Here is a 72,089-nt window from a genome sequence, read left to right on the forward strand (position 1 = left end):
CTGCTCCCTAAAGACCTTGTTCATCAGACGCTGGTAGGTGGCTCCCGCGTTCTTCAGCCCGAACGGCATTACATTGTAGCAATAGGTGCCATCCGCCGTGATGAAGCTGACCTTATCTTGGTCTTCTCGGGCGAGCGACACTTGATGGTAGCCTTGGTATGCATCCAGCATGCATATCAGCTCGCACCCGGCCGTGGAGTCCACCAGTTGATCGATCCGGGGAAGGGGGTAGAAGTCCTTTAGGCATGCCTTGTTCAAGTCTCGGAAGTCGATGCAGACTCTCCACTTGTTGCCCCGTTTGGAAACCAGGACAACATTTGCAAGCCAACTCAGGAATTGTACTTCCCTTATGTGGCCGGCCTCTAGAAGCTTCTCTACCTCCGCCCGGATGATCACATTTTGCTCCGCGCTGAAGTCCCTCTTCCTTTACTTCACCGGATGAGCGTCTGGCCGGACATGAAGTTCATGTTGCGCTACACTCGGCGAGACCCCCGGCAGCTCATGGGTCGACCAGGCGAAGACGTCGCACACTACAAGAAAACAGGGTTTCAGAAACAGATTTTTAAAACGGAAATAAGATCCGTTTTAAATTTTAGTAAATTATAAACGGATTTGCTACGGAATTATTATCTGTTTCATTTTTTTAATAAAAATAATATAGAAAAAAATTTAAAACAAAATTTAAAATAAATTAGAAACAAAATTTATAAATAGATTTTTATAAACTAAAATAAATACGGAATAACAAGGAAATTTGATACAAAATTTTATTCGTTTATAAATCTGTTTAAAAATATTTTAAACAGAAAAACAATCTGTTTATAATTTATATAATTTGAAAAAAAACTATATTAAGTAATTAGAAAAATACTTTATTTTAATTCATTAAAAACCCTAACCCTTTGCAATTTCTCCCAAATTCCACCCGACGCGTCTCCACGCGATGCGATCTTCTTCTCCAGTCCCAAATCGCGCACGCGATCTTCTTCTCCAATCCCAAATCGCGCAGGACTCCAAGGTAGGCACGACTCCAAGTTAAGGCGCACGCGATCTTCTTCTCCTGTCCCAAATCTCCACGGCTCAAAGGTAGGCGCGACTCCAACTTAAGGCGTACACGATCTTCTTCCCCGATCCCAAATCACGCACGACTCCAAGGTACGCAAGGCTCCACCGAACGCGATCTATTTTTAGTTGTAGGTAGATATGAGATTGATCGCATGGAGGTGAACCTAAGAAGGAAAGGGTCCTTCACGTCTTTGAGAGAGGATCTGAGGGAGACGTTCTTGCCAAAGGATCCATTTCGGTACCGTCTGGCTGAGGCAGAGTGTCACCAGTCCTCGAGATCTACGCTAATGCTCATGTACTTGGTAACCATTCTGGAATGGGGCCAAAATATAACCTTGCTAAGTTCCAATGCGATCTCCTCGTCGGCTTCACCATCGCCATCCTCGCTGTCCCACAAAGGCATCAGCTACGCTCGCCTCGCCTACCTTCACCCCTTCATCGGCCTCTGTACTATGATCTACTTAATTAATTCGGAATCCATTACATGCGTGATTAATTAATTAAGTAATTAATCACTATTTGTCCCTGTTTCAGATTCGAGTTTCATCCCACCGTTAATCTATGCGATATTTGGTAGCTCCACAAACGTGGCTATGGGGGGCACCGCCGCCGTCTAGCTGTTTCTTGCTTCGATCGGCTATCGGAGCAAAAGTATCGCCGGTTGACCACCCGGAGTTGGACACGCATTTGCTCTTCACCGCCGCCTTCTTCACTGGACTCTTTCAAGCGGCGCTCGGCATCTTCAGGTAATAAATTATAATTGACCATGCAGAGTTTCTATTTATTAATAGTTTTTCCTCGCTTGATGAGAATTAAAGTGCGTTTAATTTCTAGTGTACGTAAGCTGCAAAAAAAAGTCGATAATGTTTGCACTAATTATATATATATATCTCGATGGATGAATACGTGCATATGTAGGCTGAGTGGTGGAGTTCTTCTCACATTCGATGATCACTGGTTTCATGGGAGGTACAACGGTCATCTTCATCATGTAACAACTCAAAGGGATGCTGGGATTGAAATATTTCACCACAAACACTGATCTCGTCTCTATCATTTGCTTTATCAACTCCCACAGAGATGAGTTTGATACTTAATTAATTACTTGAAAATTAATTATAAATCATCTGGGACTGCTTGCTATTGCTGATAATTTAAAGTTTCAGTGAAGATGGGAAAGTGCTGCTCATGGGAGATACTTGATTACCATTTTGCTCCTTGATAGTCATGTGGTTATGATAACATATGCTTCATATTCTTCAGCCAACAGTCAACAAAAGGTCAACAAAGGGCATGCTTTAAAGCGTGTTAAGCTAGTTTTATTATTATTATGTCTTCTATTTAACTTGTTCATCTCCATTTACTGAACTTCATACTACAGTAATAAAAAATAAATATCATACATCATATACCAACATTGCTTCTTATAACATTCTATATCTAGACTGTCATTAACATTCTTAATATGTTAATTGTCCTAAGTTTGATTATATCATTTCTCCCCTAGGTTGTGGTCCAAATCTCAATGGAGATAATATAAATTTGTACTGTTGGTAAGTAGTCATTTTTTTATATAGGTTATTTCATTGCATGCTTGTTTTTTATATTTATTAAACTTATTCATTTCATGTTTCGATTTTGCTAGATTGTCTCAACAAACTTGGTTGGTTCATTAATCCGTATGAAGTAATTCATCTCATGGAGTTCGAGACAAGGGAGGGCAAAGGGAAAAAATCATAGACATGCGTGCTACTAGCAAGAGGATAGATGAAGACATTATTGAAAGTAAAAAAGTGTTGAACTTCTTATCACAAAAAATAGAGAGAGGGAAGAAAAGTTTATCTACTAAGGTAGGCAAAGCAAAGAAAAGGAGAAGGTTTGTAAAATGATTTAAGAGGTGAAATATTCAAATCATTATATCTAGGAGGATATGATCCTTGTGATCATGAGCGTCGTAATAGAATGTAAAGATTAGATTACTTAAGGTGAGATTTAAAAATTTATATATTTGATTAGATGATGTAAATATTTACTTATCCCAATGTTAATTTTATGATACTTTTGGATTAGAAATTAGTTATTTTAAATATTTATTTGAAATGTGTGTGTGTTTCTTATAGTAGATAAGAATATAGAAATATAATATAATAAAAAATAGAAATCAATTTATAAATAAAATTATATATAGATTTATAAATATAATTATAAACAGATTTATAAACAGATTAAAATTATTTTTTATATGTTATTTAAAACAGATTAATGACGAATTTAAAACAAAATTTAGAAACAGATTTTGTATTTGAAATTTATTTTATTTGGTTAATTTAAAAACAGATTTATAAACGACTTTTTAATCTGTTTCTAAATTAAAGACGGAATATTTCCGTCTCTTAAATTAGCAACGGGGCTTTCAATAACGGATTTTAGATACGGGATATTCTGTCTCAAACTTTTTTTTAGAAACGGAAAAGTGACTTTCAGAAACTGATTTTTTCGTCTTTGAAACCATGTTTTCTTGTAGTGGCAGTTTCGCCGCAAGCATTTGATCAACTTCTCCTTCTGCTTCTCCTCCAGATCGGATGCTATGAAGGTGGTGGCCTCCGGTCGGGATGAGTCAATCTGCACCTCCTCCTTTTCTTCATAAACTAAAGAAGGTGACTTTTTAGTGATAGCATGTACCTCGACCCGCGGCACTTTCCGAGCGGACTTGGCCTCGGCTCGGACCATCTCCACGTAGCATCTTCGAGCGGCCAGCTGGTCTCCCCGAATCTCCCCTACTCGATCCTCCACCGGGAATTTGATCTTCTGGCAGAAAGTGGAGACGACCGCCCGGAACTCGTTGAGAGCCGATCGCCCCAAGATGACGTTGTATGCAGAAGGAGCATCAACCACGATGAAGGTGGTGGTACTTGTCCTTCTGAGCGGCTCCTCGCCCAACGAGATAACTAGCCTGACTTGGCCGACCGACAAGACTTCATTCCCCGTGAATCCATAGAGGGGAGTCATCATTGGCAGTAGTTCAGCTCGGTCAATTTGCAGTTGGTCGAAGGCCTTTTTGAATATTATGTTGACCGAGCTACCTGTGTCAATGATTGGCTATTACGGCTCGAATGATCAGGGCGTCATCGTGAGGGACTTCAACTCCTTGGAGGTCCCTGGGCCCGAAGCTGATCTCGGGTCCGCTCGCCCTTTCCTGGCTGCAGCCGACCGCGTGGATCCTCAGTTGCCTTACGTGTGCCTTTCTGGCTCTATTGGAATCTCCGCCGGTCGGGCCTCCGGCGATGATGTTGATCTCTCCCCGAGATGCATTGCCCTATTTTCCTCCTCCTGAGCGGAAGGTCGAGGTCGTTCATTTGATGCTCGGTGGTGGGCTCCGTGCTGCTGACGATGGTGCCGCTCGGGGGATCGCCTTTCTATCCTTTGCACGGGGCTCCGTTGCTGATGTTGTCGGTCTGGTGAAGGCGATCGGTGGCGGTAACTCCTCGGTGGGGGATGAGCGATGGGGGGTAGGCTCCGACAGTCGCGGGTATTGTGAGTGGCCGACTGATGTAGTGAACAAAACATCAGGATCCATACCTTCCCCTTGTTCTTGGGCCGATCAGCCGCGACTTGCTGGACGGCGTGTGGCCGAGTGTGCTGATGAGGACGGGCGGCTTCGGCTCGCGGTCCTCTGGGTGGCTGGTGACTGATGGGCTGCTTCCGCTCGGCGGGAGCTGGTTGGTCGCTTTGGGCTTCTTTTCTTCTCGCCGCCTGGGCTTCCTCCACATTGATGTATTCGTTGGCTTTATGCAGCATGTGGTCGTAGTTCCAAGGCGGCTTCCGAATGAGCGATCGGAAGAAGTCACCGTCCACGAGCCCTTGCGTGAACGCGTTCACCATTGTTTCCGAGGTGACCGTTGGAATGTCCATGGCCACCTGATTGAAGCGCTGAATGTACGCTCGGAGCGGCTCCCTCGCGCCTTGCTTGATGGCAAACAAGCTGACGATTGTCTTCTGGTGGCGCCTACTGCTAGCAAAATGATGGAGGAACGTCGTTCGGAATTCCTTGAAACTTGTGATGGAGCCGTCCGGGAGTCTTCGAAACCACCGATGCGTCGATCCCGAAAGCGTTGTGAGGAACACTCGGCATTTCACACCATCTGTGTACTGATGCAGAGTGGCGGTACTGTCGAATTTACCCAGATGGTCGTCTGGGTCAGTTGTCCCGTTGTACTCCCCGAACGCAGGGGGCACATAATGCCTCGGCAGTGGATCGCGAAGAATGGCATCTGAGAACTGCCGGTTGGTCCGCTCGGGCGATGCGTCTGATCGGGGCGCCTTTCCTTTTCTGACGTCCCGGATGGGTGCCTCGTCCGATGAGGATCCCTTGTCTTGATTGGCTTGCGCCACCTCCGAGGGCATCTGGAACAGAGCCCGATGAAAAGGTATTGGGGCGGGCGGCGCCCCCATCTGAGTGCTGGCTGGCCCCTTGTTTTGCCCCCATATTGAGAGCTGCTCCTGTCGGTCTTCGGGTGGCGCTCGCCCCCCCGAAGCCGATGTTGCTTGCTGCACTGCCCGCTCGGCCTGAGCTTTTTGCCGCTGCTCCACAATTTTCGCTGCTCGTGCTTGGACGAGTGCTTCGAGTTCTTCAGGAGAGAGCGTTACCAAAAGTTGACGTCCAGCTTCTTCCATATTCTTGGCTCGGATTCAGGCGCGTTTCCCACAGATGGCGCCAATTTGATCTTGTCCGAGCGCTGAGTCGACGGACGCTGGGGACGTGGCACGCTCCGCTGTCTCCGACTGGTGGTGTAGCTCTCCGGCGAACCTGCAAAGAAGCCGAGCCGGGAGGGGTTTCCCGGCGACGATTCTCCGACGCTCAAGTCAGGCAACGAGAGAAGCAGCGTAACGAGGCTATAGTAGAGATGTGTGCATACCTTCGTCAACGTCTAGGGGTCCTTATATAGGGCCCCGGGGAAACGCGGGCACACTTCCCGATGCGTGCACGCTTCCCCAAACTTACCTTAATGAGCCTGTGTCAGAAAAGTGCCTCTGGCGCCATTCCGCAATCGTCCGAGCATATCCCGGATGTGACGGTGGAAGCTTCCACCGTATGATCCTGTGTACGGTTCGGCCGCCAACTCTGCTGTTTGTCGGCAGCAGGTGTCTCGAGGATGATGTTATCCCCTGTCTTCTTTGTCCTCTTGCGTCCCTTGTCTGTTCCAGGGCCGAGCGGGTAGGCCGCTCGGCAGGCATATTACTCCTGTCGCCGGTTATAGTCATCGGTCCGACCGGGATACCTCCCGGCCGTATGCTCGGATGATATTGCCCTACCTCTGTTGCCTGGTGCCGGCTGAATGGACATTCCATTCGGCCTTGAAACCTTTTTGCCTTGGAGCATCGGAAACCCGACCCCCCTAGTCGGGTTGTCTTTCATTCGGTTCGGGGCATTCACGGCAGGTCGGCCTGCGATGCCCGGTCGGTAGGCCTGCTTCTTCCAGTCGGCCACATGTCGTTGACCTTCCGCGAACGAGGGTCCCCCGTCCTTATCACCGGATCAAATAATAAAGAGTAGTAATTAGCTCCTGTTCGTCCAGGATCAGGAACTAGTCAGAGTCTCAGTTTAGGGATCCCAAATGGACATAAACTGGACCGACGCCTACTGTCCTCTCAACCGGGTTGCATCCTCACTTAATCACTCTCCTCCAGTGGCTTACCTCTTACCACTTTGCCAGACATCTGGTCAGCTTGTCGACTTATTTGGACTTCATGCCAGCTATCTGGTCGGCCCATTGACCTAGCTGGACTTCTCATGAGATATCTGGTCAGCCGTTGACCTATCTTGACTTCGTACCAGCTATTCGGTCAACCCGTTGACCTAGCTGGATTTCCTGCCAGATATCCGGTCAGCCCGTCGACCTCTCTAGACTTCTCCTGCATACTTAATCATGTGGTTAGATCACAATAAAACCTAACTTAACTTACTTGTCATTTATCAAAACCTGAGTTGGACCATTAGTGCAAATTGCACCAACAATATGTGTATAGTAGAATAGGCTCTAAATCTCTTCTTTTTATCATGTTGCATTATCAAAAAGTTATATTTGTCTTTGTCTTAAAATTCTAGGCTAAATTGTTTTGTTCAAAACTCCCAGTTTTACTAGTATTTTCAAATATTGGACATAGCTTAAGTCTATTCCCCCTAGAAAACATGTACCCATAGGTTTCAACCAAAGCATCTCATAATCACACTAGGATTACCTTGGTTGTGTATGAAAAATACTTAGAATGGTGTGAGATGCATAGGGTACTACTGCCTAGACTTTAGAATACTTATGCCTGTGCATCAACATAAGTCCGGATAATAAATACCAAGTCAAATTGATCAAGTTAAGTTATCCATTTTAGTCAAACTAACTGGAACACTTACTTAACTTGACTAACTAAGTGAAAGCTACTATATATCTCATGTTAACAGTTAATAGCTACAGGTTAAACATTTGTTCTAAGGAAAATAGATGTTTGCTTTAAAGATTTTTTAAAATATTTTTACTTTGAACTCTCATGCTTGGACTCTAGGACCCTAAAACTTAAAACACTTGATTAAATTTTTTTTTTAGCATTAATAAGGGGGAGTGAAAGGAGTTAAGGAATTACAATTTTTTAAAAGGGTTAAATATTTTCTCAAAGTTAAAGTATTCTTTTTCAAAATTTCAAAATTAATTTTGTAAATATTTAAACTATTTTTAACTAATTGGCTAAATACTTAACTAAGTTTGTTTCTTCTAAGTACTTGATAAATTTTTTGGCTAAAGTTTTTTTAAGGAAAAAGCTAAGTTTGTATCCCTCAATTGTTTGTTTCAAAGGCTTAACAAATAGACTAAGTTGATTAAAAGTTATATTTTTTTCTAAAAACTTAAGTTTACTTAGAATTCTTTCCTCACTAATTTATTTTTTTTAATATATGGTAAAGGGAGAGAGAATAATTGAAAGTTAAGGGGGAGTGTAAATTAAGGGGAGCTAAATGTAAAAGTAAAATTACCTTAGTATATATTTCTTAATTGCTATATTCTTCTGTTATATGTTTTTACTTAACTTTTGAATCAGATTGTCATAATAAAAAAAAGAGAGATTGTTGGTGCAGGGAGTATCAAACCTATGTTTTAATAATGGCAAAAAGGTTTAAAGTTAAGTTGTCTTGTTATCTAACAAGTGTGACTGAATTTGCAGGAAAATCCTAAGTTATCTTAGGCAAAAGTCCTAGTAGATTTTAGGCAGGTGGAAAGTCCTGGTTGTGGTTAGGCAACGAAGTCCTAGTCTAGAGGACTGGGCGAAGTCTTGGCAGGTAGAGCACTTTGGGCGAAATCCTAGAGTCGGGGACTCTAGGTGAAAATCCTGGCGTTCGCGGACCAGGTGGAAGTCTGGACAGTCGTGGAGCGGACGTTCAGCATGAAGACATGAAGTCTCGGACGCTGAGCAAAAGTACAGATGGTCTGGAGGACCAGTCTGGCAAAAGGTAAACTCTCCTGAGAGGAGTAAGTGAGGGCATGTTCTCCGTTGAGGGAATAGTAAACGTCGGTTCAACCTAGGATTTTTGAAAAATCTGAAAGTTAGAACCGGACAGTCCGGAGGCTATCAAAAGTTATTGTTTTATATTGCTTTATTGTTTGCTATTTGTCTAACTCTATTTTATAGTAAGACTAATATTTTTGTAGGGTCAGATGGTGCCTTGTTCCGTTGACCGAATGTACGGATCGATCGACCAAACCCTCAAATAAAAGGATCAGATTTCTCTCTTCCATGCACTTGCTCGGTAGATTCACCTGTGATAGCAATCAAGTACATTCTCAGTTCGTCACGATCCACCAGTGCTTGGTGGCGATCACGGTCTACCGTTGTATCTTGAGAAATAGACGACCTGAGAGAACCTCGAAACACAACCAGAGGTGGCGTGAATCTGTTTCAAGGAAACTGTTTGAAAGCATGTCTCAACATCTTTATTTCCCAACTCGACGATTTGGACTCTTCTTCTCGACTCGACGCCCACTTGGGAACATTCAATTTCCACTCGGCATCTACTTGGGAACACTTGAATTCTGCTTAGCATCCACTTGTGAACATTCGACTTCCACTTGGCATCCACTTGAAAAAACTCGGATTTCGCTTGGCATCCACTTGGGAGCATTCGACTTTCATTCAACATCCACTCAGAAGCACTCGACTTCCGCTCAACATCCACTCGAGAACACTTAAATTTCGCTCGACATCCACTCGGGAGCATTCGGCTTCTGCTCGACATCCACTTGGGAGCACTCAAATTCCGCTCGTCATCTACTTGAGAGAACTCATCCTAACTCAACATCGGACATTCTAACTTGGACCATCGAAAACTTGGGAAAACCAACCTAGTCAACAACCTGAGATTATCTACTCAGGTTGTGTCGACAGATAAGTTAAAATTGATTTTGTATAATTTCAATTCAACTAAAATTCCCTAATATCTCCGATAAATTATCCAACTCATACCTTATGGAGAGAAGGCCAAGGGGTGCACTTCATTAAATGTTGTCAATGTCACTGTCATATCCTTTAATATCCATGTCCATTATGTCCTTTCATGTTGGTAACCAATATGTCCCTTCCCATGCTAAGAGGTTGGGAAGTCAGGAGGTCGGCAACTCGAAGGTCGACTGCTAGGCAACTCAAGAAGTCAAGAGGTTGACAGACTGCTTGGCAACTTGGGAAGTCGGTAGATCAAATTGCTCGGCAGGTCAGATCAGCTTGGCTAGTTCGATCAGTCGGTTAGATCCGCTTGGTCGATCAGAGCTTAATGACACACCCCATGGAGTCTATGTTGACCAAGTCCTAAATTATACCACACTACCTTACCTTGATGTGGACCCTTATTTATTTCTACATCAATTACTAAATTAAATTATAAAAATAATAACTATGAAAAATAATATTAAATTAAATTATCTTAAAAGTTTATATTTATGATTATTCTATTAATTGGTCTAAAAAATTGTGATAACATAATTATATAATTAAGTACATCTTCTAAAGAAAATAATTATATATTTTAGAAAATCTATTTAATAGAATGATATATATTTATTTTATGTAGTTAGTGTTTTTTTAATAGCCATTTATTTAATATAATATTTAGCGCATTTTAATTAATATGTCATATCATAAATAGCTTAATCAGTATTTAAAATAATTTTGTGACTAAAAATGGATTTAAATTATATTAACATTTTCATATTGAGTTAAATTTAATGTTTACTAGCATTATATATTTAGTATTTATTAACCTGTTGATCGCTGAATGCAAATAGAACCGGCAGCTGAACCAACCCTGAAAATGCGTTTCCCGTTCCTACGACATTACCTACTCGAAGGCCACCTCACCCTGACGAGGTTGTGGGTGGCTCCACCCTTCCTTTCACTTTCGCAGCCCAAAATGTCAATCGCTACGAACGCGACGAAGACTTCTGGCTCGAGAACCGCGCGCGGATCCTCCGTCCTCTCCCTCGCCTCGCCCCCTTCCTCGATTCGTCTGCTCATCGATGCTTCGTCCTTCACGAGCAGTCGGATCGTTGATGGATTTCGGGAGGCTTTTCTGGGCTTTGACGCTGGTGCTGCTCGTTCCTGGATCGGTCCTCGCTGGCGATATCGTGCATGATGACGACGACATCCCCAAGCGGCCCGGATGCTCCAACAAATTTATTCTGGTAAGTTCCGTCCTAGGTTCCTTTCTTATGTTTCTTGGTTCGCTGGAATACGTCGGTTTGTCGACGGGTTGAGCACCGACGGTTTTCGGAGTTTTGCAAGTTTTTTCCTCGGGTTAGGATGGTTGCAGGTGAGGAGATTGGGTCTTCGCAGTTTTTTTCTTCTTTTTTTGGCTTGGCAACCTTAGTGATGCCTTGAATCTTCAACTTTTGGGCTCTTCAAATGGAATGAGTTCTGTGTTGTGACTTGTGTGTTGGAAAAAAGTTAAAAAGGAGGCTCTGTGATTTTCGACTCTGCCTGTGGTGGATAAGTTATGAAGACTATGAGCTTGTGGGTGGTTTTTAACTTCCTATTCCTGTTCGGTGATTAATATGTCAAGCTTTCCCTTAATCGTAATTCGTTTTTCAATATTATTGATGTCTTCGCAGGCGTTTCTCCGCCTACTTTTGGGTTAATTGTATCACCTTGACCTTATTTCCTTATCCATCTTAGCAAGAGTGTGAGGTTTTGGATGGCAGAATGTGAATTTCTAGAGGCGGAGGTGGTAACATGAGCGTAGGTAAAAAAACTTTCAGTCTTCTCAAAAAAAAAAGATTTTGCTATCTTGGCCAACTTCGACTTCATCATTAATGGTTATATTTTTGCATAATGTTTTTTTTTTGTTAAATTACAACTGTCATTAGGCAGCAAAATCTTGCACACTAATACAGAAGTGAGATTTAATCCATGGTAATTTTGCCAAGTACCAATATCTTTACCTCCAGTATTTGTCTTAATGGTACATGTGGACTATTCATGTGTTTGAACAAGTTGCAAATTGTGAATTTGAAGTTTAGTCTTATCCTCCATCCTCAAGCTCAACTTCAGCCAATCTTTAAGGTCAGTATACTGGGATTGAAAATATGAGGGAGAGAAGTGAAAGTAACACACAAGTTTTACAAGATGATGGAACCCAATATGTAAGTTTGTGCTCTTTTATCTCCCCTCCTAACTTTTCATCTAAGTAAACATAGCCGAAGTGAGTTTGACTTGAGATGTTGCCATGTGGAGTTACCAATCATAATACATGCACTAACCTAATACAATTACTTACAATCTTGGATCTTGCGAGTCAATCAATTGCATTATATGCATGGACTTTGCATCTAGTTGACCACTTCACAAGCTTGGATCCTATGAGCTGACTATTCACATTTATAGTGTGCGCCCATAAGCTGATTTGTTTCTTAATGAGCCTACACCCTAATGGCACTTCAGGTAAGGACTTGGTGGGTTGGTGCTTATTACATTGCAAGCATGGATCCCCATGAGTCAGTCGATCCTTTTCTTGGGATTTTAGGATACACATGGCTGCAATCCTAACTCCCAAGAGCCCAGGCCATCCGTACCCGGTAAGAGTTTCAGTTGTATTGTGCAGATTTCATATACTACATATTAGGCGCCCATCGTTGATCCACTGCCTAAAATTATCTCCAAGGAATCCCTCTTCTATGAGGATGTCTTGCATATTGCACGAACATTGTATAGTTCATCCCAAGTCCCTTCAGTCGATTAAACACCTAAAAAGGGTTTTCAGCTATCCTTATCATGTAAGGGTCTCCAAGGCATTGCAAAGGTTGGGATGTTGATCAGATTTGATGTGCTTGAAAAGATTTTTGATTCTTCCCTACTCTAGAAGTGTCTCTTGGTATTTTGGAAAGCAGATAGTAGATCTTAAGTTCTTGCAATCGGCCAACTGCTGAAAAAAGGTTCCAAGGGCACTATAGTCTTTGTTGTGTTAGAATGAATGCCTGAATAAGACAATTCTTTGAGAGAAGAAGCATTATTATGCCCACTAGAAGTGAGAAAATCATATACGCTGTTGATGTGGTTATGATGGGTGCGTGAGCTATTGGATTGCCCACAACTTTTGGAGTCCAACATGCATTTATGGATATATTTGCTTCCTAGCTACATCAGGTTTCCAGCAGAGATAGTCTATAGCTCCAAATGGGATTCTTCTCAAAAGACACAGGATATCATGGAGGAAGCTTCAATATTGCAATTCAGTCTTTCATAAAGCAAACAAAACAGTTTGAGATGTTATGTTTGACTAAAGTAAAACTCTACCTGCCTTGAGATCAACATACTGATTTCTTTGTTTAACATCTTGTCTAGCTACTTTTTGAGATGCCTGTGGTCTAGATTGAGAAGGTGGATTAAAATAATTATTAGTATAATAGTTCACAAGGACTGCTTTATCTCTTGTTCTGTATTACTCGACTATGCAAGGTATCACATGCCCCTCTTGTACTGAATAACAACTTTTTTTTTTCTCTTGCATTTCATAACAGGTGAAAGTGCCAATCTGGGTTAACAACACTGAAGATAGTGAATTTGTTGGCGTTGGTGCTCGATTTGGCAGTAGAATAGTGTCAAAAGAGAAGCATTCTAACCGTACTCATCTTTCCCTTTCAGATCCTTCTGATTGCTGCACTGAACTGAAGGAAAAGGTTTTTATTTCTTTTCATCATGTACTCTTCTCAAATTCATGCATAAAAACCATATTGACATTGATCCTGGGGTTATGCATTGGAACTTGATTTTCTTAGCTTGCTGGGGATGTCCTACTAGTACACAGGGGGAAATGCAAATTCACAACAAAGGCGAAAATTGCCGAAGCTGCTGGAGCATCTGCTATACTAATTATAAACAATCGCAGAGGTGAATGCAGCTCCTAATCTCTAGCTAGTGAAAAAAAGAACCTTAACGGAGGAGTAATTCTGTTGTATATATGAAGAGTGAATGACTATTGCATTATTTTCATCTGAATTTTGCTTTATTATCATCATTAAAATTTCCTTCACTTTAATGTGGCCAGCCAAGATGTGTTGAAGATTTCAAATTTTGGTCCACCTATAAGATTTTGAATTTTCGTTGATATCCTGGCATTTGATTGACAGAATTATACAAGATGGTTTGTGATCCAAATGAAAGTGATTTAAATATAACGATTCCTGCCGTAATGCTTCCACAAGATGCAGGTGCAAGCTTAGAAAGGGCTCTTCAACTTGGTTCCTCAGGTAAGTTCTCTTAAGTATGACATATGGACTTCTAAGTATAGTCTTCATGTTTTAGATAAAACAAAATTTTCTGTCTCTTGTCTAATTTACAAACCAAAGTACAAAATATCTGTATTTCCTCGTTAATCTGCTTACAACTTAGAAAATATGAGAGAAAATAATTTCTTTCTCACACACTCTGGTATTGGTACAAGACTCTCTTGTTTATAGAGAGAATTTATAATAGAAAGGAAACTAAATAAAGCTAATAAGGAAACTAATCAAAGCTAATATTTGACAAATTATCCTTTTCTATTTTTTCCAGATATGTATATCTTTTACAATCTATATTTTCATAAGAAATGATCCGGGAATATTCCTAGAATTATGACTAAATCAAGCACTTTAATGACAGAATTTCCAACACTCCACCTTATGCTAGTTTGTAGATATCTTTCATAGCCAGCTTGCTAGTCAGCTTATCAAATTGTTTGTTGTGTAGGCTCTTCGTTAGTACATCAGTTAATTGTTCATCTGTTGGAATATATGTCATGTATATTATTTCAGTATTGATTTTCTCCTTGATGAAATGTTTATCCACTTCTATATGCTTTATGTGATCCAGTGTTGTTAGAGGCGCGAGGCGCACCGAGGCGCAAAAAACTCCTAGAGCCCGAGGCGCGAGGCGCGCCCGAGGCGCGCGCCTCTTGAACATGAGGTTGATGATTACCAGACTATTGCCACACTCATATACTATGTCAAATATGATAACTATTAATATTCCACACACATCAATATCAAATATAACAAGCAAAACAACACCATGATAAAATTAATAAAAGTTTCAAACTTTCAAATTTCAACTTTCTAATTTAAACTAACAAAGTCCATCAAAACAAGCGTAATAAGTCAAATTAATCATCAAGCTCAAGATCATCCTCATTGTATTCTTCTTCTTCGTTATCTTCATCTTCTTCAAATTCAATTTCTTCTTCTTCTTCTTCATCTCTAAATCTTAGAGATGAGTGTCTCATAGAGGAAGATGCATTTCCCTTCTCGACTTGTTTAGGCCTAGCATTTGAACTAGAGGTCATGGTTGCAATATTTTTCCTCTAGTACAATATTCGTGCTCTTCAGCTCCACTAGCTCTAGCAACGACATCCCATGTCAAGTCATCACCTTCAAAAACCAACTCATCTTCTTCATTATCACTTTCTCCATCCATTCTACCCATCAACCATTCATTACTATCATCAATATCTGTTAAAGAGATGGGGTCAATCTTATCACGTGCATCATACCGAAGCTTTAAGGCACGATTGTATTTCACAAATACCAAATCATTTAGCCTATTTCTTGTTTTGCTGTGAATCTACAAAATGTCAAAAATCACAATAAGTATAATAAAATATCAAAGAATATTTTTTACTTATAAAAGTAGCACACTAATAGTATCAAACATTTATATTTATTACATACCTGCTCAAATACACTCCAATTGCGCTCACAACCAGAAGCACTACAAGTGAGGCTAAGCACTTTAATAGCAAACTTTTGCAATTCTGGGGTATTTGCTCCATAGCATTCCCACCATTCTGCTGGAGATAATGCTCTTCTATGTCTAATTGCTACATTCCTCCCAAATAGCCCTTCTGCCTTTCGATATATAGAGAGTTGGGTAGTGATTTTATCTTGCTTACAGGCTTGAAACCAATCTCCCCATAGTTTCAAACAAACCATTCACCACTTCTCCACAGATATTTGAATCTGTGTATGAATAAAAATATTCTGGATTCAAATAATGTCCTGCAGCATGCAGAGGCCGATGAAGTTGACATTCCCATCTCGCATCAATGATCTCAAACACTTCTTTGTATTTTTCTTCTTTCTCCTTGAAGGCCTTCATAATTGTTTCTTTTGCCCTATCCATAGCCTCATAAATATAACCCATTGCAGTTTTCTTTCGCCATCAACGATCTCGAACACGGACTAAAGGGCCATATATCTTTAAAATATGCACAATATTGCTCCAAAATCTAAGTGTCATGATGATTTTAGCTACCTTCTTCCCTGCCGCTTCTTTTGCCCATTTACTCTCTATCCAATCCTTTGAAATGAACATTTTTCTTAAATTTTGCTTCAGTAGGTGCATCCTTTCAAGAGTAAGAAAAGCTGTAGCAAATCTTGTGACACCCGCCCGACAAAGCTCTTTTTGTCTTGTGAATTGCCTCAACATATTTACCATGCCGTGGCGAACATAAATGTAAGCATTCACACTCATTGCCTTCTTCAATGTTGCTTTAAAATCGGCAATTTCCCTATATCTTCTAAGATCAAGTCAACGCAATGAGCAGCACAAGGAGTCCAATACAAGTGTGGCCTTTTTGCTTCTAATAATTTTCCTACAAAAGAAGTTAGAAAAGTAGATAAATTTAACATATATAAGAAAAACCATATTGATAAGAAATAATTAAATAGATTCTTACCAGCAAGCATATTGTTACTTGCACTATCTGTAACAACTTGAACAACATTTACTTCTCCTACACGCTCCACAAATCGATCAAGCAATTGAAATATTTTCTCTCCAGTCTTTGCATAATCAAGCATCAACCGATTCGATGAAAACTGAACCTTTAGGAGAATTCACTAAAAATTAATCAATGTTCTCTACCTTTTGTCTGTCCACCCATCCGCCATCAAACTACAACCATACTTGGCCCATTCTGTTTCACACGACTTAATGTAATCATTTGTCACACTATCAACAGCCTTTTTAGAAAAGGAACCCGCACCTCATGATAACTAGGTCCTTTTAGACCTATACCATATCGCCAACCAAGTCCAACATTCTTTTGAAGCTTGAATAGTTAACGACATTAAATGGAATTGCCGCATCATACATCCACTCGTTATGGCCATACGCTTTTTCCCTCAATTCTTTCTTGTATGCCTCATTTATCGTAGATTGTCTTTCTTTACCCTTTCTACTTTCAACAATTTTTTGTACATTAGGAGCAAAATACGTATCCATTGGACCTATTTGTCTGGGCCTTTTTTGCATATTCACCGATCTAGAACTTGTACTTGTACTTATAGGTGGCACACCTTTAGCTCCAATATTATCCATATCAATATCATCACCAAGAGGGTCTACATCCTCAAAGTCCAATGTTGCAAGTTGAGAAAGATTACTTTTCTCTGCCTTTTTCTCCATGAAATTTTTAATTTCTTCACGTACATGAGATGGACATTTTTACAAGTCGTAGTATTTCGAAACCCCAACAAGATGTTGTTTTGCACGATAAATGCCCCTTTTGTAACTTTTTGACAAAAGTTACAAATTAAATCATTTTTATTATCTGGATTAACTCTTTGAAAATAATTCCATCCCGGATCTTTTGATATATATGTTGGAGTATCACTACTACCTTCCATGATAATTGAACAAGAAACTAGTCTGAAAAATTAAAAATAAAATAAAATTAATATGATACCAGCAATAGAAAAGTACTGTACAGTACCAGCAATAACAAAATAGTAAAAAAACAAAAAGCAAAATAAGTCAAACAAAAATGAAAAAACAGTTAAAAAACGAAATATTGGACAGCAGACATAGCACAGCAACAAAAGTAAAAAATCGGACAGCAGTAAGGAACTGGGAAGCAAAAACACAACCTACAAAAATTAGAAAACAGGAAATCAAAACAAAACAAAACTGGACAGCAACTCAGCGAATACGAACCAGCAAGAAACAACAGTAAAAAAACAAAATATCGGACAGCAGACAGCAGCACCAATACGAACAGCAGCACAACAACAAAATTAAAAAACCGGACAGCAGTAGGTACTGGCAAGCAAAAACAAAATTAAAAAACAGGAAACCAAATCAAAACAAAACCACACAGCAGCACAGCAGCTCAGCGAACACGAACCAGCAACTAAAAGCAAAAAAAACAAAAAAGCAGAACTGCAGAAGAAAAGAAGATACCGAATAGAAGAATAAAAAGAAAACTGAAAACGAAGAAGAAGAAAAGAAGATACAGAGAAAGAAGAAGAAACAGAAAATTGAAAAGAAGAAGAAAAGGAAGAAGCGAAGAAGCGAAGAAGCGAAGAGAATAAGAGAAGAACAAGATGATAACAGACGCAAAAGAAGATAAGAAGAAGAAGAAGAAGAAGAAGAAGAAGGGAAGAACAGAAAAAACAGAAAAAAGAAAAAAAAACATACTTGGGCGACGATGCAACTCAGCGCGGCGGCGGACGGAAATGGATTCAGGTTCTTCCTGCGTTCTCTTCCTCTCTTCCCTTCCTGCGTTCTTTTCTGTTCCTCTTTCCCGTGCCCTAATTCCAAACAAGATTTGGAATGTTTTTTTGGGTTTAAAATCCGGATTTTTTTCCAATCGCGACGCCTCAATCGCGCCTCGTTCGCGTTTCGTTGAGGTGCCAAGGCGCACGAGGCGCGCCTAGGCGCGCGCCTGGCGAACAGCGCCCGCCTAGCGCCTCGGGCGCGCCTGAGGCGCGCCTTTAATAACCCAGATGTGATCATGAAGAACAAGATTATGAATTGCGGAAATAACAACTTTGTTGTCACAATAAACCTTCATAGGAGTTGGGTAAGAAAGCTTCAATTCCTCAAGAATTCTTTTGATCCACATCATCTCACATATTTCATGAGCAACAACTCTGAATTCTGCTTCAACACTTCTTCTGGCTATCGCATTTTGTTTTTTTACTTTGTCATGTAATTAGGTTCTCACCAACAAAGGAACAATAGCCTGATGTTGATCTCATGTCCGTAACACTCCCTGCCCAGTCTACATCTGTGTAGACTTCGACTTGAAGATGCCCATGTTTCTTGAATAATAAACCTCTCATTAGAGTTCCTTTCAAATATCTCAATATCCTATAGACGGTCTCGAAATGTTCTCCTCCTGGTGAGTGCATGAACTGACTTACCATGCTAATTGTGAAAGCGATATCAAGCCGTGTATGAGATAAGTAAATCAATTTTCCTACGAGTGTTTAATATAGGTCTTTGTCCTTCACTTTTTCAACCCTACCAGCTTGTAACTTCAAGTTAGGCTCAATCTCAACCATTTTACACCCAAGCAAACCTGTTTCTCCAAGGAGATCAAGAATATGTTTTCTTTGATTAACAGATATGCCTTCCTTGGACCTTACAAATTTCATTCCGAGAAAATACCTGACGACTCCCATATCCTTAATTTGAAATTCTTTTGTGAGTCTCTTCTTTAGACTGCTAATTCTATTTCATCATCGCCAGTTAAGATAATGTCATCAACATAAACAATCAAAACAACAACTTTACCCTTTTTTGAATATTTATAAAATATTGTGTGATATGCTTGACTCTGCAAGAAGCCATAACTGACAACAGCCTTTCCAAAGCGTTCAAACCACGCTCTTGGTGACTGTTTGAGTTCATATAATGCCTTGTTTAATTTGTACACTTTTTCTGCCAAGTCTCTTCTCAAATCCCGGCGGTAGGCTCATGAGCACCTCCTCTTCTAGATCACCATTGAGAAATGCGTTTTTAATGTCAAGTTGATGTAGTGGCCAATCTGAATTTATTGCAAGAGATAACAGGATTTTGATAGAGTTTATCTTAGCAACCGGAGCAAAAGTCTCTTGATAGTCAATTCCATAAGTCTGAGTGAAGGCTTTAGCCACTAATCTAGCCTTGTACCTTTCAATGCTTCCATCAGCTTTACATTTTATTGTAAACACTCATTTACACCCAACTCGTTTCTTGCCTTGGGTAGATCAACTATCTCCCGAGTGCCACTTCTCCTTAAAGCATTCATCTCTTCCATGACAGCTAAATTCCAACTTGGATCATCCAACACTTCCTGTATATTCCTTGAAACAAACAAGTGTGAAATCCTAGAAGTGAAAGCTTTATGGTTTTTTTTTTACCGTCTTTGATAGGAAAGATAATTTGCAATAGGATGATTAGTGCAATTTCAGACTCCTTTTCTAATTGCTATAGGAACATCAAGATCAGAAATAGTACTTGAACAATTAGACACAATAGGAGGAATCAAAGTTGGACTTGGGATAGGGTTATCTGAAATTTTAGTGCCAGAGCTTGGATTTTCAGACTGGTGTTGTGCAGGCTTGACATTCGAGTCGTTGTTCCTCAGATGAAATCTCTTCCTAATATAAACCTGAAGCTCAGAATTCAGATCACAACGATCAATTTGTAGTATTTCTCCCCTTGATCGAGAGTCTCCAATACTAGACACTGGAGGTAGGTGATTATTTTCAAGATTGGCTAGAAAAATGATATTGGGAAGTGGGATAGAAATGCCCCAAAAATTGTCATTTACTTCACTTGTCGCTCCCTGAAGAGAATTTTTGGTAAAATAGGGTTTTGTTTCTAAAAAAGACACATCCATGCTCACAAAAGAATTTTTTGTTTGAGGATTGAAACACTTATACCCCTTTTTGTTTAACGAATAATCCAAGAATATGCATTTTATAGTACGTGATTCAAGTTTTGAACGAAATTGACATGGAACATGAACATAGATAGTATATCCAGAAACTTTGATAGATAAATCAGAAAACAATCTAATTTCATGGAAATATTTTTTAAGACAATCAAGAGGTGTTTTGTATTCGAACACCTTAGTAGGCATCCTGTTTATTAAATAAGAGGTTGTTAAAATTGTTTCATCCCATAAATACTTAGGAACATTCATATAAACCATTATGGCACGTGCTATTTCAAATAAATGTTTATTTTTTCGTTTTGCAATGTCATTTTTTTAGGGGTATCCCAGTAAGTAGATTGATGAAAAATGCCTTTTTTATTCAAAAAAATCACCCAAGTGCTCATCAAAATATTCTATTCCATTGTCAGAATGTAGAATATAAATTTTGGTTTGAAATTGATTTTCAATCATAGTGTAAAAATTTTTGAATAAATTTCTCACTTCAGATTTTTTATTTATGAGATAAATCCAACGTAAACATGTATGGTCATCAATAAATATTACAAACCGTCTTTTTCCAAAAAGAGTAGTAATTTTAGATGGTCTCAAACATCACTATGAATCAAATAAAAAGGTTTGGAGGCTTGGTAATTTTTTTGGCAAATAAGTTGAACGATGAAATTTTGCAAAAAAACAAGTTTCACAATGTAAAGACCTTCAATCATCCTAGCATGCGCAATCATCATCCCCGAGTTCTGGTCTTGTAATTCACAATGTGATTCAAGAAATATAATACAATAATTAGAATCTTTAGATAGTTTACCAACAGACAAAAGGTTGCAGGCTAATTTAGGAACATGAAGAACAAAATTGAGATTGATTTTTTCGGTCAGTTTAATAAGTCTTTTTCCTACAATTCTAATTTTCTCATTTCCAGAACAAGGGGCATAAGTATCAAGTAAGTGAGAGCAACTAGACATGTGGTCTGTGACTCCAGAATCTATGATCCACGGAGAGGAGTTTAAACAGGAGAGAAGAAAAGTTGGGTGGCTACCGGGTTGTGCTAAGGAAACACTAGGAATACTAGATGAGAAGAAGAAAAGTTGGGTGGCTACCGGGTTGTGCTAAGGAAACACTAGGAATACTAGATGAGATGCTGAATTTTCTTAGTTTCAAGAGTTGATCCATATGCTCTTTGTTAAAGGGGCCTTAGTTGACTTCATTGGTAGGAATTGCATGATTTTTCTCTCCTTGCTTGCTTCTTTTCCAGTTGGCAGGTTGCGATGAATTTTTTAACTTGTTTCGCATGTATGCCAAGGCTTGTTGTAGAAATCGCACCAAACCCGCGGCTTATCATCAGATCTACGCTGGTAATTTGCAGCCTTGTAGGTAGCATCAGTAAATAAGGCAGAATTTTCAATTGACTCACTGACACTCCTTTTTTCGACCATGACACTCCTTCAGCTTTCTTCTCTTCTGACTTCGGCAAATACTTCACCAATGGATGAGAGAGGAGGTCTCCCAATAATCCTTCCTCGTACATCATCAAATTCGACATTGAGACAAACAAGAAATTTATAAATACGACTGTCGTCCATGGTTTTATTGTGGTAGTTGCAGTTATCAGCAGATTTCCATTCGTATGTGCCGAAGAGGTCAAGATCGTACCACAACCTTTTCAATAATTGAAGTATTTGGTGACGGAATCATCTCCTTTATGAATTCCCCCCAACTTTAAAGTCAATTCAAAAACCTGAGATTGGTTACCCAGGTCAGAATACATTTGACTAACATTATCCGACAACTCTTTTATAGTAGGATAGCACATATAATTGATACTTATATCCTCCTCCATGGAGTTTTCAGCGTCCCATGTGGCATGCAACGGATTATTAACAACAAGAGTATTCTTGTTACTCGTGATATAACCGATTTTTCGCCCATGGATATACATTCGGATGGATTGCGACCACCGGAGGAAGTTGTCACCATTGATGGTGGTGATTTGGACGAATGATAGTTGGAATGGTGTTGCGAGACAGTGATAGTGGCAGAGATTGTAATGGTTTCGAACGTGACTTCTGGCATGGCTACTACAATGTTAATGTTGCTTTGACACCAACTTAGAAAATATGAGGAAAAATAATTTCTTTCTCACACACTCTAGAATTGGTACAAGGCTCTCCTATTTATAGAGAGAATTTGAAACTAATAAAAAGGAAACTAAATAAAGCTAATAAGGAAACTAATCAAAGTTAATATTTGACAGATTAACCTTTCCTATTTTTTCATGATATGTATATCTTTTACAATCTATATTTGCATAAGAAATAATCCTAAAATATGTCGAGAATATAGATTATTTAGGAAAGCTCTGAGGTGTAAATTATGTCAGCCAGCTGTCTTGATTATTCTTAGCAAGTTTTGGTTATTCTTAGCAAGTTTTAATTATTCTTAATTGATTGTCTAAATCAATGATTATGCTGTAAATTATTGAGCTGTAATTATATTGTAAATTATTATAAATACAATCTCAATAGAAGAGATTATTATTCCCTCAAGTCATCTCTTTCAAGTTGGTATCAGAGCCATCCTTCCCTGTCCAGAAATTTCTTTGTGCCTTAAGCCAAAACCATGTCTGAACACTCCAGCGAATCCACCACCATTCCTCAGTCCTCCTCACATCCTGTGGTATCACATCCTGCCCAGATAACCACCATCAAGCTGAATGACGACAACTTCTTACGATGGTCACAATCAGTGAGAATGTATATTCGGGGCCGAGGAATGATGGGCTATTTAACGGGTGAAAAGAAAACTCCATCGGAAAAAGACCCACTGTATGCTACATGGGATGCTGAAAATTCCATGGTAATGACATGGCTCATAAATTCCATGGAAGAGGAGATTGGCGCAAATTATATGTGTTTCCCTACGACATATGAATTATGGGAAAACATAAATCAGATGTACTCTGATTTGGGGAATCGGTCCCAAATCTTTGAGTTGACTCTCAAACTTGGTGAATTGCGGCAAGGAGAAGAACCGGTCACCAAGTATTTCAACTCCTTGAAGAGGATCTGGCAGGACCTTGATCTCTTTGATGCATATGAGTGGAAGAATGTTGAAGATGGACAGTACCACAAGAAAACAGTGGAAGACAGTCGTATCTTCAAATTTTTTGCTGGCCTCAATATTGAGTTCGATGAGGTAAGAGGAAGAATCATTGGTAGGAGACCACTACCATCCCTCGGTGAAGTCTTCTCCGAAGTTAGAAGGGAGGAGAGCCGGAGGAATGTTATGCTTGGCAAGAAAGGACCTACGACTATCATTGAAGGTTCTGCCCTTACCTCTACAGGCTCAAACATACGCAGAGGCACTGCCAATCTACGTAAACCAGAAGAAAAGTCAGTTCTGTGGTGCGACTTTTGCAACAAGCCATGTCACACCCGAGAAACCTGCTGGAAAATTCATGCAAACCCGCCAACTTTAAAGGCAAACCAGGGGAGAAAAATGGACGTATCTTTCCCACTGCGAATGAGGCAATGACTACTGCCAGCACCATCACAAAAGGGCATCTGGAGCAACTTCTAGCACTGTTAACTTCAAATCCATCATCCAGTACTCCTAATGTTTCTGTGGTGTATACAGGTAACGAAATAATTGCCTTTTCGTGTGGTTTCGGAATTTCTGCTCCATGGATAATTGATTCTGGAGCATCTGATCATATGACCAATTCCTTGAAATTGTTAAAATTATACTCACCCTGTCCTGAAAATAAAAAGGTTAAGATTGCAGATGGAAGTTTTTCACCTATTGCCGGAAAAGGTTCAGTCCAAATTTCTGAGAATATAGATCTTAAGTCTGTTCTCTATGTACCTAAACTTACATGCAATCTTCTTTCAGTTAGTAAATTATCCAAGGACTCTAACTGTCGTGTAATTTTTTGTGACTCTCATTGTACCTTTCAAGACCGGAGGAAGACGATTGGCAGTGCTAAAATGGTGAATGGTCTTTACTACTTTGAGGATATTTTACCTAGTAAGGAAATTGTTCAAGGACTTAGTAGTATTAGTTCTCTTTCTATTTATGATCAAATAATGGTTTGGCATTGCCGTTTGGGCCACCCTAGTTTTTCATATATGAAACATTTATTCCCTGATTTGTTTAAAAATATGAACCCCTTAGATTTTCAATGCGAAAGTTGTATTCTTGCAAAACGTCCTCGTAAAACATCTGTCTCTAGACCTTACCTTGAATCAAAACCTTTTTACTTATTCCACAGTGATGTGTGGGGACCCTCAAAGGTAACTACATCATCGGGACAAAAATGGTTTGTAAGCTTTACCGATGACCATACTCGACTCTGTTGGGTATTTTTGATGAGAAACAAAAATGAGGTTGAGAAAATTTTTAAAGAATTCTACAATTTGATTGAAAACCAATTTCAAACGAAAATAAGCATCTTGAGAACAGATAATGGCACAGAATATTTCAATCAATCTGTAGAAATTTTTTTGAGACAAAAAGACATCTTACATCAATCTACCTGTCCTGATACTCCAGAACAAAATGGAATCTCTGAAAGAAAAAATAGGCACTTACTTGAAGTTGCTAGGGTCATAATGTTTTACATGAATATTCCAAAGTACTTGTGTGGGGAGATGCAATTCTAACAGCTACTTATTTGATTAATAGGATGCCGACTAGAGTTTTAAAATACATCACTCCGTTGCAATGTCTGAAAAAGTACTTTCCTGAATCTCGCATCAATTCTGATTTACCCCGTAAAGTATTTGGTTGCACCGCTTATGTACACATACCTAAGAGATCACGGTCAAAATTAGATCCTAGGGCAGAAAAATGTGTTTTTATAGGCTATGCTGCAAATCGCAAAGGCTACAAATTCTTTAATCCTCTAAAAAAACGGTTCTTTGTAACAATGGATGCCACTTTCATGGAAACCATACCATATTTTACCAAAAATTTGATTCAGGGGGAGAATTTAAGGGAACCAAATTTTTGGGAGATAACTAGAACTCTTCCAAATTTGGTTATTGACCAGCCTCCAAAATCTCAAAATGAAAATAATGGGGAGTGAACCCATAATTGTCAACCATGAAATTGATCTATCAGAAAAGGAAATACTTCGAATGGAAAAAAACCGAAATATTCTTGAACCTTTGGTTTATTTTAGGAGAAATGTCCTTGGAAGAAGTAGAGATGAATTGACCATTCCAGCACAAGCCTCATTGGAAGCCCCGGGCGAAGGAACTCTGAATACTCCAGGTATCTCTTTTTTCCCTAACTCACATGAAAACTCCACTTTACCTATTATTCTTGATTCTACTAGTCCAACCTCAATTGTTCCGCAAGAAAATGACCTTGACAACCTTGACCTTCCCATTGCTTTTCGAAAAGGTACCCGAACCTGTACCAAACATCCCATTGCCAGATACATAACCCATGACCATTTATCCGAAACACATAAGGCATTTACTATTAATATTTCAAAACTTGTTGTACCTAGAAACATTCAGGAAGCACTGGAGGACAAGGATTGGAGATTAGCAGTATTTGAAGAAATGAATGCCTTAAAGAAAAATGGTACTTGGGAAATTGTTGAAGCACCTAAGGATCAAAAGATAGTAGGGTGCAGATGGCTCTTCACTATAAAGAGTAAACCAGATGGGAGTGTAGAGAGATATAAGGCAAGGCTTGTAGCAAAGGGCTTTACGCAGACATATGGAATAGATTACCAGGAAACATTTGCTCCTGTCGCAAAAATTAACTCAATTCGAGTTCTTCTGTCACTTGCGGTCAATCTCAAATGGCCCTTATATCAGCTAGATGTTAAAAATGCCTTCCTAAATGGAGATCTAGATGAAGAAGTACTTATGAGCCTCCCTCCGGGTTTTGAAAGAAAGTTCGGAGTCGGAAAGGTGTGTAAACTGAAGAAGGCCTTGTATGGTCTAAAGCAATCCCCAAGGGCATGGTTTGAACGCTTTGGCAAAGATGTGAAGTGACTTGGTTATGTTCAAAGTCAAGCTGATCACACCATGTTTTACAAACACTCAAAGGAAGGTAAAACAGTTGTGCTTATTGTATATGTTGATGATATCATCCTAACAGGGAGTGACTACAAGGAACTTGAAGAACTTAAAGGAAAGCTTGCAAAAGAATTTGAAATCAAGGACTTGGGAGTGTTAAAATACTTTCTTGGCATGGAGTTTGCAAGGTCCAAGGAAGGTATATTTGTCAACCAACGAAATTATATCCTTGACTTGCTGACCGAAACTGGTATGTTGGGATGTAAGCCAGCTGAGACGCCTATGGAGCCTTACGTCAAACTACAACCAGCAGCGGCATAATCAGTAAAGGAAAGGGAGCGCTATCAAAGACTTGTCAGGAGACTGATTTATCTATCACACACTCGACTTGATATAACATTTCCAGTAAGTGTAGTTAGCCAATTCATGCACTCGCCTGGGTCTGAACATTTCGACGCTGTGTATCGGATCCTAAGGTATCTGAAGAGAACACCCGGTAAAGGCCTTTTGTTTAAAACTCGAGGACATCTACAAGTTGAAGCTTACACTGACGCAGACTGGGTAGGAAGTCTAACTGATAGAAGGTCTACTTCAGGATATTGCTCATTTGTGGGTGGTAATTTGGTCACTTGGCGTAGCAAGAAACAAAATGTGGTAGCTCGAAGCAGCGCAGAGGCTGAGTTTAGAGCCTTAGCTCATGGGATATGTGAAGTTTTGTGGATCAAGAGACTATTATTGGAATTGAAGATATCAGAGTCGGCACCAATAAAGATGCACTGTGACAACAGAGCAGCAATTTCAATTGCACACAATCCAGTACTTCATGATCGCACAAAGCATGTGGAAGTTGACAAGCACTTCATCAAAGAAAAAATAGACAATCATGTGATTAGTGTGGACGATATCCCTACCATTGAACAGGTAGTTGATCTACTTACAAAGGGGCTACACAAGAGACAGTTTGAATGTTTAGTAAGCAAGCTGGGTATGGAAGATATCTTTAAACCAGCTTGAGGGAGAGTGTCGAGAATATAGATTATTTAGGAAAGCTCTGAGGTGTAAATTATGCCAGCCAGCTGTCTTGATTATTCTTAGCAAGTTTTGGTTATTCTTAGCAAGTTTTAATTATTCTTAATTGATTGTCTAAATCAGTGATTATGCTGTAAATTATTGAGCTGTAATTATACTGTAAATTATTATAAATACAATCTCAATAGAAGAGATTATTATTCCCTCAAGTCATCTCTTTCAAGTAAATATTCCTACAATTATGACTAAATCAAGAACTTTAATGATAGAATTTCCAACAAAAATATTGCAACAATAGTAAATTTTAGTTCTTTAAATGAGCTGAATAGCGGCCTAGTCAGCTCGTTTTGACATCTCTATGTGGGTGGACAAACTATATTAGAGAAGAAGACAATTGTATATTTTATTGACATGTGCCGAATATGACAAAATCTCTACCTTGTAAAATTTGTTTTAATAATAACTTATCCTAAAAGTTTACCTTACAACGACAATAACAACAACAAGAAGAACAACGAAGCCTTTGTCCCACTACGTGAAATGGCTATATGGATCTTCCTACTCCGTTGGGCTCAATTCCCTATTATATCATTATCTGTATTTAAATAAATTTTATCTTGTTTTATCGTTACTAAACGAGTCTTTTTTTATCTTCATTTTCCTTTATTAATGTGTATTTGTTATGGTCTCACATTGCTTAATTAAGACATTTATTGGACATTTAAGTTCGTGTTCTACCATCTTAAACGTGTCTCTCGGAGTTTTCACTTAATAGGCTCCATTCCGACTTTCTCTCTAATGTTCTCGTTTTTTTATTTTGTCCGTCCTTATATATACACACACCCACCTTAATATACTCATCTCTGCGACTCCTTGCTTGCTTCATAGTTCAACATTCAACTTCATATAACATAGTAAGTCTAAATGTCATTTTTTAGAACTTCCTTTTAGCCTTTAGTCTTTAGAGGTACCTTACGATCACACAAAATATCTGATGCCATCCTCCATTTTAAACCCATAAAAGTTTATCTTCTAGGATAAAAAAATTCGATCAAACCTATACATTTTGTACAATTTTGATCGATTCAAACATTTTTTTAATATAACAATTTAGCAATTCTACTTGTAGTCCATTTTACAAATACACAAGATCTATTTTTCTCCAGACTAATTCATGAAAATTCAACTCAACGTTAACATAATTTAGAATGTGTCATGTTATTATTTGAATTTCCTACTAGACAAAGCATGGCTTCTCTTGCTGTGTATTAACTTCCATACATCATCATTACTTCTCATTTCTCTTTTGACATTTGATAATGGATATGTTACACAAACGATTTCTTCAAAAAAATTCCAGTTGCCGTGCAAATCTATTCCCCTGACCGTCCTGAGGTAGATACAGCAGAAGTTTTTCTATGGCTCATGGCAGTTGGTACCATCTTGTGTGCATCATATTGGTCAGCTTGGAGCTACAGGGAAGATTTAATTGACAATGACAAGATATTGAAGGAGAAGGTCCCCATTTTTCTTTCACATATTGCTCAAACCTGTCATGATTTCCTTATTTGATGGATTGACTAATGATCATAGGATGCACCAGAGGAGTTTCTCAATATGAAAAATACAGGATCTAGTGGTGTAGTTGAGATCAACACAACATCAGCAATGTTGTTTGTTGTGATTGCTTCTTGCTTCTTGATATTACTTTACAAACTCATGTCATTCTGGTTCCTGGAGCTGTTGGTGGTTCTTTTTTGCATTGGTGGAGTAGAGGTATTATTCATGCTCATCCTTAATTCCTCTGCTTGTTTTGTGATTATTGATTTGTGTACAAGAGCTGGATCCTGATTTTAATAAGTTTCAGCTTTTGAACTGAAATGCTGGCTTTCTTAGCATATAGTTTGAAAGGATTAGTAAAAAAAATAGCAAAAATAGCCAGTCTGATCAGGGCTATCAAACTATTTGGAAAAGTTGAAGGGGAAGAATTTCAACTTGAGTGGGGAAAGAAAGGAAATGAAGGTTATAGTAGTGAAGAGAGGAGGGGAAGAAAGGGAGAGGAAAGAGGCTTCCTTGTTTTCTTTTCCCTACTTGCAAAGAGAGGAAAAAAAGGGGAAAATGAAAGAAACCGACAAAACTAACCATTTGATTTTGTTATTCCCAAGACATGAAGGGTGAAACTAGATTTTCACCGCTTTTCCCTCTTCCTGCCCTCTTTTGTCAACCAAAAAAGGGAAAGGAACTCCAAAATTGCCCTCCTTCCCCCTTGTTTTTTCTTCTATCCAAGTAGACATGGTTCTAGTACCAGGAAGCAGTAACAATTTCCACACCAAGAAAGGGGATTTAACACAGAAGAAAAAGAGATTTTTTTTATTAAATCAAAGAAATATCACTCCTTATGAATCCAAACCTTAATTATAATTGAAAAGATAAAGACCAAGTCTCCTAGGAGGAGTGACTTACCCCAAAAAATATAGCGAACTTAAAAACTTAAAATAACTTTTAAAAATTTACAATTTAGTATTTAAATCTACTGCATTATAAGAGAATTTGACTTGTTTTCCATCCCTTATCTCTACTTTGGCTCCCTTCTTCTCAAGTACACATGCTCTAAAACAAAAGAAAAACTAGATGTAGTGTGGTACATTGTTATCAGGTGTATTTATTGTCCTTCCTGTTTGCTTGTTTTTTAAGTCATTCTGCTGAAAGTTTAAAATTACTTAATTTCACTCCTGCAAGCTCAGATAGTTGATGAGGTAGGCAAAGCCCACTCTCAGCAATTTACTGGCAAAATCAACAAAGAAAAAGGATTGAGTCTCATTAGCAGGCTATGATCAGAATGTAATTGTATTAAAATGTTTAAAATGTCATGAAGATAGCATAGCTGCAGAAACAAGCTAGATTTCTTAAATACCTGTATAGGCGAGTCAAATAGTTAAAACCTATCTTGGTGGACAACGGACCAGTTAGGCGACCAGACTTACTTGAGGTCCTTTTTCATATTCTGTTCTAACAGGAAGGTTCTGTTACAGTATATGGGTATCCAATTTCTAAGAAATGCACTATGGTTGTTGCTTCAACATAATGTCAATACATATCCTTGAACCAGGCCAGTATCTAATGCAAACACAGAAATTAATGGTAGCATTTTTTTTATAGGCAAAGTTATTGCAAGTCAAGTTTCCTATTCTTATGATTGCCTTCAATTTTCCGTGTCACTCTTAATTTCCTCATTCAAGTAACTTTTGAGGTTCTTTCTTTCTACAACTGCTTTGTTTTTGGTGTTTGTGACACCACAAGATGCATCTTCTTCTGTATAATATGTGTAATTAATTGTTTCTTATTTAGATAAACAGAGCAAAAAATGCTTCGCTTTATATGTGATGTAAGGGACACATGATCTGATGAAGTTTAGCTTAATTGCATGCATAGCATCTTTATAAGTTACTTTTCTTACCTTTGGATTATAATATTACTTTTGTTGCTTTCCTGTGATTCAGGGCCTACAAACATGCCTGGTGGCTTTGTTATCTAGGTATACTTTTCCTCAAATTTCTTGGTTGTGGCTCATTTTAGAGAAGCAAAGAAATAATCTGATCAACAATTCAGATTTTCTACATATTTCTCTAGTTTTGTTGATGAGAATAGCACTACTACATATATTTATAAATTTTTATTTCCATTTTATCTTCTTTGTAAATGATGTATGATCATTGGGCCATCTTATTTAAGTTATTGATTCACAATGACCGAAAACATTAGTTGCTCTATTGAGTTCTTGAAACTTCTTTTCAAGCATCAGGAATCTCTACCGATGAAGGCTCAGGTTGTTGGACCTTGACTAGGGAAAATTGAAATTTGTTGCAAATCAATATTGGATCTCTTTCATGAGAAACAAAGCATGAATTTTCCTATTGATTTGTTCCTTTGTCTCGTGTACTATTTCATCACAAAGTAAGCCCATTTATGGTTTAACTAGTTTATGGACTTCAACCTACCTACGCCTAGGACAAATTAAAGTTTGCTTGATGGCTGGCATGTTGTTAATTTCTACTTTTCTCAATGAATTTTTATTCTCTTACTCTGGAATTTTTTTTTTGTATTATTTCTCCAGCTGATTAAATTTGGACTTAGAAATGACGAGAGTTTTAAAGAATTTTAATTGGTTCCATCTACCCACCCAAACCCACTAATTTTTTTTGATATCTGGATTTGGGGATGACTCAAAGTTTTCTCTTTTTTGTAAACCATTAGACACTTATTTTGGTTCTTATGCTATATGGATTAAGAACTTGTGATTTATGAAAATTTTCAGGTGGTTCAAACATGCTGCAAACTCGTTCATTAAAATTCCTGTATTTGGAGCTGCTTCTTACCTTGCACTCGCTGTTTCTCCATTTTGCATTGTCTTCACTGTTGTTTGGGCTGCCCATCGTGGTGCATCCTTTGCCTGGATTGGTCAGGATATCATGGTAATCTCTCAATTGTTTTTTTATCATTGGCTTGTCATAATTTCATTTGCAATTGCACATGTCTAGATCCTCTCCAATCTGGTCATTCAGTAAAGTAAACATTTTTTATGCTGCGGCTGCAAAACTTCATGTTCATACAAACAACAGTCTGAGGATGGCTTACATAAAATAGATGCTTAGCTCCTGTGACATCATTAGTTATTCTCCTGCTTTTATGTTGTAGACTACAAAATAGAAAGTGGTAAGATTATCTGCTCTGGATTTGTATTCTAATAGTTTTACACTTGTTTGAAATATTATTATGATATTGATTTCAAAACAATATCGGTAATGAGATACTGAATGGTATGAGAACGTGTATTGTTTAGTATCACAAAATAATTACTATATAAAAAGGACGTCGTAAATGCCCATATGTTAATTCATATGAAATCAAGATTCAAGAAGTACCCATGCTAAACCTTATTTTTTTTTCTTTGTCAATAATTTTGAATCAATGGATCAATCTGAAGACTTACCTGGTACCATATTCCTTATTGTTTCTCAGTAAGTTTGGCAATACCCATATGACCTATGTAACCTATCTTAATTTTAAAATTAAACTTGAATCCTGCATTTACTGAGACCTGGCAATCTTTTTTCACAAATCTGAAGGGTTATTATGGATTACAATCACTTCTGTTCTGCACTTCTAGTATCTTCTCGTAGAAATAGCTTTATTATTCCTACCTGCATTTGGAAAGCTATTTTTTATATGTTATGGATTTTTTTAGAGTGAAAAATAGCAAGAAGCATTAACACAGTATTCTCAAATCCTAAAATTCGAATTTAGTGCAAAATCCCGTTTGGAAAAAGTTCAATTACAAGTTGTGATTTTTGATATCCTGACTGCAAATGAAAATCTTGCAGAATTATTGAGAAATATATTGCATTAGTAGTCATTGGTTTTTGAGTTTCTGCATTGATGTTTTGGACTGCCATTGGTTTATTTCTGACTTTCTGCCTTCTCATTCAGGGCATTGCATTGATTGTCACAGTTCTTCAAATCGTCCATGTATCTAATCTTAAGGTAGGTTTATTCTTCATTAACATTCTTTGTGAATGATCTAATTAATCAATCTGTGGTTGTTAGTGGCTTTTAATCAAATTATCAATCTGAAGATGCAACATTTGCCTGCAATCACAAATCTGCATGCTATCGCGTAGATTTTTGGTCTCCAAGTATCTTTACATACTTTGTTGAACCATCTTCAACTCTTTTTTTCTACCTTGTAAATGGTGCTCTCGCAAAAACTAAACATGAGGTGTCCTTGGAGTGTCCTATACATATCCAATTTACCTGATATCTATACTCCTGGATATGGTAAACTTCATGTCAAATAATCTGAAGCTTTTTCAAATTTATTTTAGGAATCTGAGATATAGTTCTCATCTATGTTATAGAAATTTCTTTGCAGTTCCTCATCTGGTACATGTGCAATCCTCTGTCCAATTAAGTTACTTGTGTTAGTTGAAGTTCAGATTGTTGCTTGTCATAACTGTTTTGTAGTTTGTGTATGACCTCATGTTTATGTTCTGGAATTGGAAATTCAGGTGGGAACAGTGCTTCTTGGTTGTGCCTTCCTGTATGATATCTTTTGGGTTTTTTTCTCGCCAATGTTGTTCCATGAAAGTGTCATGATTGTGGTAAGTGGCATTCTTTTACTTGTACTTTATTATGTGACTACTAGTGTGAAAGAAAGAAACAATTGCGCTTTTCCTGTAGGTGGCACGAGGAGATGGGACTGCAGAAGATGGTGTGCCAATGCTACTTAAGATACCACGCTTGCTTGATCCATGGGGTGGATACAGCGTAATTGGTTTTGGTGATATCATTTTACCTGGGCTGATTATTGCATTCTCATTAAGGTTAATTAACAATGTTCCCATTATTTCCTTGTCATGTTTGGTTGGGAAAAGTTTCTAATTCCATTTTCAGAAAATATGATAAGAGAAATAAAATAAATATTTAAAATTGATTTTATTTTGACACCTTTGAGTTTACTCGACGTGAATGATGTCTTATATATATATATATATATATATATATATATATATATATATATGTTTGTATCTTGTTGTGGGACCGACGACGATACTAGTTGTTTGTGGTGAGTGATATAACCTTTTGCTCTTATATATATAATTTTTAATGGATTATTTTATTTCTGAAAAGGGGATAAATGTTAACTCAAAATACCATGAAAAAGAAGCAGAAAGTTTAATTGTATCTTCATGTTTGATTTGATTTTATTTTTTTTTAAGTTCTTATCCCGTTTTGATTGGTCACTGAAAGAATCTGGAGGTCTGATAAATCATGTGAAAGTTTAGCCAGAAGATTTCTTTATTTTTATAGTTATTCTCCAACTTTAGGATTAACTGATAATTTGCCTTTTCTTTTCCTTTCACCTTTTCCTTGTTGACTATTGTTTTTATGTTCTTTATTTGGCCTTTGGATCCTTTTGCTGGAATCATATTCTTCAATTCTTTGATTTTGATGGTTGTGGTAACACTCTCTCTCATCATATGCCAAACTTCTTTTATCATGCAGATATTGAATGTGTCTGCTTGGAATTCTCATTTCTACTAACATGTCATTCCTAACCGCTAATGTACTCTCTGTTCGGTTGGTTAGTAGACATTCTAGGGGCTTTGCATAGTTCCTTTGGTTAGTAGCATCGATATGACTGAAACATCATAGTGCTTGTTTGAATGTGATGGAATCACGTTAAAAGAGCCTAAGTTGTCCCAAGTATCAAGTCACTAATTGTCGCCTCTAATCTCTAACTGAAGTATGGCTAAATGGTTGGAGATTCTAGTGTTGACACGAGTGATGTATGTATACCCTATCTATGAAGATATTTTATAGGGGGAATGAGTTACAACTATATGCTACTTCCAAATAACTTTTGGCTGATCCAATGAGTCTGATGCTTCATTTTAACAAATTATATTGTTATTTTCCTTACTATAATATCTGCAAATATAATTTTCAGGTATGATTGGGCTGGAAAGAAAAGCTTGAGAGCTGGTTACTTCTTGTGGTCCATGATGGCTTATGGTTCTGGTAACTTTATAACTCCTTTTCGTCGCTCATATGAGCAACTGCATGTGTCAGAGCAATACAATTAACAGAACTCAGCAAAATATATAAACAATTAGGCAACTTCTTTCAGATGTAACCTGAAGCCCTTATAAGAATTAGTGACTCATTTTCCTCATCTGTTTCAATGTGTACGCAACAAAGACCATCATGGATGACCAATACCTGCTCTATCTTTTAGTTGCATGTAGTTCATGTTTATGTCGAGAATGGTATTTTCTTCTGTTTATCTGTAGGCATTATATTTGTCCACTGTCTGTTCTATTGTTTTATTTGATTCTAATTTAGTAATAAAGCTATCCTGACATTATTTTTCTCACTGTTTTAATTAGTTTTGTCCATTCTGCTCCCTTTTGTGGATTGGATAGATTATTCCAATTTTCCAATTTACCGATATGAGCTGTTGCAATATGGAGCCTGAGTTCTATTTCTATGTCATTTGCTCAATCAAAAAGTGTTGAACTCCTACTCTTACATAGAACATGACTGATTCAACTCAAATAACAATATCTTCCTAACTGAATCCCATTGGTATTTGCTCCACAATCTATGGCAAGAATATTGAACTTGGTGCGGCCTTGGGCATAGGCTAACCGTTCATGCACATTGTAGGTGGTGTTTCTTACATCCAATTGTTTAACTTTTTTTTTTCAGTTATTATCTTGTTCATGCACCTCGTTATGCTTGGCTGATCAGGAAGCCAGTGACGAGCACAATACGATGTTACATCGTGTTCAATTAACTCTTGAATGTACCATGAGAACATTAACCAGGAACAATAAAGCTAAGATGACAGTTAGTTTGCTTTGAACGAATGTAGTGCTGCTCTAAAGAATTACTCAAATGCTGTGCGCGCTCATGTCGTTCTGCAGGTCTTCTTGTTACATACATCGCCTTGACTCTAATGGACGGGCATGGTCAGCCAGCCCTGCTTTACATTGTGCCATTCACATTGGGTAAGTGGAAATACACAGCCAGAATGGACTAATGGCTAACAGTACACATTCATGAGTATTACTTTGAGAAACTACGATTCTAACAACTACCGGAAGATCCGAATTTATTTTAATTAGAACATTTTGTACTGAGACCACTACTGTTATGCAGGCACTCTTTTGGCTCTTGGTTGGAAAAGAGGTGAACTCAGAAACTTGTGGACGCGAGGGGAGCCATTCAGAGTTTGCCCACACATTCAACCTGAGGAGTTGAAGGCAACATCTGCAAACTTCATCGGAAACTGAAACGTACAGCTTTAGGATTCAGTCCTGGACAAGATCATACACCAAGAACCTCTGGAGGCACTGCATTGTGCTAGGGTTGATGCAGATTGGAGCCACAAGGATTTTATAAATATAGACTTGGACACATGATAGTAATAACTAGGAGTGTTTGTTTGCCACAATGTAATGTTTTTCAACATTTCTGATGTTAAAATTAGGAGTTCGAATTCTGCTTCTCAAGTGCGTTATCACCCCCATCAGGTAGGGGTGGAGTGAAATTTTAGTTAAATCAAATTAACCGATTGAATTAATTAAATTTTTAAAAATAATTATTTTTAATTTATTCTGTTTGGTCTCGGTTATAAAATTTAGATTTTGAGTAAAATAATTAAATCGAATTGTTTGCAGTCGATTGATTGTGTGATTTTATATCGGTTTAATTTATTCTATTTTAATGATAAATTTTGATTGGTTAGGTTTGTGCAAGTGTTATTTTAATGACTGTTAAATTTATCGTAGCAGCCGTTACAGCAACCGTAACGGTGGCTCCTCTCGACAACCCCGCCAGAAAGTTCTTTGATCCAGAGTGTTCATATGCATAGCCAATTTTGGAAGGATTAGGGATTGGTTCACGCTGATGCATGAAGCAAGAGTGAGAATCACGAGGTTATCGAAGATGTTCCTCCTGATCATCGAAAAACCCTTGCTTTGGTGCTAACTTATATATAGTCTCACGTAGGGGTGTAAATAAATCGTGTCAAATATATAGAAAATTTTAAGATTATATAGTCTAACATAGAGGTGTAAATGAATCGAGTCAAATATATAGAAAAATATAAGACTATATAGTCTAACATAGAGGTGTAAACGAATCAAACCGAGTCAAATATATAGAAAAATTTAAAGCTATATAGTCTAACATAGAGATGTAAACGAATCGAATCAAGTCAAATATATAGAAAAATTTAAGGCTATATAGTCTAACATAGAGGTGTAAACGAATCGAATCGAGTCAAATATATAGAAAAATTTAAGGCTCGAATTCGACTCGAAATAGGTATATTCGAATTCGAGCTCGATTCGAAGCTCGAAAAATTTAAAATGTTTGGTTCGAGTTCAATTCGAATTAGAGTTCAGGTTCGAGTTTAGTTCGAAATATTCGAATATGTTCGTGAATTATTGCTCGAAAATAAATTCGAAAGACTCGAAATTTATTTATTTAATATATATATTTAACTTATATTAATAAATATTGAGTCTCGCGAGCGACTCGAATAATATAATTTGGGTTCAAAAAAAAATTCAAACATTTTCGAGTTCGGCTCGAATTCGATAAATTCAAATATGAATCAAATATTTTTCGAACCGGCAGGAAAAATTTGCGGGCCGGCTCGATTCGTTTGCAGCCCTAAGTCTAGCATGCTAATGCAGCGGAAGGCACTGATACTAAGCTTCATTCCATCGTAAGAATTGATTTACCACTACAACTTGTAGGGGTACCTGTTCTTGCAGGTTCTGATAGAGAGAAGATGTTTTTTGATCCAAATCCAACAAATATTTTGCTCGCTATTAGTTTATTGAACATGTCATTCAGAGTCTCAGACCTTCATCAAATACCTCACTGCCATCAACATAGCATTTGTTCAATACTACTTGTTTTTTTTTTTACTTTGGTCATTACTCTACTCGGTATCTTCCTTCACATACGTAGATGATTTGATTCATTATTATTTATTCTGCATAAAGATTACAGGAGAACATTTTTTATTATTTATTCAGATGTCAGTGCTAGCTTCCAGTTTGTTGGCTTAGTTATTTGCCAGCTTCCTTGGATACTTCTTGACCAAATCCCTACCTTGCAGGTAGCACGTAATTTGGGGAAGACTTTGCGTGCTTTCCAGCCAACTATTAGGGAGCTTCAGGTTAATTTTGTTTGCACATTATCCATGATAAATTGCTGTCGAAAACCAATGAGTTGCTTCCGACTAAGCTGTAATTGCCATTCAATGGTTCTCATGCTACAGGAAGTGCCTAAAGACTTCAAGAGCACCCTTGAGCAGGAGATTGGAATTGATGAAGTTGTCTCTCCTAGGAATTACATCAACAAATCTGCCTTACACGTTGATGAAAAACAAGAAACTGTGGACTGTGGTAGATCCAAGTAAGTGATGTACAAGTTTAGGTCTGATAATCATGAATGGTAAGTCTGCATTGGAGAACAAAATAGGAACAAATAAGAGAGTAGAGACCAAGACAAATAGATGATAAAAAAAGGCAATAAAATGATGAGGGCATCCAAATATAATCAAACGAGTTGAATCTATTAAAATAGAAAAAGCATGATGAAGAGGGAAACTAAAGAGAATATTAGTCAAAGTGAAAATGATTAATGTGAATACTGCCAACAATATAGCCTTGTATAAAACTCAATATAAAAAATTACATTGTTGTAGCCATTCTATTCTGGCAGTGGATTATTGTTTTTCGTTTTTGAATTTTGTGTTATCCACTCATTTCGATAGAGGGCAAAGAAGAACAGCAGCTGGCTGCCTCTGATGCCATATCTAAAGGTATCACATCTCAAGTAGGAGAACAAACATCTGAAGAGCAAGCACAAGGTTAGGCATCTCATGCCCTTGATGATTTGATTATTCACACTTTTGAATGACATAACTTGATAAAAACAGAAAGCACTTCAGAAACTTAATTTAGCTGCAATGACAACTGAAACAAGCATTGTCCAATCGGATGTGGACACACAATCTTCAGAGAAGTCGGATAACCAGAGATGAAGCTGATGCATGAGTAATACCCCAATGGAAAATTAAAGATGAGCATAGGAAATTGATGCAAGACAAACAATCTATAACTTACTGTCTTGCTAAACATGTCACCTAGTGAAGTTTTGTAGTCAGATTTCTTTGTCAATGTTCCTGTTTCATAATTCTTCAAAAATTCATAAAATGATTGCGAAATTTACTTTATTTATTCTCCTTAATACTCCTTACTCTGATGCAATCAAATATTTTATAACAGTTGGAATTAACAATGATTGATGTAGATGATTTTGAAGGTGATGATGTTACTCTAGAGGAGGAGAAGAACGAAGAAACAGAATGGAAACTCAACCTCACTTGATATCAAAAAACCAAACCTATATATAGGCTTTTACAATGAACCTATTCAACTCCACGTTCAACCACGCAGCAAACGATTAAATCAAAAAACTCGGACAACACTAAAAACCCGGACAAACTTTTATCTACAGAAGACTCGGACAAAAACTTATCAACTCTTAACACCCTCCCTTAAACTGAAGTCGGCAGAAAACAGTTTAAGAAAAAATAATAGCAGTACGCGAACAAACTCCAAGTAGACCACGTAACCTCACAAATGTAGCAATTTTGAGAGGCTTGGTCTGTATATCTGCAACTTGATCTTCACTGCGGCAATAAATTAAATCAGTTTGATTGTTCCATCATTGCTGAGATCTCTTAAAAAATAATACTTCACATCGATATGTTTGCTTCTGCCATGTAGCACAGGATTCTTAGAGAGTTTGATTGCTGAATTATTATCACAAAAAACTGTAGTAGCTTCAACTTGTTTGAACTGAAGCTCTTCAAGAATTTTTCTCAACCAGATAGCTTGACAAGCACAAGCTGTTGCAGCAATAAATTCAGCTTCTGTAGTTGACAAGGAAACAATTGGTTGCTTCTTAGAAGACCATGATACGGCTCCTGTGCCCAGCATAAATACATAGCCTGAAGTACTTTTTCTATCATCTTGATCTCCTGCATAATCGCTGTCAGTAAATCCGAACAACTCCAATTTTTCACCCTTCTTGTAGAATAGTCCAAAATCTTTAGTTCCTTGTAGGTAACGAAGGATTCTCTTGGCAGCTAACAGATGTATTTCTGTTGGATTCTCCATGTATCTACTTATTAAACTCACAGAATACATTATGTCTGCCCTTGTCGCAGTTAAATACATCAAACTGCCAACAATTTGCTTATAAATTGTACTGTCCACCTTCTTCCCTTCATGATCCTTGTTTAGCTTCAAGCCAAACTCAGTTGGAGTGCTTACAGGATTGCAATCTTTCATTTGAAACCTGTCCAAAATTTCTTGCACATACTTCTTTTGAGAAATAAAGATTCCTTTAGTTGATTGCACTACTTCCATGCCAAGGAAGTAATGCATCATTCCAAGATCAGACATTTCAAATTCAACCATCATGGATTTCTTAAATTCCTGAAACAGGAAATCATCAGTTCCAGTAAATATGAGATCGTCTACATATAGGCAGACAATGAGCAATTTCCCCATATCTCCAATTTTAATAAAGAGTGTGTGCTCATATGGACATTTGTGAAAGCCTTCTTTGAAGAAATAAGACTCAATGCGACTATACCAAGCTCGTGGAGCTTGTTTTAATCCATAGAGAGCTTTCTTTAATCTATATACTTTATGCTCATTTCCGATCTTAATATAACCAAGGGGTTGTTCTACAAATACCTGTTCCTCCAAGTTTCCATGCAAGAATGCCGATTTGACATCTAACTGGTAAATAGACCACGAGTTTTGTGCCGCTAATGCAATCACCAATCTGATTGTGTCATGTCTTGCAACGGGAGCAAAAACTTCTGTATAATCAATCCCATACTCTTGCTTATATCCCTTAGCTACCAGACGCGCCTTATACTTATCAACTTCATCATTTTCTTTTATCTTTGTTTTGAAGACCCACTTCACACCAATGGTTTTGTGCCCTTTCGGAAGATCAGTCAACTCCCAAGTATCGTTTCTTTCAATGGCTTCAATTTCATCATCCATCGTCTTACGCCATTTTGCATCTTTGACAGCACTTTCAAAGGTTGTCGGATCACAATTTGAAAATAAAGCAAAATGTGTAAGAGGATCATCACCTTGATCAATTCCAGTCACCTCGTAATTAGACATCCATGCTGGTCTTCTTCGAACACGTTGTGGCCTTTGCGATTCTGCTTCCATTGGACTTTGATCTGTTATAGGAATATTTTGAGAGACTTCCTCATGGTGCTCATCCTCCATAGGTTGTTGTACTTTCTCATTATCATCAAGATCTGCTGGGATAATTTTTTTAACGCCATTTTGATTCCATGGCCAAGTGTCTTTTTCATCAAAAACAACATCACGGCTTATAATGATTTTCTTAGTGCAAGGATTATATAATCTATAAGCTTTCGATGTATTACTTATACCAAGAAAAATGCATTTTTCACCTTTGCTGTCTAGCTTCTTTCTCCTTTCATCTGGAATATGGGCATAAGCGATACATCCAAAAACCCGAAAATGATCAACCGTTGGTTTTCTTCCACTCCAAGCTTCCTCTGGTGTCATATTTTGAACAGATAATGTGGGACTTCTATTCAGTATATGGATGCTCCAATTAACTGCTTCTGGCCAAAAATTTTTAGGAACACCACTTGTCGTCAGAAGGCTTCGCACCATATTCATAATAGTGCGATTCTTCCTCTCGCATATACCATTCTGTTGGGGTGTGTAAGCAGCTGTAAGTTGCCTTCTGATTCCATGATTCTCACAGAAATTTGCAAATTCATGTGAGTTATATTCTCCACCACGATCTGTATGCAAAACTTTAATCGAGTTCCCAATTTCTTTCTCGACAAGTACTTTATAATTTTTGAAAGCAGTAAAAGCTTCGGATTTTTCTTGCAAAAAATAAATCCATATTTTGCGACTGTAATCATCAATAAAGGTAATTATGTATCTTTTACCTCCATTAGAATGTGGTGTTATTGGCCCGCAAATATCTGAATGCACAAGCTCCAATGCCGCCTTTGCTCTCCAAGATTTTCCTTGTGGGAATTGATTACGGTGTTGTTTGCTAACAACACATTCTTCACAAACTTGAGAAGGAGATGTAATTTGAGGGAGACCGACTACCATATTCTTCTGTTTTAATGTTTTAACCCACTAAAATTTAAATGTCCATAGCGAAAGTGCCATAACCATGCTTCATCATCAAATTTTGCTAAAAAACATGAATGAGATGTAGTATGAAGATAAAGCGGAAACATACGATTAGCTGTCATGTTAACTTGCGCAATTAAGCCCAACTTTGCATCTTGAATGCGACAAACTCCTTCTTTAATAGCAATTTCATATCCTTTTTCTTGTAGCTGACCCACACTAAGCAAATTAGTCTTTAAATCTGGCACAAAAAGAACATTAGAGATAGTATGGGTAGTATCTCCTTTTGCTTGTATGGTTACCTTTCCCTTTCCCATAACAGAAATTATAGAGTTATCGCCAAATTTGACAGAACTGCGAAAGGTTTCATCCAAGTCAGAAAATGTATCTTTTTCTCCAGACATGTGATTGCTGCAGCCTGTATCCAAATACCATACATGTCGTTGTGTTTTTTCTTTCTCATGACACACCATCAAAAGAGACACTTCTTCTTCTTCTGCAAAGTTAGTCTGATCTCCATTTTGCCTTTTCAAATTAGTATAACATTCTGATCTATAATGGTCATACCTATGACATCGGTAACATTCAACATTGGACTTGTCTGTTGACTTTGTTCTATTCGTCGTTGAATAATGACCTCCACGTCCTCCTTTTTGAAAATAATTCTCTTGATGTTGATTGTGTTGTTGGTTTCCACGATCGTTGTTATTTCTACCTCCTCTTCCTCGACCTCTGCCTCTTCCTCGTCCTCTATCACTTCTATAATTTGTAGAGTGATTTTCTGATAAAGCCTTCAATGCTTGCTCCTCTTTTTCATTTTGATTGATTTTCTGTTCATGAACCAATAATGAACTTTGTAATTCATCAATTGAAAGTAGACTTACATCGTTTGCTTCTTCAATGGCGCAGACAACAAAATTAAATTTTGGTGTCATAGATCGAAGAATTTTTTCAATGATGAGAACATCCTCTGTCTTGTCGCCAAGGATTCGCATTTTGTTGACGATTGCCATCGTTCTTGAAAAATATTCTGCAACTGATTCTCCTGATTTCATTCGGAGCATTTCAAACTCTGAACGAAGTGCTTGAAGCTGCTGCCTCTTAGCTCTTGTTGTACCTTGGTACTTCTTTTTCATAGAATCCCAGATATCTTTTGCGGTATTCTTGCAGAGAATGGTTTCCAAGATTGAGCGATCAATAGCTTGGAAAAGATAATTCTTTGCTTTAAGATCTTTCAATTGCGCATCTGTTAGCGCAACACCTTCTATCGATTCTGCTACTCCAGAAATCACAACCGTCCAATATTCTTTGGACCTTAAAAAATTCTCCATGAGCATGCTCCAATGGTCATGGTGACCATCAAAGCGTGGAATCGCAGGTTGCACAAAATTATTTTCAAATGCCATTGAAGAAGATAATTTATCACACAAAATAGGAGCAATTTAATAAATCACCACCGTCGAAGTGCAAAAAACTGTTTAAAAGTTTTGATACCCAGTGCCGGTGTTATGATTCCTCGTGTCTGCTCGCTGACGATCGCCTCTGGTCTCCAATTTGTGACGCCGGTGCCGGTGTTATGATTCCTCGTGCAAAGCTCTGATACAACTGTTACTCTAGAGGAGGAGAAGAACGAAGAAACAGAATGGAAACTCAACCTCACTTGATATCAAAAAACCAAACATATATATAGGCTTTTACAATGAACCTATTCAACTCCACGTTCAACCACGCAGCAAACGATTAAATCAAAAAACTCGGACAACACTAAAAACCCGGACAAACTTTTATCTACAGAAGATTCGGACAAAAACTTATCAACTCTTAACAGATGATGTGTTTATTTTAGAGGAGGTCATGAAGTTCACAAATGCTCAAATGCTGCCTAACATAACTCAGAACTCAGTTGCTAAATAACTCTGATGGTAGTCTAATTTATCAAATCAAACACTTATATTAATTTTTTTTATTAAAATATTTGTGCCCCTTCATTATTTTCCCTATGTTATCGTATAATTATTTTTTAAAAAAAATCTAAAACTAATGGTAAGACTTTCAATGCATCTAAAATGTATATTTTAGAGTTTATTAGAATAATGCATTAACATAAGCGTTCATCTAAGCGAGATGAAGTTTGAAGTAAGTTGGCTGTAAAATATGAAAAAGAATATTTACATACAATTTAGAATAGATTCAGTATTGGGATATATTTGGATAAATCATTAATATATTTATCAAATTAATAATTATGATCAAGATGACACAAGCGTCAGGATGGCCGAGTGGTCTAAGGCGCCAGACTCAAGTTCTGGTTCTCGTGAGAGAGCGTGGGTTCAAATCCCACTTCTGACAATTTATTTTTTATTTAAAAAAGATAATCAAAAGAAAAAGGGAATTTTCTTTAAATAGTTCCTTTTTTATTTATATAATCTCTTTTAGTACGTCATGATTATGGGACAAATAATATTACGATAAGAATTTAAAACAAAATAATACTTTAGTCACTACTTGGTCAATGAGAATTTAAATTTATTTTCTGAAAAATATTTTCCTTTTTCAAAAAGATTAAGCGTTAATTTATTTACCTCATTGAGCTCAACACCATCAGGAGATTATGCTCGATTGTCATTTAAAATCATTCTTTTTCCAAAGAAATTAATTGAAAGGGAGTCTTGCTGCAACGATTAAGTTGTTACCATATGACAAAAAATCACGAGTTCGAATCTTGAAAATAGTCTCTTGCAAAAAGCAGGATAAGGCTGCATACAATGGATCATTCCCCGGGACTCCGCATGGTGAGAGCTTTGTGCACCGGATTACCCTTTCCAAAGAAATTAATTATTAATTTTTTTACCTCATTGAGCTAAACATCATCCAGAGCTCATTATGCTCGATTATCATTTAAAATCTTTCTCTTCCAATGGCAAAACGTCTCCAAACTAGGGGTGTCAAAAATGAACCCGACCCGACGACCCAACCCGAATCGACCCGAAAAAAATCAGGTTCGGGTTGGACATTTTCGGGTTCGGGTCGGGTTCGGGTTAGAGGGTATTCGGGTTGAAGATTTTCGGGTTGGATCGGGTCGGGTTCGGGTTGACCCGGGTTGACCCGGGTTGACCCAAATATAGGGTTTAGTGGGGTTTTTTTAGGGTTAAATCAAATTTTATTTTGAAAATTAAGATGTTTTATGTATATTAATATCAAGTTAGTATGATAATGATGAAATATTCAGATAAAAGTAAAGAATTATAGGGAAAATAACTCCAAAAAGTCATTTTGAATCGAATTTTCGGGTTACACGGGTTGGGTTCGGGTTGGGCGGGTTGGGCGGGTTCGGGTTCGGGTTTAGGAGTTTCGGGTTGAATTCGGGTTCGGGTCGGGTTCGGGTTGGGTTATAAAAAAAAAAAAAAAATTTAACCCGACCCAACCCGACCCGACCCACCCGAATTGACACCCTTAGCTTGAATCATGGTTACTTTGGTAGCCATGCTTATGGTATTGGGATGCCATATTTGGGAGGTTCATTAACTACTAACGCTCATTCTCCTTTGGGTACAAGGAGTCCTTTGAGGCAAAATGATAGGTTATCGCATGCTCTTTCTATGTTGAGAAGGGAAGCTGGAGAAAATGGCGGCATGAGAGAAGGCTATATGTTGCCATCTTTGTTGGAAGAATTTAAGAACAAGAAGACATTACTTTTGGAGCTATCAGATATTGTAGGTCATGTTGTTGAGTTCAGGTATTCACTGACTCATTTTGGTTTCATTCTCTTCAAATTTTAGAGTTGCTATCAGATCTTTTTTTTTGTCTTTTTTTTAGTGCGGATCAGTACGGCAGTCGTTTTATCCAACAGAAACTTGAGACTGCCTCAGTTGAAGAAAAGAACAAAATTTTCCCCGAGATACTCCCTAAAGCTCATTCTCTAATGACTGATGTGTTTGGGAACTATGTCATTCAGAAAGTATGCTTATGTTAACAAATTAAATCTTGATTTTTTTTCCCTAGAAAACTTTTAAATGTTCATTGCTAATTGGGTTGCAGTTCTTTGAGCATGGTACAGAAATTCAAAGAAAGCAACTTGCAAGTCATCTTAAGGGCCATGTTTTGCCTCTCAGTCTTCAAATGTATGGGTGTAGAGTAATCCAGAAGGTTTGTTAAGCTTGGGATAATCTGAATTTCATAGCGTTAATGTTTATAATGTGGTTACATCTTTTAATCGACTTATCCTGCATGGGCTGCAAGTTCGTTATGGCTACTTTTGATAGTTGGGTTTGTCTAACTTTATTGGATAATGTAATATTTGTAATTGAAGATCACTTATGTGGATAAGTCAATGTGTTCTAGATTAAATTAGCTGGATGCTAGCCAGCACCAAGTGGATGCTAATATGGTATTAGCATCAGTATAAATTACAAATTTAGACTTATAAGCATCTTGATAAATTATTGATCCATACTGATACCATCTAGTATATACTATTGGGATTTGGGATAGGAGTCTCTAGCTGAAATATCAAGCTTATAGCAGTGGTTAAATATGCACTTACAAGCAAACACCAATTTGATTACAGTCCACTGCATGATACATGACTCGCAAATTAAAGGTTTATGCTGCTTATACTTTGAAGATTCTATGCAAATCGAGTGATACAAGATAGTAGGTGCTTATCAATTATGTGTAACTCAGGGGTAGCTACCCCTAGGTGTCTTAAGCTAGGCATGCCTCGCGAAAGTGCCTTCTCTAGGCCTTGGCGAGCATTTGATCTAGGAGATACTTTTTTTTGGTTGGGAAGTGCCCATTTTGCTGGATCTAAGCAACATTTAAAATATTTATATGTAAGAGGATTTGCAGTTTGCACTCTCACATAGTATAAGTAGCATTGAGGCAAATTCAAAATTTAATTTGACCTCCATATGCATTGCCCCATGAATTTGCATATCACAACAATCAGGTCAAACAACTTTTCAACAAGATTTATTCTTTAAACATTGCATATTCTTTTATGACCTGTGAACAATTATAGAAGTTATTGAGTCTGAGTCGCAAAGAAAAAAGGTATAAAAGTAACTGAGCCAAAGCATAGAAAATCTTGAGCTGCTACCTACACACAGATTCTTCGTCCACCTTCCCCATAGTCAGATATCCATCACATACATGTTGAGTCACAAAAAGAAGGTATTGAAGTAACTGTGTCAAGTAAGCATACAAAACATGGAACTCATACCTCTCATACTCTGATTCTTCATCAACCTTCACCACTGTCAGATATTTAACACACACCTGCAATGTCAGAGAAAAACATCTCATTGATCACAATCATCATGTATCATAGTTTATAGAAGTAGCTACGTAGAGCATGGATTCATACCCTTATTAGGTACTCATTTGAGTCCACATATCTTGAGCTTTCACATACTCTGTGAATATGTATCCACTCTTATGCAATCAACTTGCACAGTCTATTTGCCATCTGACACTTTGAAATGCACAAGTTGTCAAAATGACAGCTATTAATGGAAATTCAATAAAAAAATACGTGCACAGAAATACCCATGGTGAATCCCACAATAAAAAGTATCATACTTTCTTAATTTAGGAATTGGTTAGACACTGTGATACACCAAATAAAGAAAAAAAAGGTTCCTAGCAGCTTGGGCCTCATTAGAGTCTCTTTTTCATGGTTGAAATCAATGAGTTTCTGAGTTGATTGTGTTGCAGGACATTCTCATTATGGTTTCTATGTTAAAATTGGAATTCTAAATATTTTGGTTGAGCCAAAGACCAACTTCGTACTTTCTTTGGTCATTTTTACTAGATAAGACAGAATAGTGGATTTGAGCTGTTTTTTGTAATGCATAGTTGGTACGTTTGATGCGGTGCATAACCTATGTTACTCTTTTCCAGGTTCCCCATCATTTTAGTGCTTTAAATATGGAATATTAGATCTGATTGGTGTTGAACTGTTGATTTCTGTTGGTTTACAAATATCAAGTATTTACTACTATGCAGGCGTTAGAAGTGGTTGATGTTGCTCAAAAGACTGAAATGGTACTAGAGCTTGATGGACATATAATGAAATGTGTTCGTGATCAGAATGGAAACCATGTAATCCAGAAGTGTATTGAATGTGTTCCTCAGGAGATGATACAATTCATCATTGAATCTTTCTATGGGCATGTTCTAGCACTGTCTACCCATCCATATGGATGTCGGGTTATACAGGTTTCAACATAATTATTTTTGGTTATTTTATAAGTGGCAGTTGTTGGAAAATAATATTAAGAAACTATTTGCTCAGAAGTGTTTCCTGATTTCACTTGTATATATGTATTATTAATTATGCAGAGAGTGCTGGAGTACTGTAATGATCCAGAAACTCAAAGCATTATGATGGATGAGATCATGCAGTCTGTTTGCGATTTGGCACAGGACCAATATGGGAATTATGTTATCCAAGTAGGTTATCTTATTTGCTAGATCTGTTTGACATATTAACATGCACAAGTTTTTGTAGAATGCTTACATTGCTTGCTTTTCATTACATTCCTTGGCACAAGTAATGTCCCTTTGGGTATAGTGATTGAGTAATAAAACATTGAGTGATAAGGTGAAAATCTACATTTGAACATTAGATTTTGTTTGTTTGTTAGATTACATCTAAGCAAATATGCAGTGTTAACATATTGCCCCCGATTGCTCAGAAATTCTTTAGGTGCTATTACTTTAGAGGTGTGTTTGCATATTCTAAATTGGATGTTTTGTAGAAATATTGGGACTTGAAATGGGCATCAAGGAAATTGAAGACTGGAAAATGTCTTCATCATTCTTTAACAATAAATATGTGCTTTCATCCTTGAGATATGTTGCATGTTATTGGCATCTGTTATTAGGCAATGTTAGAATCTATACCTAGAAATAAGTATGTGTTGTATTCCTTATTCACCTATCTAGTAACTGTTCCATTTTTGGTTTGTCAGAATAGCTCCAAAGGACTATCATACATTGCCAAAAGTTGACTTATCTTATGTTAATTTTTATATTAGCCATTACTCCTACAATTTGCATATTTGGTGTTGTTCTTGTTATATTACTGTAATGTACACAAAAAGAGACGAAAAAATAGGTAAAATATGTTTTGACCATTGGGATAGTACATCATGCTTGACTAATAACCTTTGCCAGTTTGACATGGTCAGTTGTGAAAGACTTTAGCCTTGTGGATTTGCTGCCACTTATATATTGTTTGTTGGTAATTCATCAATGTTTTATTTTTTTGTATTCTTGCATTTATTTATCTGCTCATGTTTTGTGATTTGAGAACCTTCCTTGTAAATGAATCACGATGTATTTATGCTTGTCCTACGCATGGCTTACATTATTTGAAGTGGATTCTGTGTTTTGATTCCCTTCACATTATTGCACCTCTTTAGCATCCTTTGCTTGTATGGTGACGTTGTTCTTATGCGTGCTTGCTTCCGTAAGGTATCATTTTAGTTTGGATCTTCAGATTTTTGTTTCACTATAAGCTAACTCATTTTAATTATCATTAGCATGTTCTGAGGCATGGGAAACCTGAAGAGCGTTCCGTCATCATTAGCAACCTTGCTGGACAGATTGTTAAAATGAGCCAACAGAAATATGCATCTAATGTCATTGAGAAGTGCTTGGCTTATGGCACTGCTGAGGAACGCCAACTCCTAATAAGCGAGATGCTTGGTTCGACAGATGAAAATGAACCTCTGCAGGTAGCTTATTTCCGCTTATTATTTCCAGCATTAGAGATTCACTTTGGAAAGCTGATGAAGTTCGAAGGAATTATATTCATAATTTGACATTTAAGAATTCTGATTGTTCTCTAGTATAGGGAGGAAAGTCAATTAAGGCATCTTGCAAGTATGGGTTTAGGCGTCTCCCGCCTAGCCAAACTCAGAAGGTGAAGGGGAGGCACCATAACATGCTTGAACTGTAGACACACTCAAGTCAATTTAGACGTATCTGCGAATTATTGGTGAATACCTGAACCACCCACCCTGATACTACTAGTAATTCCCATTTGTTTCAAATCACATTTGCTTCACCTTGCTGGACTACATTATGAAAGGTTGTGTCTGAGTTTTTTGCGTTGTGACTGAAGACTATCGATATGATGTGGTTAAAGGCAAATAACTACTGTGAAGAGCATATTTAGAAATGTTTCGGAGGTAATAAACTTAAGAGTTAGATGAAGCACCCTTTTTTGGAATCATGCATGAAGGATTGGACATATTGCGTCTAGCATAGTTGGTGGAATTGCTCAATACTGATTCGGATTGGCAAGTTGGATTGGGATTGGTTGATGCCGATCCGATTTTGTCCGAGAAATTGAACACCCTTCTGAGTAACAAAAGCTGGACTAATTGAGGTCAAACGACCACAAAGTTGGATATTATTAATCGGTAATAGGATGAAATTTGGGGGAAAAAAGGCTGAATTAGAGTGGAATGCTCAATTTGGCTGATTTCTCCATTTTCAGTGTTGTGCAAAGGTGGATAGGCTGGAGGTGGATGCGTCAGCATTAGCGCATGTTCTCAGGCATTCTCGAGAAAGAATGTGGCACTCTCTTCATCTCTTCTCTTTAGAACTTTAGAACTTCTCAAGAGGAAGGTGTCATGCAAAGGCACAAAGCTAGAGGCAGATTGCATCGAAGTCGATTTCTGTCTCAGGCATTCTCGAGGAGGAAGATATTCTCACCCTCTTCTTCTCATGCTTCAGGTGTCCTCGAATCACGAGGAAGATGAGGGCATCTTCTCTGCCCCAACATGCATCAGAGTTGTGACTCACAACTTTAGTTTTCACGCTAAGCTATGACTTTATGTTCTAACTCTAATCCCTAGTGAAGGTATCATTAGTTAATTGAAATTATTATTTAATAGTTTCAAATTTAAATTATTGTTTAATATGTATTAAGTTAGTTAATACTTAATTAAACTTAAGTTAATAGAATTAATAAAATAATTAATAAACATAATTCTAACTTATTTATTATTTAGTAATTTTATGTTTTGATTAATTATTAATAATTATTTTGTTCTCTTTTTTTCCTTTTCTTTTTTAACCAATTCAGATCCTATCAAGCTTGCCTTTTCAATACAGCCAACATTTAGAATCTCTGAATGTTTCATACCGATATTGCCACTCATGGCTTCTAGTACCTTGTAAAAACATTACAAGTGCCAACTTAGTTGAAGCTTTATATGAAATTTTTTTTTCCCTCGGGCATCCCCCCTCCCATAAAAATGTTTTTATTTTAAAAACTTTTTTCTATTATCATTGTACTATACTTGTAGAATTGTGCTGAATGTTTGATGATTGTGATTCAAGTGGTTTTGCTCAGATTATGTGAAGGGGTTCGTGTGTCGATAAATGTTTTGCAGCTATCAGATTCAAATTCCCGTAGGCATCTTTGTTGTTTTGACCACACTGATCATTTAATTGATACTCTACCATACCATATTGATAATTGAACTACTCTTGGCTGATGAAAACATTAAACAGCAGAAGTTTTTATTGTGTATGATTTTCAAGTTGTTTAGATTTTTCTTTTCATAATTTGAGTTGACTCCTCTTCAATGGGTTTTGGTTTTCTAATTCGCATTGCAGGCTATGATGAAAGACCAATTTGGCAACTATGTGGTACAAAAGGTTCTAGAGACATGTGATGATCGAAATCGTGAACACATCCTTTCGCGCATCAAGGTTCACTTGAATCCCTTGAAGAAGTACACATATGGAAAGCATATAGTTGCCCGTGTTGAGAAGCTTATTGCCACAGGAGGTAATGCATCTGTACTCCAAAGCCTTTGCCCACTACAAGTTTTCATGAAATCTGCACTAAACTTGTGTTTTCTTTCCTTTACAGAAAGGCACATTGGAGTGTCGTCACGTTGATCGTGAGATCTCACGAGAAACTGCAGCGCGACTGTACAGATAATGAGGCTACTGCTCAACTCATCTTTCTCAGTATAAGAGATGCTTCTGCGACCTGCTGATGTAAATAAAAGATAGGCATCTTAAAATAAGAATTTTCCAGAGCCTGTGTATATGTGCACTTGTATTTATTCAAGCAACAGAGATAGAAACATCAATGCCCTAAATGACGGTTAGGCTAGCAGAACCAGAGCCGAGGCGATATGTCTGGCCTTTAAAATGAATTAATGCTATAAGACTCCTGTATAGTCGATGTAGTAATGCTGTCAGGGTGCTGTTCTATCGCGAAGGTGCACGTGTTCCTTCGCCGACAAATATGTTGATCAAAAGCCTTTGTATTCGGCTTTGAAATGTTTCCTGTGACAAATTGCTGTTTTTATGTATGTCAGGGGTAACTAGATTCATGTTCTGCTGTCTTATTCATTGTCATGTTCAATGTCGATACGGCTGCCACAGAGCGTATCGAAGTAGACTTATCTCGGAAAGCTGGTACGTTCTCGTAACTGGACTGTTCGAGCACAGTTTGCCTTTGTTGGAAAGGCATACCTGGCCTCGACCTTTTGGACATTTACGTAGTAGAGATGAATGTAGTTTTGGCGATCATTGTGACTGATAAATAGTGAATTGAGAGTGTATTAAGGTCACTAAATTTAAATTGTTTCTTAAAAAGACAATTCATTGATTTGATGAAAGTGTTTATGGGCATTTGTTTCCATGTGTCTCTGTTCTTGATCTTGCTCTCCTTGGATTAATGGATAGAGGTCGCTTGATATCAAATCTATTCAATGCTCGACTGAAGTTTGAGCCTATTATGAAACACAAATATACATGCTATAGTAGCCAAGGTCTCAACGATTGAAGATGAAGATTCTAGTAGCTACTTTTAAATGGTCCTAACGATTGAAGATGAAGATTCTAGTCTTCGTGGGTGTAGTGGAGTTGGTATTAGGGTTGGATTTGTCATCAAGGAGGCATGATTCGATTTTCGATAAATATAAATATTATTTTAAGTTATCTCGTGTCGAGGAGCTCGCGATCGAATTGTGGAATGTTATTATTGGATACATAATGTGCACTTTGAGTAAGGGTGTCAATTCGGGTGGGTCGGGTCGGGTTGGGTCGGGTTAAATTTTTTTTTTTTTTTTTATAACCCAACCCGAACCCGACCCGAACCCGAATTCAACCCGAAACTCCTAAACCCGAACCCGAACCCGCCCAACCCGCCCAACCCGAACCCAACCCGTGTAACCCGAAAATTCGATTCAAAATGACTTTTTGGAGTTATTTTCCCTATAATTCTTTACTTTTATCTGAATATTTCATCATTATCATACTAACTTGATATTAATATACATAAAACATCTTAATTTTCAAAATAAAATTTGATTTAACCCTAAAAAAACCCCACTAAACCCTATATTTGGGTCAACCCGGGTCAACCCGGGTCAACCCGAACCCGACCCGATCCAACCCGAAAATCTTCAACCCGAATACCCTCTAACCCGAACCCGACCCGAACCCGAAAATGTCCAACCCGAACCTGATTTTTTTCGGGTCGATTCGGGTTGGGTCGTCGGGTCGGGTTCATTTTTGACACCCCTAATTCAAGCTATCTGATTTGAGGTGCATGCCATACTGTAAATTCTGCTGTGCAAGCAATGCTTCCAGGTATGGATGTGGATATTCAGGTAAATCCATTTGGTGGATATTAAGATAATTTTGTCCTAAATAAGGATCCAAACTTCCTGGAGGATATACATGTGAATCAGAAGCACCATGTACATATTGTTTGAACATGGAACCTGTAGATGAATTGTATTGCATATCTGCATCATCCAATACTATTTTGATTATTAGAGGCAGAGAACAAAAAACTACTGAGGAATATACATTCTAAAGTGACACATTCAATTTAAACATTCATTAATAAACATATTATGTTTGTAGAACAAAAAATAAATTGAAAAAGAAATAAATAAGACAATGAAAAGAAAGATTACCAGAACCAAACTGATTGTTTAACATCATTTGCGCACCATAGCTCCCAGTATAACCTTTTGAATTCAATCGGTTGTAGTCAGTATTAGGCACATCAGCATTTAGACGTGCACTTTTAGAAACTGTTGAACTAGCAGATTGTACTTTCTTATAAGATGGTTGCTTTGGGAAGTATGTTTGCCCATTAGAAGTTAATCTAGCTAATTCAACGTCTGTTAATCTACCAGCTTTCTCAGAGGCATCAAAGTACCTGACATCATCAAGAGCTTTTTCTAATAATGCCGACTGAGACTTCTCACTGATGTTTTGATGCAGAAATTGCCTATTAATACCAGGGTCATCATAAAGCAATCCAGATTGTCTAACAGTCTCCTTGTTAATCAGATATTGCACATCACTCTCTTCCTCTTTTGGTATCATTCTAGACAAGTTCAATTCAGCAAAAGCAGTTTCAATATTGATACCAGATGTATGAGAAGAAACACCACCTAAGACATTGGGTCTATTGCTATTACTAGTTTTTGTTCCCACTGGCGGGAGGCAAGGGCTTGGTGATCTTCGTATTAATTGAGGATCAGGGGTTGTACTTCTAGAAAGAGAAGAACCCAGTGCAGATACTAAAGATTGATTGATTGAGGAGCCTAGGCTTCGGATCCTAGTAAGACTAGAGGAGGTTGATCCAGATTGCATTTCCTTTAAACCATTCAAGTCATTCTGAAGCTGAATCATTGATGGTTCTGAAGCCCTTAACGAATCAATATTATCATAATGATTACGACTAGCTGGGCGTGAAAAATTTCCAGTGATAGCTGGATGGACAAGGTCCTCCTGTAAAGATAAATTTTATTGATATAAGCCTAAAAAGTTGTATTAAAGATCAAATTAAGTAGCAACACATTTAAAACAAGTCTCAGGAAGGTAGGGACATAAACATCAATGACAGAAGAAAGGCCAACAAGGAGATGCATATTAACTAACAATTTACATTAATGATTCTACTGCATAACCACGCCACATGCTTTTGCCTAAGATATTCAAGTGATATTCATAGACACTATTCTTAGCATAACAAAACTATTCAAGATTAACCATAACTTTATGCATATTATAGAAAACCTAGATGATATGCATATGCACCACCAGAAAAAGAAAATCATTTGTTACTGATAAGCTGGAAGGTGGTTCAAAACCAAAGGCAGAATAAATTACAATCTTAGCTAAATCAAGGATAAGGTTATTCATCACAAGCAATCATATTATCTCAAAATGATTCAAAAAGGCAGCATGATCCCACACGGTTGAAGTTAGATAGAACTGATATATCCTAATTTACTGGCATAATAACTAGCAGAATATTCAATAAAGGAGTAGTCCAGCAACTGGAATTAAACTTATTTTAGAAATATCATCTACTCCATAGACTTCCTAGTTATTATGCATACAAGTAGTGAGATTGTGAGCAAATATAATTGGCTATGTGAGACACTGAAATGTATACAATTATGTGTATCAGTTCTGTCTAGCTATCCTTTCAGCCTCTCCGCATCATTCACCATTTAAGTAAAAAATAATATGATAACTAGCTGTATGAAAATCTGTCCTATAATCATTTTTGACAAAATGAAAATAAACCAAAAAAAATATTCAAACAACATTTTACTTGAGCACTGAGGACAATCATCTGGCAACTTAATCAGGCATCATTCAAGCATAAGATTCATCAATTATGTAGAAATGAAAATACTCATTTTGTCCCTCGGAATTTTGCAATATTAGAACTTGAAGTATGAAAAATACATGATTGTATCAGCATAGGAGCAGAATAATGTAATGATAGAGAAAGACACAGAAGAGCGAATATTTTACTTGTTCCAAGAAACAAAGAAAATCAGATCCATTTATTACTATGATTAAACAACATACGAATGATGCAAGCCTCCAAAAAGAATAAGGAGTAAACAACATAATTGTTTTGTTTCAAATCAGATTCATAACAAAATAATCACCACTATCACTGCCTAATGTATGACCAAATGCATGCAACAAGGTGAAACAATGTATCCTGAGTCATATTTACTAAGTCACACTCACTGAGTGATAATCAATTTATGCAATATGGTCATATTTACTAAGTAACCGTCAAGGAAGGTGATTGCAGAAAGTTTATGTAAAACTTACAACCTTTAATATGACCAGCTATATATGCTCTTTGACTAGTTAATCATTAAAAATTGGCAAACATGTTTTACTGGTAGTAAGATGGTGATTGACACATAAATACATTTCCTTCAAAACTTGAAAACAGGTATTAAATCTGCAAATTTATAACAGAGCAAGATAAACCAATTACACCTGCAGGACATCAGCAAAACTTTTTCTCCTCGTGCCTAAACCAACATCTGGCATCCTGATAAATTCATTGCTATTCTGCTCAAGCAATTCCCCTGGCAGCTTTTGCAAATCTGGCATCTCTAGGCTTGGATGAACAGAGAAAAGGGAGCTGCTTTGGCCGTCATTTTTTATGTATTCATTTCTCCCTATCCTATCACCAATCCCTCCAAATGAAGAGCCCCTCGGATGAAATCTTTGTTGGACACGCCAGTCCTCTTTCGATATCGCTGGAGGCGGCATCCTTGGATTGTGATTCTCATTGGAGAAATAGTATGATAAATAGTCCGGATGCGATCTCAAATCCTCCTCAGACAGAAAGCCTCCAGACTCCTGGACCCTTAAGTGGCTGGTCCCGTCCCCGAAGCCATCGTGCCCAAACAAGCTCCAAACGGCTGTTCTTGAATCATCAACCGTCGGCGGTGCACTTCCGGAACGGAGAATATTCAGCTCATCCAGGTCCAAATCAAAGGCAGCAGCTCTATTGTTCTGCTGCTCTTGTATCAAAGCGTCAATATCCCTGTCGAAATCATCATCAAAGTTCCCGCTCATTGGTGTCTCCAGTGTCATCTTCAAACACTGCGTAGCCATCATTAGAGCCCTTATTCAGACGATCATGATATCATTCGGCATCAAACAAAAAAGAAACGAAGAAATATGAAATTCCAAAATGAAACGAGAAACAACAAATTGGAGAGGAGAGTTCTCGCCTTTACAACAGTTCCCTCATCTTATCCACCATTAGGCGCTTATGACCTCCATTCTGATCTAAAAAACACTTTTTTACAAATCCAGATTGATATCTCCGAAACGAATATGGGTAAAAATAGGAACTTTAGCCGTTTCGGATCGCCGCGACAGAGAAGGTAGAGAATCTAGGGTTCAACAAGGGGGCGGAAGAAAACGGCTGCTGGAAACGTTGGGGACGGTGTTGCTTTTAAGGCACGTGACGGCCGTCGGATAGTCAGCGGAGGGTAAATGATTGGTCTTGGCGTAACGTTCCCAGCTCCTTAAGGCGGTTTGGATTGTAACGGAAAAAATTGTGACGTGTTTCTCTGCGTCCGATTCGTGATCTCGCGATCCTCGCCGTACAATAACAGGGTATGTTCTCGATCGGCCCCGCTACGGATTGGCCCGTTGGGCTGGGACCCATTGGATAAGCCAATTAGCGACTAGTTATATTGGTCCAACTAGACGACGTCGTGCACAGCGCAGACTCCAGTCTACACGTCTTATCGGTTAGTTATTATTTTGACCAATTCCAAGCCGGACTTGAGTTTGTTTACTTTCCTATTTATGTTTGTGGATTGGGAACACAAAAGATGCATAACCTCCCCAAGCTATTTACAAATGTGCACCCAAAAAAAATTCCGCAAACTACATTTCTATCTAGAGAAAAAAAGATGCTCTAAAAATTATATATTAAAAGAACGTGTTAATTGTCTTATTATGAAAATCCTCACTCTAAGTATTAATATGATTTTATATCTGTTATAAGGGTAGCATTCAGATTTGCTATTGATATTACAAATCCAGAACTTTGTTACTATGGTTACTGGTTCGGAAATTGATTGATTGGTTTAAAAGAAAGGGTCATGATGGGGCATATAACTTCTTTAAATATTTCAATCATAAAAAGTCGTAGGTGTAAGACATTCCGGATACTTAAGAATAATAGACTATTCCATATTGAAAATTTTATATTATGCTATATGTTTTATCAAAAAATTTGGTATTTGAAAATTATATATCAATATCTTATTAAAATTTTGATATATCAAAATTTTGATATACCAAAATTTTAGTATATCAAATTTTTTTGCATGATTAAATTTCATGCAGTTCATATTAAAATTACTCGGTATTTAGTATTTTTGATATACTAAAATTATAAAAGAGAAAAATTATCCAATTGTTCATCGAAATTGTTTGGTATTTTGTTATTTTGATATATATTGAAATATCAAAAATAATAAATCTCATACCGATATCGAAAATTTTTGTATACTATTATACCATATCAAAATTTTTGGTATACCATTAATGTTGGTATGGTATGTGTTGTATAACAAAATTTTTGATATTTTTTCACCCCTATAGATCCTAGCTCAGAGGCGACTTTGCACTAGAGATAAGAAGGAATACTTTAAGAATCGGTGTTATATATTATGTAAGCAGGATATGGAGACACAAGAGCACATATTCTTTGAGTACCCTCTTGTGACAGTATTATAGGGAAGGATCAGTGAGTAGTTACATATGCATGGGGCAGGCGATGTCTACCTATCAACGGATGTTACGTGTTTTTGAATGCTTTTTTAGAGGAGATTGGATCTCGACTAAAGCCTGACATCTTATAATGTTTACTTTTTTTTTATAATCCAGGTATTCAATTCTTCGAACTAATTAATTCTAGAGGTGATCAGCTTGATCACATGAAAATTTTTTATCAGCCACCAAGATACAATATCAATTTTGACACACATTATATGAAGAGCTTAATACAATTACATCTTTAATGAGAGATAGTTGCCCTTAGGGCATAGCACAGACGGTGGACACATGGTATCTCTGACCTAATGATCAAGGGTTGATTCTCAAGAACTGAAAACCTAAGATTTATTCTACCATTATAGTTAAGGGTGAACATTCGGTTAATTTGATATTATTTTTGTATAATTTTTTTTTATTGTTATTTTAAACAAATTTAGTTAATTCGGTGTTAACTGAAATAACTGATTCGGTTAATTCAGTTTTAATAAAACTTTGATTTGATTAGGTACACTAAATCGGTTTTCGATTAATTCGATTAATTTATAGAACGAATTAACCAAATGTTCACCCTTAATTATAGTTATCAAACGTTGAGAGTATAATCTAATTTAACATTCTATCAGTCATGAGATGATAGTTATCTTCAAATATATTATGGTCTTAATATATACCATTTATTTATGAAAAAAAAATATAAATTTAATTACAATTATTTCAATTTGATTAAAATCAAATCCGTAAGTTGCTGTGACTATAACTGTTATAATAGTTTTTAAGGACATAATTATTATAATATTATAATAATTATAGTCATAATCGTGTATACGCCCTCCCACATACTAAAAAAAAAAAAAAATTGGATTACCAACGAGATTACCCAATGGTCTTTCTCAATGGAAACATATTTTCGTTAGGAAAACACGGATATGAAATAAAAATCCTAACATTACTGACGAAATCATTATTCCGTCGATAATACCTATTAGGGATTACCGACGAAATCAAGATTCCATTGGTAGGTTTAATGTATTACCATTAAAATTATGATTCCGCCAGTAATCCTTAGTATTATCAACGAAATCTCGATTCCGTCTGTAATCCCAATTACTAGGGCATATAGCCTCGCCCCAATCTCCACTCACGCACGCACGCGGAAATTCTTCCCAAATCTCCTCTGACTCTGGTGCTTCTTCGGTGAATCCTCTCCTCCCCTTCTCTCCCTCTTCTCGACGCCGGCAGTGACTAACGGCTGACATAGCACACGACTGGTGGCTGTACCGGCCGCAACATGCAACTGGCGACTATTTCGGCCACCAACATGCAACTAGCGGTTGTTTCGGCCACCAACACGCAACTAGCAGCTTTTCCGACCACACGGCTAGCAGCTGTTCCGACGACCAACACACGACTAGCGGGTGTGTCGGCAGCCAGCACGTGACTAGCAGCTGCGTCGACAGCTAGCACGCAGCTATGCTGACCACCAGCACATAGTTGGAGAGCTTTACAGTTGATATCTTCTCATTTTTCTAATTTATTGTTGATTGAATATGAAAATTCGTTGAATTCATGATGATATTACTTGTCTATAGTCATAATCTTTGCTAAAATTTGATGTGTGCTCATTGAATACATGGGAATACTTGAAATTTAGAAGATTTGTGTGGTTCATAAAAAATAAAAAAAAAAGTAAAACTTCATGATATTTTTGGATTTCTTATACTTTTATACTTTAAGATTATGAAAATTAGATGAGTTATAAGGATCGAACAGATAAAAATGAAAACGGATTCAATCGGCAAATGAATACTTGTGAAATACTCAATCATACACATTAGATAACAATTAAGCTTAACTTTGAATCTCTTTACCATTATCAAAACTAAGGTTCGATCGTCGGATGCTTTCCGCACCAACAATCTCCCCATTTTTGATTATGACAACCGAAATTCAAAGTTAAGTAAAAAATGCAATAAAGATAAACATAAATGAGCACAAGCATAAATAAAACATAAGCATATACAAAACTCCCCCTTAATAAAAATTTTCTTGTTATTTTGAAATTTCTTTAATTTTCTTTGAATTTCTTTATACCTCCCCCTTTGTCATATATCAAAATAAATAAGAGAGAAATTGAGTATAGAAATAAATGCTTAGCTTTTTAGAATTAATTTTCTTGTAAACATTTAGCTAAGATAAAAAAAAAATTGTCATAAGTTTGGAAACATAACTTTTTTTTTTTATTTAAAATCTAAGTTTGAGAAATACTTTCATCTAAGATTTATCTAAGATTTTTCAAATGATTTTTGAAAGTATATATATATATATATATAATTTTTCAAATGATTGTATAATTATTTACAAAGTGTTTTCAAATAATTTTTCAAATGATTTTGAAATAATTTTCAAGATAATTTTAAAAGTTTTTAAACATTTTTAAAATGATTTTAAATAATTTTTAAAGAATTTTTAAAAGATTTTTCAAATAATTAATTTTCAAAGTTTTTAAACATTTTAAAAATGATTTTAAATAATTTTTAAAGAATTTTTAAAAGATTTTTCAAATAATTTTTAAAGAATTTTTAAAATATTTTTCAAATAAATTTTAAAGATTTTTCAATTAAAAGATTTTTCAAATAATTTTTAAAGAATTTTTAAAAGATTTTTCAAATAATTTTAAAACATATTTAAAATATTTTTCAAATAATTTTTAAAAAAAATTAAAAGATTTTTCAAATAATTTTTAAATAATTTTTTGAAGATTTTTTTAATATTTTTTAAAAGATTTTTCAAATAATTTTTAAAGAATTTTTAAAAGATTTTTCAAATAATTTTTTAAACAATTTTTAAAATAATTTTTAAACAATTTAAAATAATTTTTTAAACAATTTTTTAAATAATTTTTTAAACAATTTTAAAATAATTTTTAAGTAATTTTTAAAATAATTTTTAAACAATTTAAAATAATTTTTTAATCAATTTTTAAAATAATTTTTAAACAATTTTTAAAATAATTTTTAAACAATTTTTAAAATAATTTTTAAACAATTTAAAACAATTTTTTAAACAATTTTTAAAATATTTTGTTAAACATTTTTTAAAATAATTTTTAAACAATTTAAAATAATTTTTAAACAAATTTTAAAATAATTTTAAACAATTTTTAAAATAATTTTTTGAAAAATTTTAAAAAGTTTTTTTTAAAATGATTTTTATATAATTAATACATCTGATTATAGAGTTAGTTAAGTTGATTTGAATTGAATTAATTTATTTTAAATTGAATGTATTTGATTATTTTTAGACTAAGTTTAACCTAGATTCATCTCACCCGATTCTACGTTATCAATCAGGTAATCTTAAGTAATTTTATGAGATGGTTATCTTTAATTTAGGTTAGTTCTAAGGATTAATTTACATTTGAGTTAAACTTAGGTTTTCCAATTAGTCAATTAAATATGTATTTCAAAGATTGGTTCCCAGGTCGTGGCGAGACACTTGATCTTCTTGGGTATGAGATCATCCACACTTCCTAGACAGAACCGCTCAAGGAAATTATATTTAATTTTCTTTTTGAAACTCCTAGATTTAATTGGACAAGTGTAAATTATGCCTACGTCCTTAAACTATCCTAAATCTAGCCATGCAAAAAAAATAAATAAACAAGCATCAATCAGTTCTATCTATTGGTAAAGATGGTCTTTCTATTGGCTTCCCCTGGATTATAGCCTCAATATGGTCTATCAAGGTAATGGATCTGATCCTTGGGGACCCAATATTGTCCAAGTCCAACTTGATTAACCAAGTTTGACCTGGGGACCCATGCTTGAATTATGTTTCTATTATTTCTATTAACTAAGGATAGATATGATTTATATTTACTTTTGGTTTTGAATCCAAGTTCGGACTTGTTGTAAACGGCTCGTCGATTTCCAAGAATCAGATCCAAATTTTTGGAACCCATGGTGAACCGTTCCAACGTGTCCTTCAGTTCTTTAATTTGAGTTTTCAAATTGGGATTTTCTTTTTCAAGTTGTTCGACTTGAGTTGAGTTTCCAATTTGAACTGGTTCAGTTAAAGAACTCAAGTCAGTCGCTTCCTTAAGGGTTGCTACCTCCTTTTGAAGTGACTTGACCCGAACGTTGGATTTAGCCAACTTTTTTTATCAAGTAAGGTACTAATTCTTGCAATTCATCTAAATGAGTTTTGGCGAGTAGGGCATTTACAGTGGGGTTCGGTCCTTCAGAAATGGATGCGAATCCGTGGCTTCGCTCGGACTTGGTTTCTGACTCGCTCTCAGTTTCTGAATCGGTTTCGTCAATGTTCGCTTGCACTGGTAACGCGAGGAAGCTTGTCGGTTTTCTTTACCAGTCTCGGATTCATCTGATGACTCGGACTAAGTCGCCTTCAACACCTTCCTTCTTTTCTTCTTGTTTGGACAATCTAGCTTGTAGTGCCCCTTCTGGTTACAGCCGTAGCAGGTGATTCCAGTCTTGTCCTTCGTCTTCGTTTGAGTCGCCTTTTTCAGCTTGCATATCTTTCGTACGAGCTTTACCAGTTCGTAAATAACCTCGTCATCGTCTTCTACGTCTGATTCATCTTTGGACTCGGGTTTGGTTTTGCGATTTACTTTAGCTTCCCGGGTTCTGCTTGTACCTACAATTAAGGCAATACCCTTCTCGACCGGGCGTGCATTAGTCTGCTCATGCAATTCCAATTCAGAAAAAAGTTGATCTAATTTTATTGACGAGAGATCCTTGGATACCTTGTACGCATCTACCATGGATGCCCATAAGGTATTCCTCGGAAAAGCGTTGAGTGCATACCTTATAACTGTTGGACCCCGTGGTAGTTTTGATGTGATCAACCAAATTAGTTAGGTCCTGCGTTGTGTCTGAACCCTGTGTCTGAGTGTGCAGGAACTTAGGAGCACAGGAAGTCGAGCGGAAGACGCAGCTAGCGAGAAGGACGACACGGGAAGGGAGCCGACGGGCTCAGTGCGTCCGAAGGACGAGAGAGCTGCGGAAGAGTACTCCGGTGGAGCAAGAAGAACGTGCGCGGCGTTCGAGGGACGAGAAGCCGGACGAAAGCCTGCTCGAGATCACCCAAGGAGCCGAACTGGAACAAGTCAACTGGAAGTTGACTTGTCAATGGTTCGGTCGACCGAACCCCTTGATCGGTCGACCGAACCCTTCAGTATCCGAACCCAGCTGTTGGTGACACTACAGAAGCCACGTCAAGCAGCCAGCCGTTGGGGAGCTGATCGGTCGACCGAACCTTCTGATCGGTCGACCGAACCGAAGTCTATCCAGAGACCAAGTCGAGCAATTTGATTGGGCCAACTCAGCAGAAGACCGTTGGCAGATCGGTCGACCGATCCCAAGCTCGATCCACAGAGACTGCACCTGGACGCGAAGCTGTGCAGGTACAGTAGGTTCGGTCGACCGAACCTAGGGATCGGTCGACCGATCCCTCTCGAGTCAAACTTGATCCCGAAGGATCATGTGAACTGATAAGCTCGAGTACCCCTATATAAAGAGGGTCTCGGGTAGCTCTTCAGATATCGAAATAGTGAACGAAGACGAACGATCTTGAAATACAACTCCTGTACTCTCATTTCCTAAGCAACAGTTCTGTGCTCTTCAAGTGTAAAAGGCTACTCCGCCTTCAGAGAAGGAGACTTCTTTTAGTGCACTCTTTTACTGTCTTGGATTAACAACCTTCTTGGTTGTAACCAAGTAAATAGCTGAGTCTTATATTTCTGTTTATGTTAGTTCTGTTGAATTTCATAACTGTTGCTTTATTATTTAAGTTGAAAGCCTCGAGAAGGGTATAATTTTTATTGCAGGCAATTCACCCCCCTCTTGCCGGCCTCCGCTGCACCAACAAGAGGTATCAGAGCCCAACAGCCTCAGAGGGACTAACCGCCATCTGAAGCACAAAGATCAGAAAAATGGCCGGCGCGAACATCCATCCCCCGAAGTTTGACGGAGATTTCGCTACATGGAAGCGAAAAATGGAGGTATTCTTTAAAACAGATTTTGATATTTTAATTACTATGAAATATGGTTTTGCAGCTCCTAAAGACAAAGAAGAAAACACGTGGAGCAAGAAGGAGCAAGCCGACTTCGTTGCCAACGGAAAAGCGGAATTCCACCTCCTCAGTGTTCTGCCATCTCAGGAGGTAAGCCGAATCGGAAGTTACGACTCCGCGAAAGATCTCTGGGAGAAATTCCTGGAGCTTCACGAGGGTACATCCGAAGCGAAGCTAGCTAGGCGCGACATCCTCCGGAACCAATTAACCAACCTCCAAATAAACTAAGGCGAGAAGGTAGCGCAGCTCCAAGCAAGGATCAAAGAACTGATCACGCAACTAACCAACCTTGGAGAAGAAGTAACGAATCGGGATTCCATCCGATACGCGCTCAATGCCTTCCCGAGGACTCCAGAATGGGCATCGTTAGTAGATGCGTACTACATCTCTAAGGATCTTGAGGTAAGTAGTTTAGAAAATTTGTTTTCAACTTTCGAACTTCATGAATCTCGAATTACAGAAAATCAAGTAGAAAAGTCGAACCTCAACATTGCCCTACGAGCTGAAAAGGACGATCCCGACTCCGAACCGACAATTGACGAAAATGAAGCTGCGTTAATGGTAAAACGATTTAACAAGTTTTTTAAATCTAACCAATTTAGATCGTAGTCAAGTAAACATCGTCAAAAGAGAAGGACAGTCCGTTACTACAATTGCAACGAAGAAGGGCATATCAAGGAGGACTGCCCAAAATTGAAGTGCAAGCAAAAGGAGAAGACAAAGACCAATTACAAGAAACCAAATTCCTCCAAGCACAAAAATCTGAAGGCAACATGGGACGACTCTTCATCCTCCGAGTCAGAAGTCGAAGAATTCTCGGGACTAGTATTGGTGGCCAACCACCTCTTTGAAGATAACTCAGACTCAGAGATAAGCATTGATCAAGGGGGAGAGACAGAAGAGGAAAGCTGCGATGAAGGGGGAGCTACAGACAAACATGTAAGTAAGGTACGTGCCTTAAACCCTAAACAGTCTTTTGAGTTTATTAAAGCTTTATCTAAAGATCTATTCAAATCAGAAAAAGAAATTGCCAATTTAAAAATAAGTTTGGAAAATTTAAATTTGGAAAATGAGTTTTTACAATTAGAAAATACAAAATTAAAAAATTGAAAAGTGATGCATGTTTAAAGAAATTTCCAAAATCAAAAGTTAGAATTTATGGAAAATTGAATTGGTACATTAAACAACATCAGGGTCAACTTAGGAAAATTCCTAAAAGTTATATACCCCCTATGTTTTTAAAGAATCCCGTAAGAAGGAACCTTTACTGGGTTCCAAAATCTGTACTTGATTAATTTTTCAAAAATTAAAAGCTTACAGTGAGATAATTAAACTTTGAGTTTCTTTATGGAAGCTTTGTCTAAGGAAGTGGTTGTTGCTTCAATAACCAAGAAGGCCTAGTGCCTCGCCACGACCTGGAAGCCGAAATATCAAAATAAAAATGTTTAATTAACTTTCTGAAAAGGCATTAAAAGTAAAATTAAAATGCTTTGAAAGTGCATAAACATTTTTTTTTTACTTTTCTAAATTTCGGATATTTTTTACTTAAAAAATAGATTTTTAACTTAGAAATTCTTTTTGAAAATTCTAAGAAATCATATTAGAAATTTTTTTAAAGAAATTTCTTCCCCGTTTTTGCTGTGATCAAAGGGGGAGAGAAAAGTACAAGTTTAGGGGGAGTTAGAAAAAATTTAAAAAGTTTAAATTTTTAATTCTTTTATAATGTTGTAATTTTACTTATTGCAAAACTTATGCTTAATATGCTAGTTTAGTAATTTTTTCTTTAAAATTACCTTTTGTGTCTGTTTTACCCTAACTTGAACTTGGGTTGATGCACATCAAAAAGGGGGAGATTGTTGGACCCCGTGGTAGTTTTGATGTGATCAACCAAGTTAGTTAGGTCCTGCGTTGTGTCTAAACCTTGTGTTTGAGTGTGCAGGAACTTAGGAGCACAGGAAGTCGAGCGGAAGACACAGTTAGCGAGAAGGACGGCACGGGAAGGGAGCCGACGGGCTCGGTGCGTCCGAAGGACGAGAGAGCTGCGGAAGAGTACTTCGGTGGAGCAAGAAGAACGTGCGCGGCGTTCGAGGGACGAGAAGCCGGACGGAAGCCTGCTCGAGGAAAAGGCCGGGAATTGGGTTCGGGTGAGCCCTATTCTGGTAGGCCGCAATCACCCAAGGAGCCGAACCGGAACAAGTCAACTGGAAGTTGACTTGTCAATGGTTCGGTCGACCGACCCCCTTGATCGGTCGACTGAACCCTTCAGTATCCGAACCCAGCTGTTGGTGACACGTCAGAAGCCACGTCAAGCAGCCAACCGTTGGGGAGCTGATCGGTCGACCGAACCTTCTGATCGGTCGACCGAACCGAAGTCTATCCAGAGACCAAGTCGAGCAATCTGATCGGGCCAACTCAGCAGAAGACCGTTGGCAGATCGGTCGACCGAACAAAAGGATCGGTCGACCGAACCCAAGCTCGATCCACAGAGACTGCACCTGGACGCGAAGCTGTGCAGGTACAGCAGGTTCGGTCGACCGAACCTGGGGATCGGTCGACCGATCCCTCTTGAGTCAAACTTGATCCCGAAGGATCAGGTGAACTGATAAGCTCGAGTACCCCTATATAAAGAGGGTCTCGGGTAGCTCTTCAGATATCGAAAATAGTGAACGAAGACGAACGATCTTGAAATACAACTCCTGTACTCTCATTTCCTAAGCAACAGTTCTGTGCTCTTCAAATGTAAAAGGCTACTCCGCCTTCAGAGAAGGAGACTTCTTTTAGTGCACTCTTTTACTGTCTTGGATTAACAATCTTCTTGGTTGTAACCAAGTAAATAGCTGAGTCTTATATTTCTGTTTATGTTAGTTCTGTTGAATTTCATAACTGTTGCTTTATTATTTAAGTTGAAAGCCTCGAGGAGGGTATAATTTTTATTGCAGGCAATTCACCCCCTTCTTGCCGGCCTCCGCTGCACCAACAATAATGCCCATGTTCTCCACCCTTTGGCTGATCGCATGAAACCCGTTGACTAGGTCTTGTATCCGGGCGTGGAGTTGGGTAGTCGTCTCACCTTCTTGCAATTTAATATTATACAATTTATTCAAAATTAAATCGTGTTTACTTACTTTAGCGTCGGAAGTGCCCTCGTGCAGGTCGATCAACTTCTCCCATAGCTCTTTGGCGCTTGAGAAGGGTCCAACTCTATTGAGTTCTTCTTTTGTAAGTCCGCATTGTAGCGTGCAGGTTGCTTTGGCATCGGCTTCAACCTTCTTCTTTATACTAGCGTTCCAGTTGATACATGAGACTAGTTCTCCCGCGCCGTCACGTGGAAGTTCAAGACCGGTCTGGATAATAATCCACATCTCGACTTGCGTCTTGAGGTGGTATTCCATCCGGTTCTTCCAATAGCCAAAATCGTCTCCAGTGAAAAGTGGGGGTCGGGCTGTACTGAAGCCTTCTTGGAGAGCCACGAAAGCAGAATTTCGCACACAAAGAAAAACAATGGAAAAGAATGTCCCAGGACTTAATCCTGGATTAGTAGTGCGGGAAAAAGATAAAAATGGAAATTCATAAATTTTGAGAAAAAATAATAAAATAATATTAAAATAATATTAAAAAAAATATTATTTCAAATTTTTGAAAATGTGATATTTTGCTAATGCCGACCAATGGTGAAAAGATGAGAATGAGTTTTTTGAAAACGATTTTGGAGGGAAAAAATGAAAGGAGTACCAATTCAGAGCGACGAAGAAAAAAAATGCTCGAACGGTAGTTGTACCAATTCAGAGCAACCCTGCTCTGATACCAATTGTTGGATCGAGAAGCGCTAGAGGGGGGGGTGAATAGCGCTCGTGACTTTCACTCGTTTCAGATTCGTAGAACTCGTTCAGAATAAAGCAGCGGAAAGATTAAAAGAAATAAGCACAAACACAGAAGACACTAGGAGTTACTTAGTTCGGAGCCTAGGGTGACTCCTACTCCAAGGCTCGCGATCGTTGATCGCTTACTGTGGATAACAACTATATCGCGCAAAATGTTTACAAATATGTATTACAATAAGTGCAATAATAAAAATTTATACCGACAACAATAATCAGAATCTCGGAGCTTCGAGTTTGTCGGGGACTTGCAACAGCACTTCAGGGCATCTCTTATGCAGCAGGATGTAGAAAGGTCGCTTGGAATTCAATACCTTGAGTGCTGCCTCGAGAGTTTCTTTTACACTGCTGGAGGCGCCTCCAAGCCTGTCCAAGGCGCCTCCAGGCCTCCCGAGTGGCCCGCGTGGATCAACATAGAACTGGTCACAACTTATTTGGTTGAAGGCGCCTCTAAGCCACTCCAAGGCGCCTCCAACCTCAGGTCCAAGGCGCCTCCATCTTCATCCAAGGCGCCTCTAGCACTGCTTCACAAATAGCTCCAGCTTTGCACCCGAGGTGCCTCCAAGCTCCATGGAGGCGCCTCGGACACTGTTCATCCGAGGTATAACATGCTCCTTTGCTCCTGCAAAATATGTTAGTCCCAAACACATACCCTGCAAAACAAAGTTAGCACATAATAGTCAAGGTAAATAAGATATTGACAGTCTCCCGACTGTCCGGGTCTGACTTCAGATTTCCTACTGGAAACCCTAGGTCGACCCGACGCCTACTGTTCTCTCTACGGGGAACGTGTCCTCACCTACTCCTCTTAAGAGATTTACCTTTTGTCAGTTCGGTCTTCTAGACCGACTGGACTTTTGCTCAGCGTCCTAAGCTTCCGATCTTCATGCTGGATGTCCGGTCCTCGACCCATCCAGACTTCTACCCGGTTCGCGACACCAGGATTTTAACCTAGGGTTACCACCCCCTAGGAGTTTTGCCCGAAGCTCCGACCCGCCAAGTCTTCCCGCATAAGGTTACCACCCCCTATGACCTAGGGTTACCACCCCCTAGGGTTTTCCACTTGCCTAACCGCAACTAGGACTTTCCTGAAACACTCAATCATACACATTAGATAACAATTAAGCTTAACTTTGAATCCCTTTGCCATTATCAAAATTAAGGTTCGATCGTCGGATGCTTCCCGCACCAACAGAAATTATATTTACATTAGGTGACAATGTCAATGAACAAAGATTGGATATATAATTGATTAGAAAATAGATTTATTAGAAATGATTTTATTGCTAAAGTTAAATAGTTTGTGAACTTTACTAAAAAATATCTAGAATGTATGAATGGTGCCGAGTTATGGTGTCCGTGTAATCATTTGTAATATAGAAATGGAACCTTCTGTGATGAGGATATCATGAAAGTATATATATAAAATGGTTTTGTGTCAAATTACTACAATTGGTATTGTCACGGAGAGCCTTATTTATATGAACCAATTTAATCTTCTGGTGATTCATCATCTGAGACAACTTTTACTGCGTATAAATTATCAACTAATGATATTGCAATGCAATCAATGATTCATGATGTGATGAATGTTTCAGTTGATTATTCTAATATCAACATCTGAATATCAACAACTTTATGAAATATTAAAAGCTAGTGAAAGAGAAGTGTGGGAAGGTATTCCCTCTGGTCATTCCCAACTATCAACGACTACAAGGTTATTAAATATGAAAGTATAACATCATTTTTCAGAAAGATGTTATGATGACATATATCAATTGATATCAGAGTTGCTTCCTACTGATAACATAATCACTGATAGTTTTTACAGTACAAAGAAATTGGTTAGTAGTTTAGGTTTATTTGCAGAGAAGATTGATTGTTGTATAAATAACTGCACGATATTTTAGAATGAAGATAACGATATGAGTGAATGCAAAATCTGTACACCCCCTCGTTATAAGCATGATACTCACATACTAGGGTAGAAGAAGAAAAAAATTGCTTGGAAAGTGTTGTATTATTTTTTGTTAACTGCTATACTTTAATGCTTGTATATATCTGCTGCTACAGCTTGCCACATGATATGATATTATATGATATGACATTATGAGCATGAGCATAAAGGATATATAATGTGCCATCCTTGTAATTCTCATGCATGGAAATATCTTGATGCTGTATTTTTTTTTTTTTTTGCAATGGAATCACGTAATATGAGATTGGAACTTTTCGCAGATGGATTTTAGTCATTTAGTCAATCAGGGCACCAATATTCATCTTGGCTAGTTATATTAACACCGTATAATTTACCATTATGGATGTGTATGAAAGATGAATTTATGTTCCTTATTGTGCTTATTCATGGTCTAACCAATCCCAAAAAGAAAATAGATATTTTCTTGTAATCTCTAATTGCTAAGTTGAATGAATTATGGAATTTAGGGTCGGTGACTTATGATGTTGTAAGTAAAATTAATTTTAGATTACATACTACATTATTATGGGTGATTAGTGATTTTTAGCATACTCAATGTTGTCAGAATGATGCATGACTAGCAAATTAGCATGCCCACACTGCATGATAAAGTATGATGTATTTACATTACCTTATAGTGGGAAGGTATCTTGGTGTGATAATCATCGTAAAATTTTACCAATTGATCACCCTTTCAAGCGAAATAAAAAAAATCTAAAGAATGTTGTAGTCAGAAAACCTCCTCTAGTCCATGTTTCAAGTGAACAAATCATTGAACAAATAGATAGTTATGAATTTCTACCAGTATCTCAATCCGGTTTCGATGAGATTAATAAATATATTATTAGGATGTGCAAGTGTGATTGAAAAAAAGAGAGTATTTTTTAGGAGTTGTCATATTAGAAGTATCTACTTATTCGATATAATTTAGATGTCATGCATATTAAGAAAAATTTCTTTGATAATATCTTCAACAATGTGATAAACATGCCTAGAAGAACTAAAGACACTGTAAAATCACATGATAAATTAAAAGAATTAATCAACGGACTAGAGTTGCATCAGAATGAAATAACCAATAGATTTTCAAAGGCTTGTTTTACATTGGACAAAGATGGTAAGCAAACTCTATGTAATTTGTTGAAAGAAATAAATTTTTTAAATGAGTATGCCTCGAATATGGCTCAATGCATAAACATGAATAGGTTAAAGATGTTTGAAATAAAAAATCATGATTGTAATGTATTCATTCAAAGACTTATTCTAGTAGCTTTCCATGACTTACTTCCTCAAAATATTTGGCAAACACTTACAAGATTGAGCCTATTTTTTAGAGATTTGATAGCAAGGTG

The 72,089-nt window shown here is 37.4% G+C and overlaps 4 protein-coding genes, 1 long non-coding RNA gene and 1 other non-coding gene across 6 annotated transcripts; 5 read left to right on the top strand and 1 right to left on the bottom strand.

Annotated features, from left to right (window-relative positions):
* Nucleotides 1–890: 890 nt before the first annotated feature.
* LOC121975412 lies at nt 891–3,138 on the top strand. The gene is made up of 5 exons (XR_006110324.1): nt 891–1,512; nt 1,600–1,811; nt 1,984–2,345; nt 2,573–2,618; nt 2,711–3,138. It is a non-coding gene; the product is annotated as an uncharacterized LOC121975412 (long non-coding RNA).
* A 7,364-nt stretch (nt 3,139–10,502) lies between these two features.
* On the top strand, nt 10,503–36,425 carry LOC121975413 (signal peptide peptidase-like 5). Its single transcript, XM_042527043.1, has 14 exons — nt 10,503–10,781; nt 13,113–13,271; nt 13,371–13,482; nt 13,722–13,841; nt 28,718–28,875; nt 28,951–29,133; nt 30,858–30,892; nt 31,673–31,829; nt 32,845–32,898; nt 33,423–33,515; nt 33,595–33,737; nt 34,865–34,935; nt 35,844–35,927; nt 36,079–36,425. The coding sequence occupies exons 1-14, from the start codon at nt 10,617–10,619 to the stop codon at nt 36,210–36,212; spliced, it is 1,668 nt and encodes a 555-aa protein (XP_042382977.1). The 5' UTR covers nt 10,503–10,616; the 3' UTR covers nt 36,213–36,425.
* Nucleotides 36,426–36,828: 403 nt separating this feature from the next.
* On the top strand, nt 36,829–38,983 carry LOC121978368 (sec-independent protein translocase protein TATB, chloroplastic-like). The gene is made up of 5 exons (XM_042530723.1): nt 36,829–36,843; nt 38,054–38,113; nt 38,216–38,342; nt 38,714–38,775; nt 38,879–38,983. Exons 1-5 carry the CDS (start codon nt 36,829–36,831, stop codon nt 38,981–38,983), a joined length of 369 nt encoding a protein of 122 aa, XP_042386657.1.
* A 5,449-nt stretch (nt 38,984–44,432) lies between these two features.
* On the top strand, nt 44,433–44,516 carry TRNAL-CAA. Its single transcript has one exon. It is a non-coding gene; the product is annotated as a tRNA-Leu (tRNA).
* On the top strand, nt 44,439–52,534 carry LOC121978369 (pumilio homolog 4-like). Its single transcript, XM_042530724.1, has 9 exons — nt 44,439–44,491; nt 45,625–45,903; nt 45,984–46,125; nt 46,206–46,313; nt 48,174–48,386; nt 48,510–48,620; nt 49,715–49,909; nt 51,804–51,978; nt 52,063–52,534. Exons 1-9 carry the CDS (start codon nt 44,439–44,441, stop codon nt 52,089–52,091), a joined length of 1,305 nt encoding a protein of 434 aa, XP_042386658.1. The 3' UTR covers nt 52,092–52,534.
* Nucleotides 52,535–53,729: 1,195 nt separating this feature from the next.
* On the bottom strand, nt 53,730–57,435 carry LOC121975414 (pumilio homolog 2-like). Its single transcript, XM_042527044.1, has 4 exons — nt 57,227–57,435; nt 56,481–57,095; nt 54,131–54,956; nt 53,730–53,956 (listed from the first exon to the last, which is right to left on the bottom strand). The coding sequence occupies exons 2-4, from the start codon at nt 57,084–57,086 to the stop codon at nt 53,730–53,732; spliced, it is 1,659 nt and encodes a 552-aa protein (XP_042382978.1). The 5' UTR covers nt 57,087–57,095; nt 57,227–57,435.
* Nucleotides 57,436–72,089: the final 14,654 nt, after the last annotated feature.

The sequence above is a fragment of the Zingiber officinale genome, chromosome 4B (assembly GCF_018446385.1).
Source record: "Zingiber officinale cultivar Zhangliang chromosome 4B, Zo_v1.1, whole genome shotgun sequence".
Taxonomy (NCBI): Eukaryota; Viridiplantae; Streptophyta; class Magnoliopsida; order Zingiberales; family Zingiberaceae; genus Zingiber; species Zingiber officinale.

Excerpts from the sequence above, each read along its gene's own strand:
- LOC121975414 (XM_042527044.1), bottom strand. The coding sequence starts at position 57,086 with ATGACACTGGAGACACCAATGAGCGGGAACTTTGATGATGATTTCGAC. Across the intron at positions 54,957-56,480 it reads GTTTTGCTGATGTCCTGCAG|GAGGACCTTGTCCATCCAGC; the intron begins GTGTAATTGGTT and ends TTATCTTTACAG. Across the intron at positions 53,957-54,130 it reads AAACAATCAGTTTGGTTCTG|ATATGCAATACAATTCATCT; the intron begins GTAATCTTTCTT and ends TGGATGATGCAG.
- LOC121975413 (XM_042527043.1), top strand. The coding sequence starts at position 10,617 with ATGCTTCGTCCTTCACGAGCAGTCGGATCGTTGATGGATTTCGGGAGG. Across the intron at positions 29,134-30,857 it reads TTTGCATTGGTGGAGTAGAG|GGCCTACAAACATGCCTGGT; the intron begins GTATTATTCATG and ends CCTGTGATTCAG. Across the intron at positions 32,899-33,422 it reads TCCATGTATCTAATCTTAAG|GTGGGAACAGTGCTTCTTGG; the intron begins GTAGGTTTATTC and ends TTGGAAATTCAG.
- LOC121978369 (XM_042530724.1), top strand. The coding sequence starts at position 44,439 with ATGGCCGAGTGGTCTAAGGCGCCAGACTCAAGTTCTGGTTCTCGTGAG. Across the intron at positions 46,314-48,173 it reads GGTGTAGAGTAATCCAGAAG|GCGTTAGAAGTGGTTGATGT; the intron begins GTTTGTTAAGCT and ends ACTACTATGCAG. Across the intron at positions 48,387-48,509 it reads ATGGATGTCGGGTTATACAG|AGAGTGCTGGAGTACTGTAA; the intron begins GTTTCAACATAA and ends TTAATTATGCAG.
- LOC121978368 (XM_042530723.1), top strand. Across the intron at positions 38,343-38,713 it reads ACAAGAAACTGTGGACTGTG|AGGGCAAAGAAGAACAGCAG; the intron begins GTAGATCCAAGT and ends TCATTTCGATAG. Across the intron at positions 38,776-38,878 it reads CTAAAGGTATCACATCTCAA|AAAGCACTTCAGAAACTTAA; the intron begins GTAGGAGAACAA and ends TGATAAAAACAG.